The sequence below is a fragment of the Dasypus novemcinctus genome, chromosome X, assembly GCF_030445035.2.
Source record: "Dasypus novemcinctus isolate mDasNov1 chromosome X, mDasNov1.1.hap2, whole genome shotgun sequence".
In the NCBI taxonomy this organism is placed as follows: Eukaryota; Metazoa; Chordata; class Mammalia; order Cingulata; family Dasypodidae; genus Dasypus; species Dasypus novemcinctus.
Genome location: NC_080704.1, coordinates 86,660,432 through 86,721,379, shown reverse-complemented (window position 1 = coordinate 86,721,379; position 60,948 = coordinate 86,660,432). Strand labels below are relative to the sequence as shown.

General features: G+C 41.9%; 1 protein-coding gene across 1 annotated transcript; it reads right to left on the bottom strand.

Moving 5' to 3' along the window:
• Nucleotides 1–9,660: 9,660 nt before the first annotated feature.
• FGF16 (fibroblast growth factor 16) lies at nucleotides 9,661–19,835 on the bottom strand. The gene is made up of 3 exons (XM_004481093.3): nucleotides 19,247–19,835; nucleotides 12,004–12,107; nucleotides 9,661–10,661 (listed from the first exon to the last, which is right to left on the bottom strand). Exons 1-3 carry the CDS (start codon nucleotides 19,518–19,520, stop codon nucleotides 10,416–10,418), a joined length of 624 nt encoding a protein of 207 aa, XP_004481150.1. The 5' UTR covers nucleotides 19,521–19,835; the 3' UTR covers nucleotides 9,661–10,415.
• Nucleotides 19,836–60,948: the final 41,113 nt, after the last annotated feature.

The following is a 60,948-nucleotide window of genomic DNA, read 5'->3' as shown; positions in this document are numbered from 1 at the left end:
ACTTTTCCGTAAACCTATAACTTCTCTAATCATATAAAAGAGGTCATGTATTGTATAATTCCATTCGTGTGTAATGTCCAGAACAGACAAATCCATAGAAACAGAAGGAAGATTAGTGCTTGCTAGGGACCAGGGGAAGGGAGAATGGGAAGTGACTGCTAATGGGTACAGGGTTTCTATTTTTCAATAATTTTTGTTAGATTGCTATATTTCAATGAAGTGATATGACTATAAGTTATAAGATTAATAGTTTAAAATTACAGTGTAGATTTCTACATATTTTGTGTAGTGGCTTTCAGCTTTGAAAAATAGGAAAATCATTCAATGTATGTTATAATGTTATGTTCTAAGTACAATTTTTTGTTATGGAGATTTTATTGAACAGGGTTTCTTTTTGGGGTAATGAAAACGTTTTGCAATTAGAAAGTGTGATGTTACACAACTTTTTGAATATACTAAAACCCATGGAAATGTACACTTTAAAAAGGTGAATTTTATGGTATGTGAATTATGTCTCAATAAAAAGCATGCATTTAAAAAGTGCCCTCTAAAGAATGAAAGCAAAACAAAACAATAACTAAAAAGATTGTTAGGAATAATGATATTGCAGGTTCAGATGGTGGACTTTATATATCCTGCCATAACCCACTGAATGTACTGGGGGAGAGTGTGAACTACAGGGTATCCTATTATTTGTGTAGTGCAGCAGTGCCCCAAAATGTATTCACCGATGCAATGAGTGTGCCACAATGATGAGGGAGGTTTTTGGTGTGGGAGGAGTGGGGGGGTGGAGGGTATACAGGAACCTCTTGTATTTTTTTTTTTTAAGATTTATTTTTATTTATTTTAATTCCCCTCCCCTCCCCCGGTTGTCTGTTTTCTGTGTCTTTTTGCTGCGTCTTGTTTCTTTGTCCACTTCTGTTGTCGTCAGCGGCACCGGAAGTGTGGGCGGCGCCATTCCTCAGCAGGCTGCTGCCTAGTTCGCGCTGGGCGGCTCTCCTTATGGGTGCACTCCTTGCGCGTGGGGCTCCCCTACGCGGGGGACACCCCTGTGTGGCACGGCACTCCTTGCGTGCATCAGCACTGCGCATGGGCCAGCTCCACGCTGGTCAAGGAGGCCCGGGGCTTGAACCGCGGGCCTCCCATGTGGTAGACGGACGCCCTAACCACTGGGCCAAAGTCCGTTTCCGTATTTTTTTTTTTAAAGATTTATTTTTATTTATTTAATTCCCCTCCCCTCCCCCGGTTGTCTGTTTTCTGTGTCTTTTTGCTGCGTCTTGTTTCTTGTTTCTTTGTCCGCTTCTGTTGTCGTCAGCGGCATGGGAAGTGTGGGCGGTGCCATTCCTGGGCAGGCTGCTCCCTCCTTCGCGCTGGGCGGCTCTCCTTATGGGTGCACTCCTTGCGCGTGGGGCTCCCCCACGCGGGGGACACCCTGCGTGGCGCGGCACTCCTTGTGCGCATCAGCACTGCGCATGGGCCAGCTCCACACGGGTCAAGGAGGCCCGGGGCTTGAACCGCGGGCCTCCCATGTGGTAGACGGACGCCCTAACCACTGGGCCAAAGTCCGTTTCCCCGTATTTTTTTAATGTAACATTTTTTCGTTAATGTATGTATCTTCAAAAAAATACAATTTATAAAAATGTTGTGGTGGGAGTGGGGAGTGGGTTATATGGGAACCTTTTATGTTTTTTGTTTTTTTATGTTTTTTAATGTAACATTCCTTGTGATCTATTAACTTTAATTAAAAAAAAAGATTGCTAGGGAGCCATTTGGATAGCTTGGTTCTTAGTAAAATGAGAGCTTGAGACAGAGATTTGTCCTACCTCACATAAACTAATGCAGTGTTTACTCACTACTTTCATGATAAGAATCTTCTGGGCATTTTGTTAAATATGTAGGTCAGTAGTTCTCAGAGAGTATTCCAGGGACCCCTGGGGGCCCTTCAGGTCCTCTCTTTTCTAATTACATATCTATGATAGGCACGATTTTACTTCAGTCAAAAGAACATATAGCAACAGATTGAATGCAGAAGAAGATATAAGAATCCAGCTGTCTTCTATTAAGCCAGATACCAAAAAAGTTTTGAAAAAATGTAGAACAATACTACTCTTCTCAATAAAATTTTGGAAAATATAACTATGCTTCATTAAGATGATATGTTAATGTGTAATGGGTTATTGTTTCAAATGAATTAATAAATAATTCTTAGTTCTAATTTCTGATATGGAAAATATTAATAGCTATAACCCACATAAACAAAACATCTTTGAGGGTCTCAATAATTAAGTGTGTAAGGGGTCCTGAGACCAAAAGGTTTGAGACATATAAAAAACCAAGCTTCTCAGCTGGAAATTCTGATTTAAGAAGCCCCAATTATGGCCCAGGAGTCTGTATTTTTAGACTATTATGCCAGGTATTTATCAGGAAAGTTTGGGAAATGCTGAGACAAGTATAAAGGTGTTCAGATGTTAGGGATTAGTATAATTAGCAATGATGAATGTCAGACAGAATGAAAAATAGATAAGGTAAAATGATTGTTAAATAGGACCTGGTTAATTTGATGTTAAAGGGACTGTATTGTAGTGGTGCCACCTGATGACCCAATTTCCAAAAGCTTTGTCTAGCAATGTTGGCAAGTCAAAAATAGAAACAGAGGAAGTCGTGAGGTATTTGGTCACTTTAAACTAGAAATGAATGGGGCTTTGGGTAAGTGCTGTCTAAGTGACTCTGTGCTAGTTATGTACATGAGATTGCGCATTGAGAGAAACTTGCCCTGGGTTTATATCAGGGGAGAGTTCTGGAACCTATGGGCATAGGCATTTTAGCCTAAGGAGGAAGTCTGGGGAAACCTATAGGATATATTGTTAGGTGTGGTTAGGATGCTGTGAGGGGCTTTGGAAACGTGCAGCATTTATAACTGGCACAACACAGGGAAATTAGAAACTAACAGGACAAGTGTGTACCTGCCCTCAGTGAATTATTAGTATTCTAGTATGCAGCATGTTAAAGGGGACTGACATGAGGTCCAAAAGGCATGGCTATAAGGAACAGAATTGAAGTCGGGAAGTTTCTTGTGCTGGTTTTTGTGGAACCCAGAAAACCCTGTTCTTAAAGTGAACCTATTCCTGTGCCTGCAAACCCATTGTAGATGGGAACTTTGATTAGATTCAGTTAAGGGACATTTTGATTAGATCATTTTTATTAGCTAGCTTCAGTTAAGTGCCTTTATTAGACTGCAGGACCCAGGGTGGGTCTTATTCCTGTTACTGGAGTCCTCTATAAATGGAGAATTAAAAAGCCACAGACATGGGAAAAAAAGCTGCAGTGACAGAGAGAAGCCACCAGATGTTGATGAACTGGGTCTTCCCAGTTCATCAATATCTGGAGAAAAGCCTCAGAAAGAGCAGCCCAAAGCTGAAGCAATGAGGCCTGGAGGAGAGGAGAGAGAGGCAGACCCTGCCGTGTGCCTGATCACCCACAGCTGAGTTCAGGGAGAAAGTGAGACTGGAGAGGGCAGAGAACAGTAGAGCTGCCAGTGTGGGTTGCCATGTGGCAGGAGTCCTGAACTGCCAGCAGCCGGGCTTTTGATGAGACAGTATCTCTAATGATGCCTTGATTTGGACATTTTTACAACCTCAGAACTGCAAGCTAATAAATTCACATTGTAAATGTCAACTCATTTCTGGTATATTGCATTGGCAGCCATTAAAAAACTAAAACTGTTCTGGATAAGTTGAACCTGTATGACACTGTCTAGTCACCATGTGGTTATGGGAGCCTAAAGAAGGGAGGACCCTGGGGCCCTAGGATGCACTGGCTAAAATATAATTAAAAAGAAGTTGGATGAGGGTTAAGACATTCCATTGGTTTGTTTCATACCAGGTACAGTAGAAGATGGAGTGTCCAGGGTAGCATTTGTATGTCCTGGCTGTCCCATGTGCCACCTTGCTTTCTGGTACTTGTCCTTTATAAAACTCCAACAGAATCATACTTATAGAGGAGAGAATGTAGTGATCCATGTGTTCACTCAGAGATATGCCTTCAAATTAATACTACTACTAATAAATAATGAAATAATGATAATAACAGTAGCTAATATTTATTGAGTGCCTCTGTGTTCCAGGTACTGTGCTAAGCATTTTACACTTTGTGTACATTATCTTATTTAATTGTCACAGCAACAACCCTTGAGGTAGGTACTATGATCATCCCCATTTCACAGTGAGGATACTGTGCTTACTACAATTCAGCCATATGACTTTCTTGTAGTTTTTTAAACTTTATTTTATCATGCCTAACTTATTCCTGCCTCTGGACTTCCATACATTCCTTGTCCCTCTGCCTGTAAAGCTATTCCCACTTTTCTACTCACCCTTCGGGGCATCACTTTTTCAGGAAGTCTTCCCTAATACTCTTAATAGGTAATGTCTTCCTGATATACACCCTTACAGCACCTTGTACTCTTTCTTTACAGCACTTATTACACTTTATATTTATATGTAGATTTAGTTGTTTATGTCTATCTTCCTTACAAGATCATGTGACGAGGACAGGAACAATGTCTATTTATCTTTATATCTCTAGAGCCTAAAAAGTGCTCAACAATTATTTTCTGAATTAATGAATGGAGTAAAGAATTTGTTCAGGGGCAAAGAGTACATAAAGGAATCATGATTTAAAACGATGTTTGTCTGACTCTAGGGCTGAAGAACACATTATTTGCATTTCTTTGCTACATTGCAAATGATAAAGACCAGCATTGATCCCTTACCTTGTCTGAGAATTGTAAAGAGATGCAGAGGGGAAACGTAGTCTATGCTGGGATGGAGGAGTGGAGAGTGGCCATTGAAGGTCAAGGAGATACTGGGTATTTCTGCAACTGCCATCAGAGTCCTAGTGTACAGACCTATTAGGAAATTTTTTTCACGTTTTCTGTTGAGACCAGAGGGAGCTCCAGGAATAACAAAGTTATGATCAGATCCTTCTACTGAGAAAAAGAATTAGATGCTGATGGTGAAAAATCTTTCCAAAAGAGAGGATCCCTCCTCTTGGAATCCCTTCTCCCTAACTCCCCTATTCGTCCCTGACAGATCCCAGTTGCTGAAGTGCTGGGGAAAGGCAATGTAGCTCCAACTACTCCAGAGAGAAGGAAAGCAGTCCCCCAAAAGTCAGTCTCTTTAGGAAGAGGAAAGCTGGATCTGCCCTCCAGATAACCTGAGACCCAACTCATGACTTGCGGCCCGCTAGAGTCCTGAGTCTGATGGATTTTTGACTACACAGCCAGGGATTAGGTGGCTGAGTAATGCAATGACTCAGAGGTAAGATAAACTCAGGTTCTTTTATTATTTGGAACCTTGAATTAAATTCCTTTTGGGAGGGCACCGTCCTTGATGGCTCTAATAAGCTGGTTTTTTGGATAAGATAGTTTTTTGAGCATGAATAATAAATATTTGGTGGTGGTGGTGGAGGTGAAAAGAGGGGTGTCTAGGGAGGAAAAGAAGAGTCTTGCTGTTTTTAGGACAGCTGCCAGGGCTGGCCCTTGGTTGAGTTTTGTTCAGAATCACTGATTGGTGAAGCAATCCAAGCTCCTCCCTCCCCCCACTCCCACCTCATTGCCAAACTTGAAGCTATCTCTTAAAAGACAGGAGTCAAACGCTTCACACATAACATCTACATCTTTTTTAAAAAAAAACCTAGAGATTCTGTCAAGGTTTTCATATAGGATAAACTGTGGCCAACAGTTTCTTATCCCTGTGGTTCCCAGATACTTTGTGGATTTGGAAACCCCTGGGGTTGTTGTTCCTAATATTTTGGGGGACCGTTTGAGAAATGATGGAATACCAAGTGTATTCCAAGTGTATATATATAATATTTCATATGCTATTTCAGGGAGTTCATGCCTAGGATGTCTTCCATGGACCTTTAAGGATCTTGTGAACTCCAAATTTAGAATCCCTGGTTTATAGAGTTTTTCTTGGCCTGGAATAGCAGTTGGGTAACACTCTTAGGTATTATATACTCTTTCTTGGAACACTGTTGAGGATTCTAAGAGGTCCCATGGAAATATCTAGTTCGTAAGCTAATGCCATATCCTGCCATTTTGGAAGCTCTCAGGACTGAAAGACACCTTATCTAGTATCCACTCTGTCCCTTCAAAATGATGCAATATCCCTGACCATTGTTTGTCTGGTCTCTGCTTAAGTACTTCCAGTGACAGGAAACTATCTTTCCCTAGACACACTCTAGTTTGTAATTGTGTCTATTTAATTACACATTGCACTTAACACTTCAGATGATTCTACTATATAATACATTTGTTCTCTCTAGCCCAGTATTTGTATCATATGCATACTTGCTAAATAAGGTATTTATGCCTTTGTCCATTCATTCATTTACTCTTTCAACCAACAATTCTTTCATTCAACAAACATTTCCTGAGTGCCTGTTTTGTTTCAGAAACATCCTAAACACTGAAAGGGGATGAAAAAATGAATAAAAATGATCTCTGTTCATGTTTTCATCCAAAATGAGAGCTCCATAAGTTTATTATTCTATAATTCCCTCTAACCTGGCACAAAACCCTTTACTTAACACTTTGGGAATATAGTTGTCAATCAGCTGTGGATTAGTCTAGGGGTGCTAAGTCATACTTCTTACATTTCCATTTCTAGAGTTTCTCTCCACTATTTTTGAAAATGAGAACAACTGTCCATTGCCATTTTCTGGCCATATGCCCCATTCATTGTTATTCCTTGAAGTTCAACATAGAGTGCTTCCCTGATGAGCTCCTCCTCTACCCTGGGACCCTACACTGTTCTTCTGGTCTTTTTCTCTCTACTTTCACTCAGAGGAGAAAGTAAAGACTGATGCTAGGGTTTGGGGTCTTTCCCCTTTTCCTTACAGTGGTGTTTTCCTTATAAATCTTGTCCTGCTGTATGGTGCTTATGGCCTTGCCAGGCCCATGTCAAGTGTCCCACTAGAGTAACACTGGCCCTACTCATAGGGAAGTAAGTGCCAGCTTCCCATTGTTTAAAGCAGATCTTAATTATCTCACAGGCCTTCAGGAATTGTGGCTGTGTAACAAGCTTGTAAATAGCTGAATATGGATAATAAAGGTAAAGATTTGGTTTTAAAATAAAGGTATGCTGCTGGCCATAAAAAATATCATATAGCTGATTTTTACTCTTCTCCCAGGGACCTCTTAAGGTGGCATCCCTTCCTTGCAGCCTAATGTGTACATTGCTATCACCCTTTTGCTTCTCCAAATTCTATTGGTTTTCATAGCCAGCATTAAATTACCTCTTTCAGGAAACTTTCTCTAATTATTTGTTCTCACTTAGCTCTCTGCCATTGATTAGCATTCTCATCTAAGATCACACAGACCATGCAAATTAGCACTTTTTATCATACAGTTTTATTTTCTATCTCATGTGTGTAGCTTCTCTGTTGGGTACTTCGACTTGAGTACCTTTTACTTAAATTTTGGTTTTGATTTTTAAGTGAAATGGTGCTTAAATTATTTGTTCCACCTATACAATTAGTTGGAAAAATGGTAGTTGCCTACCTGATATGATTGAAAAGAACCAGGAAGAACCATCCTAAGCTCAAAATCTTCTCCCACTAATCCTTCATTGTGCCTGAGAATTCAATAAGACTTTTTATTCCTTTGGTTCTTGATTCTGACAAAATTTGTTACCTATGAAATGGCAAATAACCCTGTACCCTGTGCCAGTAAATATCAGTAAAGAGACCAATATACCTTCAACATACCTTAGAGCAGGGGCTCTTAACCAGAGGTCCATGGACCCCCCAGGGGGTCTTTATTTTCTCTGACCTCTAGCACTTCCTTCACTTTTGAATGTATGCAATAAATTACAGTAGTATTCATTTCACCTGACTGGAAAAGGGGTCTGTGAAACTAAAAAGGTTAAGAATCCCTGCCTTTGAGAGGCTGCTTTGAGGAATAGGGAAATTCAGGAATGTCATCTCATGTTCTACTTATGTTTTATGGACTGAAATTATTCTAAACCTTTATTTGTAAGCCATTCTTCTTCAAAGAAAAATTTTAAACCATCCCTTTAGAACACTCACAATTTATTAGGTATCAGAATCCTCTAGAGAGCTTGTTAATCCACAGATTGCTGGGCCTATCTCAGAATTTCTGATTTGGTGGAAATCAAGTTGTTAGAAATGCAACATGTTACCAGAAATTATCTGCAACATGTTACCAAGTGATACTGCTGGTAAAAGGTCCATATACTTTGAGAGCCACTGCTTTAGGGGAACATGTTGGCAGCTCCCCAAAATTCCCTAGAAGAAGTATTGAGAGGGTACTGGAGGAAAAGAGAGGAGGAAGAAGGAGAGGAGAGTGGGAGAATGTCTCCAGAAATAGAGTTGACTAGTTCAAAAACTCAACCTCTCTATTGATTTATCATTTGTTTTGAATTCTTTCATCTTCATATATAAGGTAAGACACCACCAATTAGGGTTTCTGACGTTAGGACTTTGGGTCCTAACCAATTCCAAAATAAGGGTTTCTCCATACCTAGTTCTAAGCACAAATGGGAAATCCAGTAAGAGCTATTACTTCGGGCTGTCCTGAGGCTTTGATTCACGATTAAATGTAAAGTCATAGAACTGGAAAGAACCAAGTGTACTGCAGACAGGGCCCCTGGATAATACTAATATACAGGATGATGGAGTCTTCTAGCATAGATAGTGTGATGCCTACATCAAGAAATACTAATGAATTGGTTCTTTTGAGGGATAAAGAGACCTACGGGTTCTATGGTCATGGCAGAAGGGGTTCACTGCCATGACAGATGGCCCTTCTTTGGAGCTGGTGTTTCTGCGTGATGGAAATGGACTCAGAGGGGATCTCTTTTCACAAGACTTGCATGCTACTTTATTGGAATTGTAGTTGGTGCTGGGTTTAAGATATATGTAGGGGATTTGAATCTCTGGACTGATAATATGACACCCAGGCCCAGAGCCTCAACAGACTTCAGCTCCTACACTTTGACTTATTGGACTTACTCCACTCAGCTAACATGGAGTTGAAGAAGGTCAACCACCACAACATGGAGCCTAGAGTGTCTACAACTAGAAGCGGGAAGAGTGCATCCAGTACCCATGTGGAATCTAAGCCCTCACTTGACATAGGTGTGCAATGGACACAACCAATCCAATGTCCACAGAGAAAATGTGGAATGGGTGTGGGAACGGTAGCCATGGGGGCTGCTGGGTGTGGGGAACGGGAGGAAGAGATGAGATGTGGAGGCGTTTTCGGGACGTGGAGTTGTCCTGGATAGTGCTTCACGGACAATTACGGGACATTGTAGATCCCCCCAGGGCCCACTGGATGGAACGTGAGAGAGTCTGGGCTATGATGTGGACCATTGACTATGGGGTGCAGTGATGCTCAGAGATGAACTTACCAGGTGCAATGGATGTATCACAATGATGGGAGAGAGTGTTGCTGTGGGGGGAGTGGGGGGCAGGGGCGGTGGGGTTGAATGGGACCTCATATATATTTTTTAATGTAATTAAAAAAATAATAATAAATAAATATTAAAAAAAAATACTAATGAGTTAGAGAGAAAGAAGCTAACCAACCTTCTAATCCTATTAAATGTACAAATCAATAGAAATAGACAGTGGTTTACAATATAAAGATAATTTTATTGCCAATAAAAACCTTTAATAACTCATTTTATTCTATTTCAGTAGGACCTTATTCTTTCTGATGAAAATCCAGTCATAGCATCTCTCATTAAAAATAAAATTATTTTGAAATAAATAAATATATATAAAATAAATAGCATATACATTTCATAAATAGTTTGTCCTTATGCACAGTATCCATGCTTACATTTTAATATTTTTTTTACAACCTGCCCCATCTCCCACTTCTATTGGCAGGAAAACTGCATGTCAGGACAGATGAGAAATCTGCAGAACCAATGCAGGGATGACTTGTAGCAGGGCTATAGCCCCAAGGATTTCCTTAATAAGACTTTTCCAAAGCTCTGTAGGTAGCATCTACAACATATTCCTTGGTCTTTCATTTACCCATTGTCAAGGTATTTGGGTAGATTGTGGGGTAAGATACCTCTCTGGTCCTTTGCAGGGTACCCTGTTCTTTCTCATGCCACCTCAGGGGAAAGAATATGAGTACAGAAAAAAGTATATATGGATTCCCTCTAGCCCCCCTCCTCCCATATCCCTCCCCAAAATAACCCAACCTTAAAATACACTTTGAACAATGAGGGGACAGCTGCACTGAATTGAACAGTAAGTGCTTCTCAGTTATCTAACATGATAGGAAGGAAGGACTGAAAAGCTATGAGTATGGTGCCTACAGAAACAACATGGCCCCAGAGTTCATGGGTCATAGAGGTCACACTAGGGGTCCATTACCTATAGCGGAAGAGGTCTCTGGACATGGAGGGCAGCTTAGAAGGATCTACCGGCCTGGGTAAAAAGTGAGTGAATTTCTGGTGTCGTTTAGTCCTGTATCCTTCCCGGGGTGAGCCGTCTTTATTCAGGGCAACATAATACTGTCTCTCCGAGTCCAAGTGTTTGTACAAGGTGGAGGCATAGGTGTTGTACCAGTTTTCTTCAAACTGTTCCCGGAAAACACATTCCCGTGTGAGTTTCTTCTGTGAGGGTGAGAAAATAAAGCAGAGCCCATTATATGACTATTTCTCCCATCCCAGCTTGCTGCTGGAGAAACCCTAAAATAGCAATAGCACATTGATATTAGAAAATTCCAGTCCTATCTCCCAACCTACTGAGGTATCCTCCTTTCAAAGAGCTTGAAACACTCCTGTCTGTATCTCCTTCACCCTGTTTCATAAGCCATAAAAGAATGTTTTAGGTGAGATCTTTCCTGAAGGCAGGGGATTGGAGAAGGTGGCCTCATCTGGCTCTTTGAGCCCAAGAATATCTGCCATGGCCTCTCAATGCCCCATTGGCATTCACTGAGCTTTCTCCCTGATTTGGGGCTAATGATGTTCAAATACATTGAAATTACACTCACCCATGTCAATTGGCAGGCAAAGGCCTCAGATCTATATAAATTTTCATGGGAGGTGAGTTTTGATTTCTCCTAATGAAATGTCTCAAGCCTGTGAGTTAGAAAGCTCAGAAAAGATCTTGAAAAGCTCCTCCAATCTGGCTACTTAAAGCTGGCAGCTCTTGGGTATCTTACCTCTGTCCCTTATTCTTACACTTGATCCAGCACCATAATACTTGCTGGGATTGCCGATATTAAGTGCTGGGGACAGACCTATCTCTTAGGTGCCAGAGAAAAATGTGCTCTGATTTCATGGGGTACAGGCAGCCAGAAAGAATGCTATGTAACTAAAAGTCAAAGCCAGGGATTGGGATCTCATGGAAGGGTTAAGGTCAGTGAAGTCACTCACCATTCCCCAGCACTTGGCTAGTTTCCAGAACAAAGAAAATGCACTGCAGCCAGCCCAGTCCTAACTAGGGGCTTAGGGTTGTCTCCAGATCCTGGAGCCCTCACTCTTGATTTGTTTGTTTTGTTTGTTTGAGGCAATCTGGAAATCAGGGACTGTTTTTTTTTTCTCAGAATCCTTAGTCTGAAGGCCAGCTCTTCCACTGCCTATTTGATACTTGCTATTCTCCTACTTCTCTGAGCACCCATCAAAATTCAGACATGTTCCCTGGGAACCTCAATACTTGGCCACCTACTGATAAACTGGCATTGCTTACTATTATCATCAGATGAGCTGGCTTTTGAATGGAAAAGGCAAAAGCAAATGGATCACAGAAAAGCTTATGTTTTGATGGGAGTTAAATGAGTGAAGGTATTATATAGCAAGGACCTGGGCAGCCAGGAAGTGTGTAGAAGACGCTAATGCTTTACAGTTGACTGAAGTGATTTCTAGTACTAGATAAATGTTTTTATACCTTTGCCTTACACTGTCCAAAAACTGGTCATAATCGCTTGCAATGAAAAGAAAACCTTAAACTTACCGACCCATATAGTTCTCCTCTCTCATTCATTCCTAAGTACAGGCCAGAGTCCACTCCCCGGATGCTGATCAGCCCCACAGCTAGGCTGATAAACTCCAGGATTCCTAAAGCAAAAAAGGGAATGCCATTTCTATTACTTACATCAAGCTAAAAGGAAGCTGTGCAGGTGGAAAAGAGCTACCAATCGCTTTTCTCCAAATGCAGGCCAGCCCTCTATGTTTGGTGAATTACCTGATGAAATCATCTTTTACAAGAATAGAACCTCAGCAAAGGCACTCAGTATCTCTGGGTCTAAGTTTTTCCATATGTAAAATGCCTCTACTCAACACTCATAGGCGTAATCTGAGGAAGAGATTGCGAGAAGGCCTTGGCTACAAAAGTTCCTTAATTGTAAGGTACTATTGCTGTCAAATGCCACCCATTTCAAGAAATGGAAGGACAGCTTTCTAAATGGAATAACGAGACCAGGTTTCCGTATTTTTGTCAAAGTCAACTCTCTCCTCCCCAGAGCATGCAGCATTACCTTACTATCCTTTAGGCTGAACTTGTTTTGTACTCTCTCAGCTTGATGCCCTTAAAGTCACATGAAGCTATCAGATTGCCTATAGCTGACTAACAAAAGCCACACAGGTCACTCACTAAGTTTGTTCTCACTGTTTATGGCAGGAAGCGAAACTTGGCCTGGTGAGGGCTTTCTCCTAAAAATTATTCTCAGCCAGTACAGCAGTAGGCTGACAAGCTAGTCATTCTCCCCTTCTCTCTTGAGAATTTTAAGTTTATCCAGGATCAAAAATTGGCAGGTAGTCTTAGTCTTGATTCTGATTTGATATGTCACAACTTTAAGGGGAAAGGGAAGATATATAAATGTCCCTATAGCTGAAAAGACTAGAGCTGAGGATTTGAAAACATTTTCATTTAACTAGCAGCAGTAGGAGATAAAAAAAACCAAAGTTGAAAGCTTGAGGATACTGAAGCCTTATAATTTTGTTTTAAGATAGTGTATCTATTACATGGATATAGACATAGTAATCAATTAGATTCTCTTTGATATTCCTACCTCTATTCAGTTTTCAAAATAAAGACCAAAATTTGATACAATTGGCTCAGAGGCATCGAAAGGTATAAAAGGAGCTTGTATCTGGTGGTCCTTATTAAAAAATGTGATTTTTTTTTTTTATTGACTTTGTAATAATATTACATTAAAAATATATATGTGAGGTCCCATTCAACCCCACCCCCCCACCCCCCTCTCCCCCCCCAACAACACTCGTTCCCATCATCATGACACATCCATTGGATTTGGTAAGTACATCTTTGGGCACCTCTGCACCTCATAGACAATGGTCCACATCATGGCCCATACTCTCCTCCATTCCATCCAGTGGGCCCTGTGAGGATCCACGATGTCCGGTGATCACCCCCGAGGCGCCATCCAGGGCAGCTCCACGTCCCAAATACGTCCCCACCTCTCATCTCTTCCTGCCCTTCCCCATACCCATCGTCCACCATGTCCACTTTTCCCAATCCAATGCCACCTCTTCTATGTGGACATTGGATTGGTTGTGTCCATTGCACATCTATGTCAAGAGGAGGCTCAGATTCCACATGGATGCTGGCTGCCATCCTCCCATTTTCAGTTGTAATCACTCTAGGCTCCATGGTGTGGTGATTGTCCTTCTTCAACTCCATCTTAGCTGAGTGTGGTAAGTCCAATAAATCAGATTGTAGGTGCTGGAGTCTGTTGAGGCTCAGGACCTGGCTATCACATTATCAGTCCAGAGATTAAAATCCCCTAACTATATCTTAAACCCCAACGTTAACTGCACCTCCAGCAGATTAGTATGAAAGTCTTATGAAGGGAGATCCCATCTGAGTCCAGATTCATCACACATAAACACCATTTCCAGAGAGGGGCCATCTGCCCTGGTAGTAAACCCCATCGGCCATGACCATAACTCTCATGGGTCTCTTTAGCCTTTATAGGAACCAATATCTGGGGGTTGTATCTGCTTTATCTGTCTCTCTGACTCTGCTCAGTTGTGCATGAGGGCAATCCTTCTGCCAGCCTCCAGACTCTTTTTTAGAAACTCGTAGCCATATAAACTCATTTCTCCTTTCCATTTCCCCCTTACTTTAGGTCAAACAGCATTTTAAAGTCATGTTATTTTATGTAGACATGGATATTCTGCTGATCCGCATTGAACCTTCCATATAAGGTCCTTTTCCAGTTGCATCATCAGTTGGTATTTGATAGTGGTCCCTCGTTGCCAGGGAGACTCATCCCCGGGTGTCATGTCCCACGCTGGAGGGAAGGCATTGCATTTACATGCTGAGTTTGGCTTCGAGACTGGCCAAAATGTGATTCTTAATAAAATTCATACTAACAATATTCTATGTAATCTACATAGCGAATGGGACTGATTCCTTAAAGATAAAAAAACATAAGTGGTTAATTTTGAAATCAGGTTCAAGAGTGGATGTAAAACTCCAGTGGGAATTATCTTGAGGAGCCCAGTAACTCAGGCTGGTGGGCTGGTGTTCAGGTATGTGGCTTCGGAAGCATGGGTTTCCATGGTCCACTTGGATCTAATTGAAAAAATGTAAGGTTCTTTTGCTGCCATTGTATACAACACTCAGGGTGTGGTCTTTGGTATCCAGTGCTAAAATCCTTCAAGTTTTGTTTCTAGTCTGGTATTATTAACTCTCAAAGTATGAAGAAAGGAGTTTTGGGAAAAGAGTTTGACACAAGATGGTAATATTTAATAGACCAGAATCTTTAGTTGCATTCCACAAGGTTCTGAATTTTGTTCTGCTCTGTTTAACATTTTAATAGATGACTTATGTCATCTTATTAATAGCATGTAATAGGACTCAATCGGATTGCTTATCCTATTTCTAGAGGAAATACAGCTGAGAGAAATGACACAATCAAGATTCAAAGAGATTTCAAGAGGATGGAAAAATGGGATGCCTCTAACAAAATAAGATTTAGTTAGAATAAATGTACAGTCCTATGCTTGGTCCCCAAAACTAATACCCAAGGTTTTTGTGTTTGGGGTCTTTTGGGATGCAGAGTATGTCTCAAGTGCAGGTAGTTGAGCTAATCACACTCTTTAGTTCATGGACCATTATCATAATTTGTCTGTGCAAGTGTTTTTATTTATCTATTTATTTCCTTTTATCTCCATACCCTGCTCCCTTACCTGTCTCCACTTCAGGAAATCATTTATATTTTCTTGAAAATGTATACTCTTATTTTATGTTTCTGTGTGTTTTGTAGACAAGTCTACCCATTTTTGGAATGGGGAGATGTGACTTAGCAAAACATACACAACAGTGATTTAAAGGATTTAATTGAACAAGGTAAGTTCAGTATGAGTGAACAGTAGAAGGAAAATTATTAAAAAGCTAATGGAAAAAGGTAGAAAAAGGGGAAAAAAGCTAATGTGATCTAAAGCTGCATTAATGAAGATCTAGTTACTAGCATAAGGGAGGGCATTGCCCTACTCTGCTCTGCTTTGGTTAGACCACATCAAGAGTACTATGCCTTGTTTTGGCAGCTTCTATCAAGAGAGATATGGAAAAACAGGAGCATGTTCAAAGAAGAGTGGCCAGTTATAGCAAGGAAAATAGAAACCAAGTCATGATTCAGTTCTGGGTGCTAAATTTTGAAGGATTCCAACCTGCTGGAGCTGTTATTTCTTTGCTTTTCCTAGGCAGATTACATCCTATCTTCAGGTCTTATTTCCCTCATTTTCTAAATATCTCATGCCTCTGACCACCCTGAGCTCAAAGTAGCAGAGGTTAGTTTGTGATCTCACTGTCCAAGACCTGGTATGAGAACAAATCATTAAATCCAAGAGGTGTGGTCATTTGAATCACCACAGTTTTTCTCCAACTCTCTGTTAACCCTGATGCCAAAGGACAGATCATACAGGAAGTCACTTGCACTGTGTCTAGTAACAAGGGTCTCTAACATTTGGAAACATTCTTGCCCAGCTGTCTATGGGCATCATTTCCCTTTGCCAACTTTCCTTTTAGCTGGATTCAAACTGTGGGAAACCAGCAGTATATGATGATGGAACAGATATTCATAAAACTACTCCTGAATTCCAGCCAGCATGAAGGGGGAGAAAAGACAGGCCATTTCCATATTTTCCCAGCTACAGCTGGAGAAGGGTGTTAACAACAAAGTGTTGAGACAAAGTAAATAGACAAAGTTTGTCCTCAGTACTTTCAACCTTTTTAAGGTCCAGGACCTCTTCTGACTTTGCCTCATCTAGACCTGTTTGCTTCATGTTCTGGCATTTTCTAGACAATTTCTGGTATCTTCTCTTCTTAGACCTCTCTTCCCCTGGCCTCAAACAAAATTGATCTGTCCTGGGTCCCACTGCTTCAGAACCTAGCTAGATGTCCTGGTTAATGTGTCATTTAATCTGGTTCCATAACTCATCTGAACTCCTTCAGCCATCTTTTCAGACCTTTAGGGCCAAGAGAGTGCTGGCTTGGCATCTTGCCAAATAAGAACCAGCTCATGCAAAACCAAAGAAGCTGCATCAGCCTGCTCCATCATACCTGGTAGGAGGTCTCTCCTCCAGTCTGGTTCCCAATTTTGGTTCTGTCAGCCCACTGGTGCCCCTCAAGAATGTCATTATTCTTGTGAACCTCATGTAAAGTCTACCAACCAGGCAGGGATTGAAACACTCCTGGCTACTGATTGCAGATGTGAAGTGTGTATGTGTGGGGGTGGGGTAGAGAGCAGATGCTGTGCCAACAAGCTATTATTTGGAGTCAGGGCTGCTCTTGGGTCCAGACTGACTCGTTTTGAACACATGGATTCCAGGGTAATCCTCGGGGGCTCTGCTCTCCAATTACAACAAATAGCTATTTACTTTACATGGACTTTGGAGACTACCTCCTCCCCCTAAGCAGAAATCTATAATATTTTATATCTTAAGTCTGGCCTACTTTACTCTGCTGGAATGTTGACTGCTAAAGCACTTATGGAATGTTAAAGTTTCGATTTATTGAATACCCTGGCTGATTAACTGAAATATGGAAGGAGGAGAGAGTTAGCAAACTCAAACGCCACCTCTTTCTTTGCCAAAAGTTAAACTGAGAAAGATTAAGTGTGTGTTTAAAAGTTGTCAGGGAAGGTTACAAAGAGACAGCTTTGACCAGTTATCATTTCCTTTAGGGGAAATGCATGGAACTGTCAGGAAGTCATGGAAGGAAGAAAAGGAAAAGGTGATACAGAAATGGTCTCAGGCAGTGGGTTTTATTTTAAATTTTTTTTAATTTTTAAAGGCAAAACCAAAATGAAGCAGTCACTTAGGCAGCAGTGAAAACATCCCTTCCTCCTGCCAGTTTTATTTCCTTTGGTTTTTCCTTAAACTTAACACCCTTAGCAGGCCTGGGAGATGAAAAGAAATCAAGATGAGTCTTTAGGGAGGTAATTAAAGACCACTTATCCCAAGAGCCTGTTACTGATTGATGTTGACATTGTAGGTTATTGGGCTCAGCTTAGGCATGGAGTCAAACAAACACTTTGAGCTTCTGGGAGCCATGTTCATAGTTCTCTACCCTTGCTGCCCCCACACCCACACTTCTCCATCATTTCATGACTTTACTTTTATATGTCAACAATGAGCTACCCCAGTATCTTTGGACCATTTCTTGGAGGCTGTGAGGCCAGGGTTAAAGTCCCATTCCTTCTGAAGAGGAACAAAAGGAGACTGCAAAGTCACAAGCAATGGAAGTAAAAGGAACCAAGGTAACACTCCCTCTCCTCCCCCCCACCTTATGGTTCCTTTGAGGACCTGCTACAAGTTTATAGGCACCTGTACCCCTCCACTGCAACCCCCAACCTACTGTATTCCAGCTCCGTGAGTGCATTTTTCTAAGATGACATAGACATCATTATGTCTATGCTGCCTGTTCCCAACAAAGAAGGCCAACTCTGGCCCTTAGTTGTTTGCTAGGCTTGGCCCTACCCAGCAACTAGCCCCCATATCCCCCTTTTTACTGTGCACTTCAGATTCAGCTCTAGGCAGGCATGGAGAATAGGAGGATGGACTGGCTTGGGGAGAATGGGAAAAGGAACAAAAGGGTGTCAGGCTTGATGGTAGGTAGAGCCTCTTACTAGTTTAGAAGTAGAAGGTGCCCTTCTTGGGCTATAGGGTCCATGGGAGACCCTAATTAGAGGGCTTTAGGGGATGTGAGTTGAACAAAGAGGAGCAGCTGTCACTGCACCCACATAATGGCTTAGTAGAGAAGAGAATTAGGAAATTAAAAACAAAAATGGTCAAATTGCTGAGGAGTGAATACATTTGCTTAAGCCACCTAATGATCTTCATCATAGATCAAGGTTTATAATAATCGAATAATTCTGTATGTGAAACAGACAGCTGTCCCCTTTGAACAAGGTGCAGAATGGCAGGCAGAAACAATCTCATATGGAGATTGGACGTTTCCTGTCCTGGGCCTAGGAGACACCTGTTTTTGGTGCTGTGAGTGGGCTCAGGATAGCAGAAGATCTTGCAGTTTTACCACTGAGGCAAGGAGTCCAGAGGTAGCTCCGGACAAAAGCTGCTCCAGGGCTAGTAGCCCTGCACAGTGGACACTGGGAGACTTTCCTGGGTTCCCCAATACCTAACTCATGCCCTGCTGCCTGGATTGGCTCCCACCCAGGTCAAGCAACCCCGAGGCTGGCAGGTGCCCGGGTTGTCAGCCCAGTGAGCCAAAAGTGATTCGGGCCCAGGTCGCCTGTCCACCACACACTTGACCACGCAGGTTTCTGCTCCAGGCTATCGGCTGAGACAGCCCTGTTGCCCTCGAAGCTCGGCTCTGTGCCGCAGGCACGGTCTCTGGCCTTTTCTGCGAGAGTTCCCAACCCTCTCCCAGCTCCACCTGCTTCCGTTCCAGCCGCAGTGTCCTGTTCCCAGAACAAGCCGCTCGCTCCCTGAGGAGGGAGGGTGGGGTGGCAAAAAGAGACGCCACACCTCAAGAAGGCACCCCCGCCCCCCGAAAGCGACTGAGGGCTGGATGCCAGGTACCCTGATGCCTTGTGGCCTAGATCTGCACCGTCGTGCCCAGCACAACCCGCGCCCTCGGAGGCCTCCCGCCTCGATGGCCAGTACTGTACGTTCCGGAGGCGGTCCGCCGGCCCTATGCCCAAACCCTGGTCTTTGGCTCCCCACCAAGTTGTCCCCTCGTCTCCCTTCCCGCCCGGCCGCGTCCTCACCGAAGCGGCTGTGGTCGTGGCGGGTGCCATGCACTGTGCCGTTGGGGAAGATCTCCAGGTGGAAGCCAGTGCGGCAGTAAAGCTGGCGGCGCCGCAGGATCCCCTTCAGGTGGGCGAAGTCCGTGGGCGATCCGCGCTGCAGCTTCCCCTCGATCTGGCCCAGACGCTCGTTCAGGAAACCCGGAGAGTCAGCTAAGGGCACGTTCCCCAGAGACGCGGAAAAACCATGCAGATCCCAGTCCAAGCTGGCGAAGACCCCCCCCACCTCCGCCATGGCGTGGCCGACAGCGGCGCGGCCTGGGCTGGCTGTGCGGAGTGCGCGCGGGCCAAGCTCGGACCGCAGGGCGCGAACTGCCTCTTCCCGCTGCGAGCGCTGGCGATTCCGCGGCGCTCCCTAGTTTGCTCTCTGGCTCGCTCCGCGGTTTCCCGAGCTGCAGTCGATGTTTGTTCGTGTCCAAGGAACTTCTCAGAGCCAGGGAGTGTGGGGCAGCGCGCTCCTGACCTTGCTCTTAGTCAAAGTGCCGCTTCCCCTCTGCTTTGATCTCCAACCTCTCATAGCTGGCTTGTTGAGCTCTCAGATGCAAACGGCACTTTATATACATACCCACTCCCCTTATATTGACATATTGGATATTTAAATACAAGCCACACCTCACCGGCATCCCCTCGGAGATTGGTGTGTGGTTTTTTTCCCCCTCCTTCCTTCTCATATCCATTTAGCTCTTTTGGGGAGGGGGGGGGGCGTGGAAGGGGGAGAAAGCAAGAGAGCTTCACTCCCTCTTTTATTACGAAAAAATAAAAGGGAGGAAAAAGCTACACATTGCAGTGAGGCATAACTGCTTTTGGCAGGTTTTTCAGAAACTGCTGATGAAATAACCGAGCCCAGTGCGTGGAGGCTGTTGGCGCCCACAGCCGCTCCGCCCTGTTCCGTGAGGGTCTGTCTGCTGCGTGGGGACAATCCGAGGACAATCCCCACCTCCCACGTGTCCTTGGCTTCGCCTTTGGAAAGGGGAAGAGGGCTGGAGGTGTGGTAGTGGTTCACGCGCTCTTTAGCCCTTCTTGCACCTGGGCTTGTCGGAGGCTGCCAGAAGGGAGTTTGGCCACGGACAGGGGCTGGTTTCTTTGTTTTGCAGTCCCCCACCCACGGGTCCCACTCCCCACGAGTAGGTCGGCAGGAGGCTCATGAAATGAAAAATCAGGGGGTGAATGTGGTTGCAAAAATTGGGATTGAGGATGATGGTGATCTCTGCAGAGACGCCAAGCCGGGAGCCTTAAGGGGTCTGGGAGGAGTGGGAAACCTACGGAGGAAAGACCACATTTTTAAAAAGAGACGTTACAGTTTAGGAAAAGGAGCGGGGAGTACGAAATAGCTTACTTTTTGAAGAATGATCTTCACTGGCTTTCAGAGCACACTTTTCCAAGGCTCTCGAAAGCAGGCTCAATGAGAGGCCACTGGAAGCCTGGTGGGGGCTACTTCCCCCGACCTTTCTTGTTGGAGACAGGTGTTTCCTCGCTCTGTCTTGTGCCCTATTCCGAGACATTCTATCAGGAAGAGCGGCAGTTGGGGCGGGAACTGGTGGCAGCCAGGGCAACAGGAGGCAGCAAGAAGACCTGGGGAGCAGGTACTGAGCCTCCCTAGCCCTGGTGCTAGTCATCCCGCTAGCCTATAAAATGGCCTTGCTACTTGCAGTTTGCACCCCCCAGCGGGCGCTGGCCAACTTTGCCTGGCTCTGGCAGAAGAGGATGAACGCAGCGATGGCCCTCTCCCTGCCTTCGCGGCTCGTCCTTTCAGAGACCCTGCTCCTCGCAGCGAGTTTGATCTTAGGATCACTATGATGCGAAAAAACCAATATAATTCAGTTCACCGATCCGAATTTCAGGTCCTGCTCCTGGGCTCTAGCGTTCACTCTGCTCACTCCCAGGAACCATAACAGTTCTCGGTTAGGAACGTCGTGTCTCAGTACTGGTGTGCCGCCTTAACTCACACGGTATCTTATTCACGAAACCGGCAGAGCCAAACACAAGGCCTGGCACATAGTAGGTGCTCAGAAATTATCTTCTGATGTGATACAGTTGTAGGGAATACAGATGTAAATGTAGGGTTCACAGAAATGTAGAAGATGACGTCTATTGGAGTATTTACTGATGAAATGATAGGATGTCTGGGATTTGCTTTAAAATAATCCAGAATGGGGAAACGGACTTTGGCCCAGTGGTTAGGGCGTCCGTCTACCACATGGGAGGTCCGCGGTTCAAACCCCGGGCCTCCTTGACCCGTGTGGAGCTGGCCATGCGCAGTGCTGATGCGCGCAAGGAGTGCCGTGCCACGCAAGGGTGTCCCCTGCGTGGGGGAGCCCCACGCGCAAGGAGTGCGCCGGTGAGGAAAGCCGCCCAGCGTGAAAAGAAAGAGCAGCCTGCCCAGGAATGGCGCCGCCCACACTTCCCGTGCCGCTGACGACAACAGAAGCGGACAAAGCAGCTGACAACAGAAGCGGACAAAGCCGCTGACAACAGAAGCGGACAAAGAAACAAGACGCAGCAAACAGACACCAAGAACAGACAACCAGGGGAGGGGGGGAAATTAAATAAAATAAATAAATCTTTTAAAAAAATAAAATAAAATAATCCAGAATGAGAGGGCAGAGGGGATGGAGGTATAGACTCAGTAAGATTGTCCATGTGTTACTAATTGTTGAGAATTTTCCACAATAAAAAACTTTTAAAAAATGGGACCAATGGAAAGCAACAAGGAAATCATTCCTTCCTTCTTCCCTTCAAAGAATTTCTGAATTTAGTGAGGAGGTGAGGGAAGAGGGACAGAGGTTAAGGCAAATATTTAAATGACTAGAATACAAGGCAGTATAAGGTACAGTGTTATGTGGATTCGAAAAGCAGAGATAAGATTGATCTTGGGGATGGGGCTCAGTTCTGGACCAAGGTGGCTTTATGATGGGCCTGGAAGGAAAGATGGGAAGGATTTTGCAAATTCAAATGGGCTACTTCCAGAAAGGGGGAAATAGTAACAAAGCAAGTGGAACAATTTTAATTGGTAAAGACTAATCATTGGGTTTTTAGTGAATGTCAAATGTAATAATGTAGATGAAACTGTTTTGAGAAGCATGCAATGTAAAGGTCTTAGATGTCTCTATAATGACATAAATCACACATTGATAATGGCATAGACCTTTTTCTCAAAAGGGACTTTAGGGAATTTCTTCATTCCTTGTCCCCGAACATTCCCAAAGTTACTAACCGCAGTTGTAGATCTGACATCTAGGTCAGAAATACAAACATTCCTTTTACCCCTGGAGCTCTTTTGAGATTAAACTGACAGATGATCCTATTTTAAGTCATGTTTCCATGAAAAATCCCAATTTGCAGTATACTTTCATGTAAGTTATTTAATTTTAACAGCCTCATGAAGTAGATGTTATCCCTATTTTAGACATGAGGAAACAGAGAAGGTTAGATGATTGCACAGAATTAAATAGCTAATAAGTAGCAGAGTCATAATCTGATCTCAGATCCATTGGGAGCAAATTCCTGTCAATGGGACTTGGGACAGATGCAAATATCAATGTGTTGAAGACTGTGCTGGTTTGAGTCTTTTGTAAGCCCCAGAAAATTCTGTTCTTAAAGCAAGCGCATTCCGGTGCTTATAAACCCATTGTAGGTGGGATCTTTTGATTAGATTCAGTTCAGGGACCTTTTGATTAGACCATTTTTAAAATTCCATTGATTCACTTAAGGGCCTTTGATTAGATTGTGGGACCAAGCGTGGGTCTTAATCCTTTTACTGGAGTCCTTTATAAATGGAGGAATAAAAGCCTCAGACAGAGAAGAAAAAACTGCAGAGATGGAGAGAAGGGACCCAGGAGCTCAGAGAGGAACCCAGGAGAGAGGAAGCCACAAATGGAGCAGCCAGAAGCTGAAGCAACAAAACCTGGAAGAGAATCAGTTGCCTCCATATGCCTTGCTATGTGAGAAAGGACTTCATGATCATTGGCAGCCAATCGCCTGATGATGCCTTGATTTGGACACTTTCACGGCCTCAGAACTGTAAGCTTTTAACTTTATAAATTCCTGTTATAAAAGCCAACCTGTTTGTGGCATATTGCTCCCAGGTGCTTTTAGCAAACTAAAGGAAGGATAGTGAGATTTCAGAATACTTCAGCAGGGCACAAACTCATGCCAAAGTCAAGCTGGATACATGGAATGAGAGGAAAATACACATTAAAAAGAAAGCAAAAACTTCATTGGATCTAGCTCATCACTTGTAAAGTGAGAATAACTGTACCTCTTCACAGTGGTATTGTGAGGAGTAAATGAAATCACGGATGGAAATGCCTGGTACATGAAAGACTCTCAAAACATCTGAGATTCCTTCCTCCTTTTCCGTCACAGGGTTGATGTGAGAAATCAAGCACCATATATGAAAAAGACATGCAAAAGCAAAACTCTTTAAGAAAAAGGAGAATTCTGACTCAGGTTATAAATATCAAGAGGCTGGGGTAGCCTGCTGGGTTCTATTATTTGACACAGAGTTGGTGATGTTAACAATGCCACATCTCTTCCCCATCCCTCTGCTCCCCTACACACACTGTAGAGTGGGAAAGGATGTCTAGAACTGCTATGCTGCCCTGTTCTTCAATTTATGGACAATATGAAAAGTGTTTTCCTTGCTAATTTATTTTCCCTGAGAAGAGACGGGAGAGCTCCAATGCTAAGCAAATCCTGGAGCAAATGCAATTAATGATATCAGTTGCTCCTGTTTACTGAATATTTACCTTCTGTGAAGCATTGCCCTGTGTGCTTTATATGCATTATCTCATATGAACCTTGTCACTACTCTCAGAAATAGTTTTATTACCATTTTATAGATGAGAAGAAAAGACCTAAAAAGATTCAACAACTAGTAATAGAGGTAGGACTTAAACCCAGGTAGTTCTTAACACTCAATCTTTTAAGTTAGGAAGTTACCAAAGCATTATCTTGTCTCAATCTATTTACTTCAAAAGGAACTTGTTTTACTCCATTTTCCTCTGTTCCTGCTTTCCCTCTCCTGCTGTCCTCACTTTATGTGGACAGTAGTATAGTGCAGTGGTTGCAGACTCCAGTTCTGTTGTCAGACTTCTTGGTTCAAATCCAGGCTTTAAGGCATTCTAGGTACTGAAGTCTCAGTTTCTTCATCTATGTGATCATGTTGAGAATAACAGTGATTACCTCCTAGGGTTACTGTGAGGATTAACTAAAATAATACAAAGCATATACTTAGAATTGTGCCTAACACATATTAAGTGGTTGCTATTTTAATATTATTTACATCCTGCCTGGCCCCAGCCATGTTTTCCAGCGAGGTTTCCTCAAACTATGCTCACTTTTTTCTGAAGGAAGAGATGAAATAGATAAGAAAACACTGGCTGAGTCACCCCAGAGCATTCAAGTCCAGTCTTATCCATCTTTCTGTATGTTAGTAGGCCAGTTTTTTTCTCTCTGGGATTTAGAAGATCCATCTCAGAAATGGGGATGATCAAACTGTAGGCACTATGTGGGATGAGCAGACAGTGATGGGTGAAGGTCTGAGAAAAATGGGAAATCACTCATTTATATAACTCCATTTATTCAGTGTACTCAATAAGGGCCAGACATTTCTAAGTAAGTAACTTACCTTTAAGTCACATAACAGCACCATGATGGCTAATGGGTATGGGGAATGGCAGGAAGAGATGAGAGGTGGAGGCGTCTTTGGGACTTGGAGCTGCCCTGGATGGTGCTTCAGGGGCAATCACCGGACATTGTAAATCCTCACAGGGCCCACTGGATGGAATGGGGGAGAGTATGGGCCATGATGTGGACCATTGACCATGAGGTGCAGAGGTGCCCAGAGACGTACTTACCAAATGCAATGGATGTGTCATGATGATGGGAATGAGTGTTGCTGGGGGGGGGGGGGGGAGTGGTGGTGGGGGGTGGTGGGGTTGAATGGGTCCTCATATATATTTTTTTAATGTAATATTTTTACAAAATCAATTAAAAAAAATAAAAAGATCATGCAATGATGGACAAAAAAAACCCAGCACCATGAGATAGAAACTAAATTATCTCTATTTTAAACATATGGTAAAACTAAGGCCCAGAGAGGTTAAGTAATTTTCTCAAGGTCACACACCTAGCATATATTGGGGCTGAAATTCAGACCTGGAGTCTGTCTCCAGAGACATGCTACTGAACTCTACACTACTCTGTAAAGAGTTGAGATCTTATTCAAAAAAGAAACTATTGTAAAATGACCCAGTATTTTTTTTTTCTTTAGGAGGTACTAGGGATTGAACCCAGGTCTTCATACATGGGAAGCAGGCACTCAACCACTGAGCTACATCTGCTCCCCAATGAAAGTTGGTTTTTTCATTCGTTTGTTTTTAGGAGGTACTGAGGATCAAACCTGGGACCTTGTACATGGGAAGCAGGCACTCAACCACTTGGGTTACACCCACTCCCCAACCCAATATTCTTTTTCTTCAGCCCTAGGTGATTTGTTGCTAGAGTTTGAGAAGTCTGTAAAGAAATCAGACTACATTCCAATCTCCCTAGCCCCAACTCTACTGCCCAAAGAGGAAAGGAAACCTCATTGACTGGATGAGTTCCCCATCTTACTTGTTTGGTCAATCTCCTGCAGTGACACTGAGTTACAAGTCTCCTTTGACTCTGCTGTCGTTTCTCTTGGACCTACCTATAATGGGGTTGGGTGAGTAATAGACCAGTTTTTCTGGCTGCAACTTGGCATTGGTCAGCAGGCGGTGACATCTTTTTGAAATGATGTTAGTTCTTTGAGAGGAACTATGAACCCTATTCTTATTCAAACTTAGCGGTTATCATAGGTTCTGAGGGGAAGAGGAGGGAAGACTAGAATAGCTGGAACATAGGGTATTTTTAGGGCATTGGAATTGTTCTGCATGATCTTGCAATGACAGATACAGGCCATCTTAAATTTCTTCAAAATTTGTAAAAGTGTATGGTGCAAAATGTAAATCATAATGTAAAGTATTGACAATGGTTAGTAGCAATGCTTAAATATTTGTATGTCAATTGTAACAAATGTACCATACACATGCAAAATGTTATTTAAAAATTTAAAAACCTACAGCTTCTTTGAAGATAAAGCAAAAAACAAAACAAAACAAAAAAGACCCTGGGGGATCATCCAGAAGAAATTGTCACTGTACATAAAAGACGACAGATTTTATGGTGATGAAAGACACAATGAAACATTTATTTTATTTTTGTATTTTATTTGTTATTTACTATAATTATTTTATTTTAATATTTTTGTTTATATTTTGATTTTTTTGGATGTAGGTTTTGTATCACAGAAGGGTCACAGTTTTGGCAGGGGAAGACTACTAGTGCAGGATGTCAGTGATGGGGGGATATCAGGGGAGGGGTTCACCTGGGGCATGTCTTTATGACATATGAATTTGTTCAAGTAGTCGTAGGTTTTGTCTCGGTGGGTGGAGACCCACACAATAACCAAAAGAATATTGAATTCCCATCTTGGGAAGTCCTGCTACATTCTCTAATTGAGTGGCAAGAATCTCCTGAGTATATGGGCAGTGCCTAGAAAAGGAAGACAGACCATTATGCTGGTCCTTGATATTGATGGTTTTACTTATGAACTTGTTTTTATGAAACTGAAACTTAGCCTAGTATTATATATTTCCTAAGAGTTATTACCTCCTGAAAGCTTCCTTGTTGTTCAAATGTGGCTCTTTAAGCTAAACTCCACATATAAACAAACTACCTTTCCCCCAGCATGGGGCTTGACACCCAGGGATTAGCCTCCCTAGCACTGAGGGATTATTACCAAGCATCAATTAGCAATGCAGGGAACAAAATATTCACAGATAAACAGAAATTGAAGAGTATGCCAATAAGAAACCTCCCCTTCAAGAAATTCTAAAGGGAGTTCTGCAGGAAGAAAGGAAAAAACAGGACAGGCAGAGTTGGAGGAGAGTGTAAGAGCAACAAAAAAGACAAAGAGAGAAGAAAAAAAAACAAACAAAATATGACAAACACAAGTCCAATCAAAATATAGCTAACATAAATAATTCCTTGAAAGTAATAACACTGAATGTCAACGGATTAAACTCACCTATCAAAAGATTCAGACTGGAACATTGGATAAGGAAATATGACCCATCTACATGCTGTCTGCAAGAGACACATCTTAGACCCAGAGATTCATGGAGGCTGAAAGTGAATGGTTGGAAAACAATCTTACAAACAAACAATAACCAAAAAAAAGACAGGAGTAGCTATATTAATATCAGACAAAATAGACTTTAAATGCGAAACAATTGTGAGAGACAAAGAAGGATATTACATATTAGTGAAAAGGACACTCTCTCAAGAAGAACGAACAATCATAAATATTTATGCTCCTAACACGGGTGCCTAGCAAACGCTAGGAAAACTAAGTGAAAGAATAGATGCATCTACAATTATAGTGGGGGATTTTAATACACCACTATCAACTCTGGACAGAACATCTCAAAAGAGAATCACTAAAGAAACAAAATATTTGAACAGTATGTTAGAGGAGCTGGATTTAATAGACATATACAGATCATTACACACTAACACAGCAGGATATACATTTTTCTCAAGCGCACATGGAACATTCTCCAAGATAGACCATATGCTAGGCCACAAAGAAAGGCTTAATGAATTCAGAAAGATCGAAATCATACAAAATAATATCTCAGTGGAGGGAAGCTGGAAATCTGCAAGGGCCAGAGGCCCAGATTTCACACCAAGATATGGAAATTAAACAGCACACTCTTAGAAAAACAGTGGGTCAAAGAGGAAATCTCAAAAAAAATCAATAACTACCTTGAAACAAATTATAATGATAACACAACATACCAAAATTAATGGGATGCAGCAAAAGCAGTACTGAGAGGGAAATTTATAGCCATGAATTCATACATCAAAAAAGAAGAAAGAGCAAAAATTGAAGAACTAACTGCACATTTGAAGGAATTAGTAAAAAACAACAAAGTAATCCCACCGGAAGAAGAAAGAAAGAAATGACAAAGATAAGAGCAGAACTAAATGAAATAGAAAATAAGAAAGCACTTGAAAAGATAAACAAGACCAAGAGCTGGCTTTTTGAGAAGATCAATAAAATTGACAAACCTTTAGCGAGACTAACAAAGAAAAAAAGGGAGAAGATGCAAATACACAAAATAAGAAATGAGAAAGGAGATATCACCACTGACCTCACAGAAATAAAGACTATCATAAGAGGATACTTTGAAAAACTATATTCCAAAAAAAGGACAATTCAGAGGAAATGGACAAATTCCTAGAAACACATAAGCAGCCTATATTGACGAAAGAAGAAATTGATGACCTCAACAAAGAAATCACAAGTAAAGAGATAGAATCAGTCATTAAAAACCTCCCAACTAAGAAGAGCCCAGGACCAGACGGCTTCACAGGTGAATTCTACAAAACATTCCGGAAAGAACTAACACCAGTCCTGCTGAAACTCTTCCAAAAAATCAAAACAGAAGGAATATTGCCTAACTCGTTCTATGATGCCAACATTACCCTAGTACCAAAGCCAAACAAAGACACCACAAGAAAGGAAAATTACAGACCAATTTCTCTAATGAACCTAGACGCAAAAATACTTAACAAAATACTTGCTAATTGTATTCAACAACACATTAAACGAATTATACACCACGACCAAGTGGGATTCATTCCAGGTATGCAAGAATGGTTCAACATAAGAAAATCAATCAATGTAATACACCATATAAACAGATTGAAGGAAAAAAAATCACACGATTATATCTATAGATGCAGAAAAAGCATTTGACAAAATACAGCACCCTTTCTTGATGAAAACACTCCAAAAGATTGGAATACAAGGAAACTTTTTGAACATGATAAAGAGTATATATGAAAAACCCACAGCCAACATCGTTTACAATGGAGAAATCCTAAAATCCTTCCCTCTAAGATCAGGAACAAGACAAGGATGCCCACTCTCTCCCCTTCTATTTAACATTGTCTTAGAAGTACTTGCTTGAGCACTGAGGTAAGAACCAGATATAAAAGGCATTCAAATTGGAAAGGAAGAATTCAAAATTTCGTTATTTGCAGATGACATGATCCTATACATAGAAAACCCTGAGAGGTCTACAACAAAGCTTCTAGAACTCATAAATGAGTTTAGTAAAGTAGCAGGTTATAAGATCAATATGCAAAAATCAGTAGCATTTCTGTACAACAATAATGAGCAAGATCAGGAGGAAATGAAGAAACAAATACCATTCACAATAGTAAATAAAAAAATCAAATATTTAGGAATAAATTTAACTAAAGATGTAAAAAACTTATACACCGAGAACTATACAAGACTGATCAAGGAAATCAAAGAAGACATAAATAAATGGAAGAATATTCCCTGTTCATGGATAGGAAGACTAAATATTATTAAGATGTCTATCGAACCAAAACTGATCTACACATTCAATGCAATCCCAATAAAAATCAACACAGCCTTCTTTAAGGAACTAGAAAAACTAACTATGAAATTTATTTGGAAAGTAAAGAGGCCCCGAATAACCAAAGACATATTGAAAAAGAAAAATGAAATTGGAGGAATCACACTACCTGACTTCAAAACATACTACAAAGCTACAGTAGTGAAAACAGCATGGTATTGGCATAAGGAGAGACACAGACCAATGGAATTGAACTGAAATTTCTGATATAGAGCCTCATATATATAGCCATATAATATTCGATAAAGCCACCAAACCCTCTCAACTGGGAGAGAATGGCCTATTCAACAAATGGTGCCTGGAGAACTGGATATCCATATGTAGAAGAATGAAAGAGGATTACCATCTCCAACCTTATACAAAGATCAACTCAAGATGGATCAAAGACCTAAATATAAGAGCCAAGACCATAAAGACTTTGGAAAGCAGTGTAGGGATACATCTACAAGTCCTTGTAATAGGAAATGGCTTCATGAACATCACACCAAAAGCACAAGCAGCAAAAGAACAAATAGATAAATGGGACTTCCTCACAATTAAAGCCTTCTGCAGCTCAAAGGAGTTTGTCAAGAAAGTAAACAGGAAACCCACACAATGGGAGAAAATATTTGGCAACCATATATCCGATAAGAGACTTATAACTTGCATAATAAAGAACTCCTATATCTTAAAAATAAAAAGATAAACAACCCATTTAAAAAATGGGAAAAAGATTTAAACAGACAGTTCTCCAAAGACAAAATACAAATGGCTAAAAACACATTAAAAAAATGCTCCAAATCTTTAGCTATTAGGGAAATGCAAATCAAAACTACAATGAGATACCGTATTACTCCCATAACATTGGCAGCTATGAAAAAAACAGAAGAATACAAATGCTGGAGTGGATGTGAAGAAATGGGAACACTCATCCACTGCTGGTTTGAATGCAGAAGGATCCAACCATTCTGGAGGACAGTTTGGCAGTTTCTCAAAAAACTAACCATAGATTTGCCACATGACCCCGCAATTCCACCCAGCAGAACTGAAAACAAGGACACAAACCGATATATGCACACCAATGTTCATAGCAGCATTGTTCACTATCGCCAAAAGTTGGAATCAACCCAAATGCCCATCAACAGATGAGTGGATCTATAAAATGTGGTATATACATACAATGGAATACTACTCGGCTTTAAGAACAAATATACTACAAACACACGTGATAACATGGATGAATCTTGAGAACCTTATGTTGAGAGAAGCAACCTAGGCATTGAAGGACAAATACTACATGACTTCAATGATATGAAATAAGCAAGCTGCCTCAGAGAGCTAGAACCTGGAAGATAGGATTACAGGAAATCGGGGAGTGAGGAAGATGTAAGCTGACATCTACATAGGTGAAATCCATGATAAGCTGGAGGTAAGTATATGTACAAGGAAGGAATAAAGTGGGGGCATAGGGTTACCTTTGAGTTGGGCTTTGTGGGATTGACGGGGGCTAGGGATGGGCGGATGGGTAATATTGCCCAAGAAATTGGGGGGAGGGTGGGGCAACACACGAACATAGGAGATTGTCAGGTGTTGGTTGAGAGTATAATGCTGAGAAAACCTTTTCAAAATATAATTAGGAAAGTTACCTGTTTAAGATACTCAAAGGGGATAACCTGACGCAGGACAGACTCCTACGGAATATGTGAATGCTCATTTTGCCAGAGTGGGTTATACCATTGGGTAGAGACCCACATAATGAGAGTGAAGGTAGACCCACAACCTGGGGAGGACTAATGCCATCAAATAGAGGGAACTGTATCTCTCAAGAGAAATGGTGGCTCCCAGGGCATTAGGGCAGTTGAGCAGGTCAGACCCTCAGCACTGTTGCCAATATTTCTGAACGTGGCTCCTCAGGAAATGAAGATTGACTGTCACTGTGGGCCCCAAGGGGAGGGGGAAATAGATATTGAATAGATGGAACCAACATAACTGTGAGGGCAATAGAAGTGTTTCACAAGATTACACAAGGATGGATATAAAACATGTAATATTACACCAAAAACATATAGGGGCTGACAGACTAATAATGTAAACCATAATGTAAAACATAGGATAACTAAAAATTTAGAAAACTGTATAGCCTAAAGTATAAACCACAATGTAAACACAAATGTTACCTTGTTTGAAAGCTATTGTCTCAATATCTGTACATCAGTTTCAGTAAATACGATATGAATAAGTTAAAAGATTATCGCTGTAGAAGGGAAAAGGTTTTATGGTGGATGTGTGGCAGTACTGTATATTATACATATGAATTACTGTGATCTATAGCTCTTGTGAAGAGAAGCTCAATAATTAGGAAAAAAGAAAAGAAAAAGATAGGATGTAGAATTTTTCCAAATCACTATGTATTCTATATCTAACCTTTAAATGCATCACTATATTCCATTTTACTATTAAGGGAACCTGGCATTATATTGGGCTTCACTTTTCAGGAAGTTTTGGATCACAGAGTGGTTCAACAATGGCAGTGGAGGAATACTGGTATGGGATGTTATTGACAAGGGACATATGGTTGACAGGGAGTTATACAGGGCATGTGTCCAGGGTGCAAGGAAATGTTTGGACATACTCATAGTGGAAACAATTAAAAACAACAGCTGGGGGGTACTGTGTTCCTGGCTGGGGGGGGGGCTCTGTCATGGTCCCTAGTGGAGCAGCGGCAGTCCCCCAAGTGCAATGGCAAGGACCAGGAAGGAATGAGGGTCCAACAGTGACCCCCTGATACTAATGACTATGGTTGTGAGCCTATACACCTGAAATAAGAACAAGGCCTAGAGCAGCACTGTGCCTAGGGGTTCCCTCCTGACAGCCTCAGTGTTACTCAAATGTGGCCAGTATAAAACCAAACTCAGCATGTAAATGCACTGCCTTCCCCCCAGCATGGGACATGACACCCGGGGATGAGCCTCCCTGGCACCAAGGGATCACTACCAAGTACCAGCTGATGACGTAACTAGAAAACGACCTTGAATTAAAGGTTCAACGTGGACCAGCAGAATATCCCTGTCTACATATAATAACAGGAGTTAAAAATGCTCTTTGACCTAAAGTAAGGGGGAAATGGAAAGGACGAATGAGTTTATATGGCTATGAGCATCTAAAAAAGAGTCTGGAGGTTGTCAGAAGGATTGCCTGTATGCACACATGAGCAGAGTCTCAGAGACAGATAAAGTAGATACAACCCCAGGTATTGGTTCCCTTGAGGGCTAAAGAGACCAACAGGTTCTATGGTCATGGCAGATGGAGTTCACTGCCATGTCAGTTGGCCCTTCTTTGGAGTTGGTGTTTCTGCGTGATGGAGCTGGACTCAGATGTGATTTATTTTCACAAGCCTTTCATGCTACTTTACTGGAATTGTAGTTGGTGCTGGGGTTTAAGATATATCTAGGAGATTTGAATCTCTGGACTGACAATATGATAGCCAGGCCCTGAGGCTGAACAGACTTTAGCTCCTACACTCTGATTTACTGGACTTACCCCACTCAGCTAACATGGAGTTGAAGAATGTCAACCACCATACCACGGAGCCTAGAGTGCCTACAACTGAAAGCAGGATGATTGCATCCAGTATCCATGTGGAATCTAAGCCCCCTCTTGACATAAATGTGGAATGGACACAACCAAGCCAAGGTCCACAGGAAGGAGGAATACAGTAAGGATTAGAGTGAACTTCATGATATTCTATTCAGGAACTATTGTGGTCAATAATCTAGAAAATATGGCATTGGTGTGGAAAAAGTGACCATGGTGGCTGCTGGGTGCGGGGAATGGGAGGAAGAGATGAGATGTGGAGGCATTCTCGGTACTTGGAGTTTTCCTGGGTGATGTTCCAGGGACAATTGCCGGACATCGTATGTCCTCCCATGGCCCACTGGATGGAACGTGGGAGAGTGTGGGCTATGGTGTGGACCACTGGCCATGGGGTGCAGTGACGCCCAGAGATGTACTCACCAGATGCAGTGGATGTGTCGTGATGATGGGGGAGAGTGTTGCTGTGGGGGTAGTGGTGGGGTGGGGGTGGTGGGTGTGAATGGGGACCTCATATTTTTTGAATGTAATATTTTTAGAAAAATGAAAAAGAAAAAACAAAATCCAAAATAATATAAAATAAAATAAAATTAGCAATGCATTTAGAAAAAAGACTTTGGCCATAAGGGGGAAATATTAAATACAAATGAGTTTCTATGGCTAAGAGATTTCAAAGTGAGTCAAGAGGTCATTCTAGAGGTTATGCTTTTGTATGTCTCAGCAGGCTCTCATTGACTGCCATAGTAAACAGTGACTCAAACAGCTGGGCTCTTGAGGGCTCTAGAGATGTCTAGACACTATACACAGGGCAGATGATCTCAGGAATTCGGCACCATTTCATTGGGCCTTACTTTGGAATATATGCTCCCCAATGTATCAGAGCTAGACTCATTCATAATATCCCTACAGAGGACTTTTCTGCTCCTTTTGTTTGAACCTAAAATTAGCAATATACTTGTTAAATACATGTTCCAGAGACTTAAATCTTTGATCTGTTTGTGTGATGGTTGAGCCTGAATCTCAGCAAAATTGCAACACCTACTGTCCAGTTCACTGAACTCACCCAGGACAACTAACAAAAGGATGATTATGGAAAACACCCATCCCCAAAAAACAGAGTATCCACAATTGCAAGCAAGACAGTTCTATCCATCTGCCACATGGGATATAAATCCCCTCTCAGACAGAAACAGAGAGGGTATAGCCATTCCCAAATCCTCAAGATTGATGAATGAACAAACATAAGAGGGGAATGCAACTATGGATTAAAGTAGACTTATTATTCTAGCAATGGAAGATCTTGTATCTTGATATAAAGGCAGTGGCACCAGAGTCTCTGAGGGGAGGAAGAGAGAAGAGTAGTTGTAATATGGAGGCATTTTTGGGACACTGGAATAGTCCTGCATGACATTGCAATGGTGGATACAGGCCATCACACATTTTTCCATAACTTATAAAATTGCATGGGACAGAGGGTAAACTATAATTTGAATTATAATCCATGGTTAGTGGCAATGCTTCAATATGTGTTCAGCAACTGTAACAAATGTACCACACTAATGAAGGATGTTCTTAATGTGGGAAAATATGGGAGGGGGAGTGGGGGAGTGAGTGGGGCATATAGGACTCTCCTGTATTTTTTATGTAACATTTATGTCATCTAAAATTTCTTTACAATAAATAAATAAATATTAAAAACCTGAATCTCTGGACTGTCCATGTGATAGCCAGGCCCTGAGCCTCAAAAGACTTGCAACTCCTACCCTCTGGTTTATTGGACTTAACCCCACCAGCTAACAGGGAGGTGAAGAAGGTCAACTACCACACCAGGGAGCCAAGAGTGCCTACAACGGGAAGCAGAAGAATTGCATCCATCATCCAAATGGAATCTAAACACCCTCTCGATATAGAGGTGGAGTAGACATAACCCTCCCAGAGTCCACAGAATGGATGAATAGAGTATGGATTAGAGAGGATTTACTGATATTCTATTCTGGAACTATTGTGATTAGTAATCAAAGAAAATGTGGCATTGATGTGGAGAAAGTTGCCATGGTAGCTGCTGAGGGTAGGGAGTGGGAAGAAGAGATGTGATGTAGGGGCATTTTCAGGACTTGGAGTTGTCCTGGGTGGTACTGCAGGGACAGTTACTGGACATTGTATGTCCTCCCATGGCCCACTGGGTGGACTGAGGGAGAGAGTAAACTATAATGTGGACGATTGACCATGTGGAGCAGCAGTACTCAGAGATGTATTCACCAAGTGCAATGAATGTCCCATGATGATGGAGGAGGTTGTTGATGTGGGAGGAGTGGGGTGAGGGGAGTGGGGGGTATAGGGGGACCACATATTTTTTTAATGTAACATTAAAAAATAAATAAAGACAGAAAAAAAGGGTACAAATGCAAGAGAGTCTTTCTGTGAGCTACAGCAGATGTGCATCACTATTGCAGGGTAATGGGCATATGGAGAAGCATGGGAAAAATACAACTGGTGTTACCTATAGACTGTGGTTAACAGCAATACTATAATATTCTTGCATCAATGCCAAAGCTGTACTGTGTTGATAATGGAAGTGTATGGAAAAAGTGTGCCAAATGTATGCTATGGACCCTGATTGGTGGAATAGTCTGATGATATTGTCTCATAATCTGTAACAAATATTCTACCAGGGTATGGAATTTGTATGGGAAATCTACACACCTGTATGATTGTTTTGCAAGATCACGTTTTCAATAATTCAATGCAAGATATTACAGTATCTGTAATAAAACTATATCTTTAAAAAATAGTATGGTTTGGGGGAAAAATACACCAAATGTAAGATAAGGACTATAGTTGGTAGTAATATTTTGATGATGCTCTTGCATAGTTTGTAACAAATGTTTCACAACAATGCAAAGAGTTGGTGGAGGGGTTATGTATGAGACCCCTGTGTGATGTGATGTATGTTTATTTAGTAAGTTCACAATCTTTACTATACACTTATTGTTTATATGTGTTCATGTATGAATGATATACATCAATAAAATTTTTAAAAAGTAACTAAAAGTGTCAAAAGAATGGTGAAAATAAAATATGACAGATAAAACTCAAATAGTCAGGAATAATCTTAACCAACGATGTGAAGCACTTGTATTCAGAAAACTGCAACTCAAAGTTAAAATAAATTTTAAAAGTCCTAAATAACTGGAAGAACATTCCTTGCTCATGGATTGGAAGAGTAAATATTAAGATGTCAATTCTACTCAAATTAATATACAGATTCAATGCAATCCTGATAAAAATTCCACCAGCATTAAAAAAAATTGAAAACGTGATTATCAAATTTATTTGAAATGATAAGGGGTCCCTGAATAGCCAGAAACATCACAAAAAGGAAAAGCAAATTCTTATCTCCAGACTTTAAATCATATTACCTAGCTATAGTGGTAAAAACAATGTGATACTGGCATAAAGACAGAAACATAGACCAAAGGGAACCAAACTAATGGTTTAGGAACATACCCTTACATATATGGTCAAGTAATTTTTGACTAGACTGTCAAACCCACACAGCTTGGACAGAAAAGTCCATTCAACAAATGGGACTGAAAGAACTGGATATCCATAGCCGAAAGAAAGAAGACCCATCTCTCACACCTTATCCAAAAATTAACTCAAAATGGAGTTAACCTAAAAATAAAAGCAAGAACCATAAAGCTTCTAGAAGAAATTGTAGGAAAATATCTTCAAGATCTGGTGGTAGGTGATGGACTGTTAAAGGAGATAAGAGAAAGAATGAGATGGACTACTGGTATTTTATGTACGTAGAAGTTTTAATAAGCTTTATTGTAAAAGTGTGGAAATGTATAGAGTGAATGATAACAAATAGTGTTTAACAGCTATTTTATAAATAGGAATGTGACTAAAAATATAGTCTATGTATGTAAATGCCAATTGAAAGAATTCTAGAGAATAATCTAGGAACTGCATAGCACAGTAAACCAAGAGATGAATGAGAATTGTGGTTGATGGTAGAGGTGCAAGAGTGTCCTTTGTGAAAAAGCAAATGTACATTACTACTCAGGGTGGTGGGAATGTGCAGAAGTATGGGAAAAATACACCTGGAGTGACCTGTGGACTGTGGTTAACAGTAATAATATAATATTCTTGCATCTATGCCAAAGACGTACTGTGTTGATAAGGGGGCAGTATGGAAAATGTGAGCCAAATGCACCCTACGGACATGGTAACAATCACATGATATTATATTCTCCGTAACAAATGTTCCACCACAGTGTGGTGTGTGGATAGAGGGGTGTTCTTTGGGAATTCTGCACATGTGCATGATTGTTTTAAAAGCTTACAGCTTCTGTCATAAAAAATGTATTTAAAAAATCCTCACAGGGCCTACATGATGGAATAGAGGAGAGTATGGGCCATGATGTGAACCAATGTATATGAGGTGCAGAGGTGCCCAAAGATGTACTTACCAAATCCAATGGATGTGTCATGATGATGGGAACGAGTGTTGTTGGGGGGGGGGGGAGAGGGGGGGTGGGGGGGTGGGGTTGAATGGGACCTCACATATATATTTTTAATGTAATATTATTACAAAGTCAATAAAAAATAAAAAAATTAAAAAAAAAATAATAATAAGGTGGGTTGGGGGAAAACACACCAAATGTATGATAAGGACTATAATTAGTAGTAAGATTTTGACAATATCCTTTCATAATTTGTAACAAACTTCTCATGACAATGCAAGTTGTTGGTGGAGGGTTGATGTTTGGGACCCCTGTAAGATGTTATGCATGTTTGCTTTGTAGGTTCACAACTTTTGCTATACACTTATTTATTTATATATATATTCATATTTAAATGATATAAAGATAATAATAATAATAGGGTGGATTGGGGGAAAATACTTTGGTTAGTAGTAATATTTTGACAATGATCTTTAATCATTAGTTTCAAGTGTTTAACAACTATACAAGGTATTGGTGGTAGGGTGAGTTATGAGTCCTGTACGATGCTTGTATGTTTGTTTTGTAAGTTCACAACTATTACTATACACTTATTGTTTATGTATGTTTATGTGTGCATGATATACTTTAATAAATTAAAAAAAACCTCAAAAATTTTTGAGATAGTAAAAAGACAACCTAGAGATTGGAAAAATTAGTTGCAAATCTTATATATGAAAAGGATCTGTAATAGTATCCAGAGTATGTAAGAACACTTACAACTCAACAACAAAAAGACAAATAACCCAATTAAAAATAGGCAAAGGATTTAAAGAGACATTCATCCAAATGAGGTATACAAATGGCCAACAAGTATGCAAAGAGATGCTCAACATTAGTCTTGAGAGAAATGCAAACCAAAACTATAGTGTGATGCCACCTGTAACCCAGTAGGATGGATATAATAATAATTTTAAAAAAGGAAAATGACTAGTATTGGTGGGAATGTGGAGAAATTGGAATCCTATACATTTTGGCAGAAATATAAAATGGTGCAGGTGCTTTGGAAAACTGCTTGAAAATTCCTCAAAAAGCTAAACATAGAATTACTATATGAGGCAGCAATTTCACTCTTAGAGAGATATCTAAATAATTGTAAAGAGGGACTCAAACAAATCCTTGTATATGAATGTTCATAGCAGCACTATTCACAATCGCTAAAAGTGGAAACAACCCAAATGTCCATCAACCAGTTGATGAATAGATAAATTGTGATATATACATTCAGTATAATATTATTCAGTCATAAAAAAGTAATGAGGTACCTCAGTCCAAAAGAAAAAAATCCTGTACTAACGTTCAAAGATTTACTCGGGTGATGACTGCACAACTCCGTGATGAAAGTGAGAGCTGAAGGAAGGGGCTGGTAATCAAACAGTAACCCCCAGGCAGAGCCAACAAATAGGGTAAGATATTTTTCAACCAATAGGATCCGTTACTCTAAATAATAAACAGCCAATCAACACCTCCCATAAACAGCCAATCAACATCTCCCATAAATAGCTAATCAACACCTCCCAGTTAGGATACCCTATTAACATAAAATGCTAATGTCTCTCCAAACCCTAACCAATGCCCTCGCACGGAGCCAGTGATTAACTATCCAGAATGTCAAAACTTGGGGTTACACACCCAGGGACATTGACACAATGAACCTATATCAAGTTCCAAAACCCCGAGCTTGCTTCCATCTTCACCCCAGCTAGATGAACATTGAGTTGTGACACTGAGCTGAGCTGCAATGATGAGCCATAGCACCAAGCTATTTGCCTCCATCTTCATCCCGGGAGTGCTTCCACTGGCTCCTTGGCCAGGCTTGTGCTATAACACTGAGGGTGCTTCCACCAATGCCTTGGCCAGGTTTGAGCTGCATTAAGCCACAACACTGAGCTGTAATCAAATAAATGTTTGACTGAACTGAAGTTGCATTTCTTCATTCTGAAATCTGTCTGAACTGAAGAATAAAAGTGGTGATAACAAGAGCCATTGAGTGTAAACGTTGGATAGAATGTACAAGGCATGGGACTGTATAACACAGTGAACCATGTGGTGGAAATTGGACTGTGGTTAACAGTACAAATATGTTTGAACTATATGAACTATAACAAATGTAGAAGACTAATACATTGAGTTAATAATAGAGGGAATATAGAAAATATATACCAAATATACAGTATGGGTCATAGTGGTAATAGTCTGATCATGTTCTTTCATAATCTGTAACAAATGTTCCACAACAATGTAAGGTGTTGGTGGAGGTGTGATGTATGAGAATGCTGCACATTATGCATGATTGTTTCATAAGCTCATGCCTTCTCTAATAAAAAAATGAAAAAATTGGTGAAGTATTGATACATGCTATAATGTGATGAACCTTGAGAACATTATGCTAAAGTGAAAGAAGCCATACCCCAAAGGTCACATATTGTATGATTCCATTTATATGAAATATCCAGAATAGGTAAAGCCACAGAGAGAGAAAACATATTGTTGGTTTGTGGTTGCCAGGGACTAGGGGAAGGGGAGAATGGGAGTAACTATTAAAGGGTGCAAGTTTTGGGGGGGACAAGTGGTGAAAATATTCTTTGGAATTAGATAGAGGTGGAGGTTGCAGAACATTGTCTTATTTTTTTTTAATTTTTTAAATTTTTTAAATTTTATTGACTTTGTAATAATATTACATTAAAAAAATATATATATATATGAGGTCACATTCAACTCCACCACCCCCACCCCTCCTCTCCCCCCCCACCCCCAGCAACACTCATTCCCATCATCATGACACATCCATTGCATTTGGTAAGTACATCTTTGGGCACCTCTGCACCTCATGGTCAATGGTCCACATCATGGCCCATACTCTCTCCCATTCCATCCAGTGGGCCCTGTGAGGATTTACAATGTCCGGTGATTGCCCCTGAAGCACCATCCAGGGCAGCTCCATGTCCCAAAGACGCCTCCACCTCTCATCTCTTCCTGCCTTTCCCCATACCCATCAGCCACCATGTCCACTTTTCCCAATCCAATGCCACCTTTTCTATGTGGACATTGGATAGGTTGTGTCCATTGCACCTCTATGTCAAGAGGAGGCTCAGATTCCACATGGATGCTGGTTGCAATCCTCCCACTTTCAGTTGTAATCACTCTAGGCTCCATGGTGTGGTGGTTGTCCTTCTTCAACTCCATCTTAGCTGATTGTGGTGAGTCCAATGAATCAGATTGTAGGAGTTGGAGTCTGTTGAGGCTCAGGACCTGGCTATCACATTGTCAGTCCAGAGATTCAAATCCCCTAAATATATCTTAAACCCCAACACTAACTGCACCTCCAGCACATTAGCATGAAAGTCTTATGAGGAGAGATCCCATCTGAGTCCAGATTCATCATACATAAACACCATTTCCAAAGAGGGGCCATCTGACCTGGTAGTTAACCCCATCGGCCATGACCATAACTCCCATGGGCTTAAATGCCAATGAATTGTTCACTTAAAATAGTCAATTTTATGTTATGCAAATTTCACCTCAGTAAATAACTTCCAAATAAAACCTCTAATTTTGTGTTGGTTAAAATGAGAAGAAAATAAAATTTCCACATATTATTTTTAAATGTTGGATGTTGCTAAGAGTCTCAGTGTGCCCTTGGTTGCAGGGATGGTGCTGCCAAACTGCCTTAAAGCAGAATGTAAGGGGAGAGACAACACCCAAAGGGAGCAGTCATTGGCAAGGGAAGATTTCAGCAACAGGAGGGAGAGGAGGAGTTTTTAAGAAGGCTGTCAGGATTAGAGAAGCCTGACCTCAGGGAAAAGATAAGTGCCCCTTCTCATTCAGAGTCTGGCAGCAGATTTTAGATAAGGGTCTAGGTAAGGAGCTAGTATAAAGGAAGACCAGCTGCAAGTGGCAGGGGCACATCACCAATATATTATAAGTTCTGGCCAAGTAAAAATATTAATACAACTAACAAAAATAAGGAGCTGACAGGAGAGGAAATAGGCAGAAATTGTGAGCGCTAATATCTTAATCTTTCCTAGCAGGGAATCAGTTGATAATGTCTAAAATTGTAACACAAAATTTAGAATTAGAAATTCCAGAGGATTCTAGTTGCCAGAAATGGTTCATGTGGGGTAGAAACTGGAAAAGAAGAACTTTGAGACCTAGAAGAATTTGGGTACCTAAGGGACTATAGGACATCAGATATTAAGGGGATAACAACAGGAACCCAATCACAGAAACTGGTTCCAAGGTAAGTATCTGTACATAAAGAAAGTGATAAAAGTCCAGTTACTGGAACTGGAATTAAGAAATTAGAGCAGGACCAGATGACAGTTACTTGAACTTTAGCTGGTGTGGTATGGATTGAGATATTTATATCTCCCCCTGATTCAAGACAAGATGAATTCCAAAGTCTGGGTTTGGTGGAAATAGGAAGATTAACCAAGATGGGGTATGGATCTGGATGTTATCATAGTGCCACCCAAACAAGCTTGCATAGTCTTACTCCAGCTCAAAATCTCTGTAGAAGGGTCCAGAGGCATACATTTCCTCAGTCCCCCTTGAATCCCTCTGCTCCAAGAAGGGAATACAAAATTGCCTTTTCAGGGCACTGGCTTCACTAGTTCTTGACTGTACCTCCCTGAGCCCGGGATTTTCTTGATTAACATCTGAGGCCCAGAGTAGAATATGAGGTCATCCTGGTGAGAGATAAGATGAGAGTATCATAAATTGGCTGGCCATTAAGCAACTGCTTTGAAAGCTAAAGTTCGTAACTCTCATAGTTTACCTAGGGGAGATGTAATTCAAAACTATGACCATGAAGCTTTTTGTAAAATTGTGGCATACTCCAGAACCAAACCTAGATCAGGCGATTGTTAGGGGTAGGTGCTGGAGAAGTCACAGGCACATCTAGTGGTTGTCTCCCATCCCTCACCTACTCTCTTTTTCTATTGTGTACTAATGTTTCAGTATGTTTCTAATCTGCAGCCCCAGGGGAGGTATTGGGTCTAATGATAAGGCCTCACCTTAAACCTGAAAACCAGGAACAAACAGGCCAAGCTGCTTATCAGGGTGGTAACTCTCAGTGGCAGGGCACTCTCCTCTTGGGGTGTATAAATACTCACTCTTGGGCAATACAGGTGTCTCTTTTCTCTGATGTGAAGTGGAGAATGCAGAGCTGCCATCCATTGACTCAGACCCAGCCATGATGCAATCTCTTGCCCTGCTTGCTCTTTTGGACCCTTTGGCTGTGTAAGTAGTAAAGCGGTCATTTGCTGAAAGTTTCTGTTGTGCCTGAGCCTGTTTTCCCATGATGTACCATAGAGTGACTTGCTCCACAGATTTTGGCACTGTAAATGGGGTGAATGGTGAAATATGGAGTGGGTTGATTTTTTTGGCCATTCTGTTCATAGCTCTTGCATTCCTTTTGCACAGAGGCAGTTTGGGCAACACAGGACTCATGGCTTTGTGGTCTAAATGGAGGTGTTGCCCCTACCCTGCCAGCCTGGATAAAGGCATGGAATCACAGCTCCAGAACCTAGAGTATGCTGTCTCCATTCTCTGGGAGAAGGGTGGTGATAAATTGGTCTTTGAGAATCCCTCCATGAATACCAGGGAGTTGGCTAGCTGGTTCCACCCTGAGATCAATGAGATTGTGGCTTCCACCACCTGGTGTACACTTCCCTGGCTTATGGCTTTTTATATCTTTTTCATTCTGGAACCAGGCATACCCACAATAAGGCCACACAGACTGATCTTGAGGTTAGTGTGAGGCCGGGAGTTATTCAGAAGACCATTAGAACTGAAGATGGGACCTGGAGGTAAAAATGAAAATGCGAGCTTTTACAGAGAAGGAGATATGGGATATGAAAACAAACATGGACAGAAGCCTGGAGAGGCTTTCCCTCAAAGCTGTCCTAACTTGGTGTCACTACCACCCTGATCGATCATGCTGAATGGAGGAGTCTTGACTGCCTCATGTCCAAACCCATTCTTTTTTTTTTTTTTTACCACAAATTCTACTTTATTGCCTGCTGTTGTACTATTCTTTTTTTTCCTTCAAATTCTACTTAATTTATTCATTTTTAAAAAAGACATTACATTAAAAAAATATGAGGTCCCCATTCGCCCCCACCGCCCCCACCCCACCACTCCCCCGCCAATAACACTCTCCCCCATCATCATGTCACATCCATTGCATCTGGTGAGTACATCTCCGGGCATCGCTGCACCCCATGTCCCGTGTTCCACACCATAGCCCACACTTTCCCACGTTCCATCCAGTGGGCTACGGGAGGACATACAACATCCGGCAATTGTCCCTGGGGACAACTCCAAGTCCTGAGAATGCCTCCACATCTCTTCTCTTCCTCCCCTTCCCCGCACCCAGCAGCCACCATGGCCACTTTTTCCACGCCAATGCCACATTTTCTCGATTATTAACCACAATAGTTCATGAATAGAATATCATTAAGTCCACTCTGATCCTTACTGTATTCCTCCTTCCTGTGGACAAACCCATTCTTGACAATTTCTTAGTCAGCTGGAGTTAAGGGAGGAAGAGGATGGGTGGAGTGGAGGTGAGGGATCAACTGATGGTACAGCTATTTGATTGGATCCTTCAAGAAGTCAGACAAACGTATCCCACTCTGTGTGACCCCTCCCCCCCCAATTCTAACTAAGACTGGGAGTAACAATGAGGATGCTATGGTCATACTGCGATAGCTGAGTGTAGGATCATGGATATTCCATCCCCATGGGTGGGATTTAGCCCCTGACTAGATTCTCATTTTGGGGCAGGACATTGGTAATTTTTATTAGAATGGGCCTCTCTGAATGGAGCAACAGGCTGGTTTTCCTCCTCACCCCAGGGTTTCCTCTGGCAGAGAAAATTGAGTGGGTTTATTATACCCTCTCAGCACTCACACTCACTGAGCTATGTTCTTGTGGCTAACTAGTGCAAGGGGTCCAAAGGATATCATAGCTGAGAACTTTGGGAAAAATATAAATTAGAAAGAGGGCCAGGGGCTCAGCAGGGAAACTCTGCCCCTGTCTAAGCAACCCCCTCCCCACAATCCCCAGCCAGATATGGGTGGTAAAGGAAGAAGAGTATCCTGCAGATCTCCTGCCTCTCCCTTCAGACTCAACTGAAGAGTCTGGCCACCTGGGAGGGACCTCTTTACTCAAACTCAACTAAATTGAAAATGGCCTAGGGGTGGGGCCTAGGGCCCTGACTAACCCCTGGGGACTGAAGACCGTATGCCCCAATGTGTGAATAATTTGAGGGCAGTAAACAAACCTTCATGGCACTTTTGGATTTTGGTGACCAGGTCACTATCATTCTAGAAGACGCACAGGGGAAAGGGTGATGAATAGCATGGGGAAGTTTTGGGTATTCCACACAGGTAGGGGATAGGAGGTTACTGCTACTTTGTGGGTTGGTCTCTTTGGCCCTTTGGCTATCCCTGTGATCATGTTCCCCATTGGGGAATGCATTATATGTATAGACATCCTGAACCGGTGCAACTTCCAGCAGCAACTATGAGGGTACGCTCTTCCATATCAACAAATTCTGGCCATCCTGGTTGGCTGGTTGACAGACCACACCCTCCCCCCCCCCCCCCAGGGTTCCCACCTACTGGTTGCATTGTCCAACTGCAGCAATACCACATCCTTGGTCAGGATGATATTACTGAACTCATAAAGGACTTTCTTTCTGTGAGTGTACTCCACTCCAGTATTTCTTCCTATAACGGCTAGGTGTGTCCAGTGAAAAAAGTGAGTGGAGTGTGGCAATTGATTAAAGCCTATCAGTGCTTGAAGGCAGAAGTGCCTCCTTTGGTGCCTGTGGTCCCAAACATTGTGACTCACAGAAGTCATTATGACCTCCATCAGTATGTGGTTCTTGAACTGGCAATTGTATTTTTCCCCATCCCTCTCTGGGAGGAGGACCAGGATCAATTTGCTTTCCAGTGTTAAGACCTACACTTTACTTCACCATACTGCAGCAAGGGTATTTAAACTCCCCCACTATCTGCCACCAAAGGGAGGGACAGGATTTGAGTAAGCTACTAGTGCCTGAAAGACTTCAAGTATTCAATTATATTGATGACATCACATTGGTGGGCCAGAGTGAGAAGCAAATCGCTCAAGGATTGCTCACATTACTAACTGGGCTTTGACAGTCTGGCTGTGCCATAAATTTCTACAAGACAAAAAGCCCAGCTGCATCAGGTCAGCTTTTTAGGTATTATATAGACCAGAGCCTAGTGCTGGATCCCTGATCCAGTACAGGACAAATTAATTCTTCCTATAATCACTCACCTCCACGAAGGAGGCTCAGTGGTTGATTGGGCTATTTGCATATTGGCTATAGCATATTTTTCACCTTGGCATCTTCTTGACATCCCTACATTAGGTGATGGTGACACAGAAATCAGGTACTTTCCACTGGGGAATGGAGGAGGAGCAGGCCCTGTAGGAAGTAAAGGTGGCTGTTTCAGATGCCCTGCCTCTAGGAATTTAGAGCCTGGATTTCCATCTAAGGTACAGGTTTCTGCCACTGGGACCCATGTTGACTGGTCCTTCTGGCAGAGGGGGGACAAACAGAAATTCTCAGATCCCTGGGCTTTTGGACCAAGAAGTTCCTAGATGCAGCCCCGTGCTAATCCAACATTTGAGAGGCAGCTACTGGCATGCTATTGGGCCTTGGTGGAAATGGATAGGATCACTGAGAGTTCCCAGGTTCTCCTGAGGCCAGAAATCCCCATAATACCCTGGATCCTGGGTAATCAGAACACTCACCCAGTCAGTGCCTAACAACAGAGCATCATCAGATGGAAGTGGTTCATTCAGGATCAAACACACCTGGGCTCCCAGGGAGTGGCATGTTTGAATAAGCAGGTGGTGGAGACCCACCTAAACAGTGATCTTGTTCAACACCACCAGATGAGGGTCCTTCCCTCTCTGTACTGACAACTTGTGGACCCTGACTCAAGATGCCCTATCAGATGGTCAGTGCTGGTTCATTGGTGGATCGGCTAAGTTGAAGCCATTTGGTGTCCTTTGGGCATGAGCTGCTATTTATCTTGCCTCAGGGAGACTCTACATCCCCTCTCATACTGGAAAAAGCAGTCCTCTTAGCCCTAAGCACTTGGACCCAAGCACCTCTGTGTACCTGTTTATTGACACATAGACTGGTGTAAATGGCTTAGCTGTCTGATCAGGTTCATGGAAGGAACATGATTGGGGATTCAGAAGTTCACCAGTGTGGGGAAGAGACCTTTGGAAACAATTGACAGCATGGAAAGGTACCATCTTTGTTACCCATACTGATGCACATGGCAAGGGCTCATATCATGACAAACACCACTGGAATAACCTAGCTGATAAAGGATACACTAAGCTGCTTTTCCACCTGACAAGACTGGAGATTCTCCTGAGAGAGAGTAGAGGATGAGCCCTGTCCAGAGGATGAGGACAATGAACTTACCCTTGGTGACATCTGTGAAAAATCTGAATTTCCCAGGGCTGCTTCTGCTGCTGGGTGGATCCACCATCAAAGTGGACAAGGAAAATCTTATGCCATGGAATTATTGACCCAGGGACATGGTATGTATCTCTCATAAAAAGAGGTCCAATCTGCCATTTACCAGTGTGAGATGTCAACTATAATCTGGAACCTGAAAAGTGCATCTAAGAACTATTCCCAGAGGGGCCATTCATGGCAAGTAGGCTACCTTGGCCCTCTCCCACCATCCCAAGGTATCTCCTATGCCTTGTTTATGGTAGACACCTATTCAGGTTATGACCTTGTTTTTTCAGTTCATTGTGTGGATGTGGTACATACATGGGATACCTTGGAAAAGTTAATCTGCCACTCTTTGGGTACCCAGACAATATCTCCTTTGATCAAGGATCCCACTTTACTGCACAATCAGCTCAACATTAGGCCCAGACTCATGGAATTAGATGGACTTTCCACATCACCCACCACCCACAGGCAGCTAGCATTGTGGAGAACTTTAATGGCTACTTAAAAAAGGAACTTTGGTGTCTACACCCTGGCAATGATGGACTGTCTACTTTACTTATGTCCTCTGGAAGCTAAACTCAGCAGTCCCCTGGAAAGGAAATATGGCATTATCCCACTTCCTAGTGCAGAGTATGGGGGAGGAACACAGGTTTTGCTGCATGCCCCACTCCCTTATGCCCATCAAGATGAGGATTGGCCTTGAAAGGGGGACCAAGGACACACCACTTGAGACTCTCCTTTCCAGCCATTGTCAGGGGATCATATTGCTTTTTACCCTATTACACCCTCAACACAATTCCCAGGACAGTTCAAGGTTAGGGCTGACAGGTGGAGTGGGGGATGATGGAAGCCAGTCTAGACGCATTTAAGACACATGGGGTACCTGAGCAGAGTCCCAGAGACAGATAAAGTAGATACAACCCCAGGTATTAATTCTTCTGAGGGCTACAGAGACCCACAGGTTCTATGGTCATGGCAGATGGAGTTCAGTGCCATCTCAGATGGCCCTACTTTGGAGTTTGTGTTTCTGTGTGATGGAGCTGGTCTTAGATGTGATCTTTGTCCACAAGGCTCTCCTGTTAGCCAGAACTGTTTACCAGAACTGTAGTTGTTGCTGGGGTTTAATGTATACCCAGGGGACCTGAATCTCTGAACTGACCATGTGATAGCCAGGCCCTGAGCTTCAAAAGACTTGCAACTCCTGCACTCTGTTTTATTGGACTTACCCCACTCATTTAACATGGAGGTGAAGAAGGTCAACCACTACACCAGGGAGCCAAGAGTGCCTACAACTTAAAGCAGGAGAACTGCATCCAGCATCCATGTGGAATCTAAGCACCCTCTTGATATAGATGTGGAGTCAGCATAACCATTCTAAGGTCCACAGTATGGAGGAATAGAGTATGGATTAGAGTTGACTTACTGATATTCTATTCATGAACTATTGTGATTAGTAATCAAAGAAAATGTGGCATTGGTGTGGGGAACGTGGCCTTGGTGGCTGCTGGGGGTAGGGAGTGGGAGGAAGAGATGTGATGTGGGGGCATTTTTGGGACTTGGAGTTGTCCTGGGTGGTGCTGCAGAGACAGTTACTAGACATTGTATGTCCTTCCATGGCCCACTGGGTGGACTGTGGTAGAGTGTGGGCTATGATGTGGACCATTGACCATGAGGTACAGCAATGCTCAGAGACATATTCACCAAATGCAATGAATGTCTCATGATGATTGAGGAGGTTGTTGTTATGGGGGGAGGAGTGGGGTGAGGGGGGTGGGGATATATGGGGACCTCATATTTTTTGAACGTAACATTAAAAAAATAAATAAAGACAAAAAAAAGATACATGGTGTGACAAACCAGTGGGTGGGACCTGTAGGGCCTGACACATACTGGAGGTTAGTGGGTAATAACTACCCGTGTCAGGTCACCAATCCCTTTGGGAGTGGTCATGGGATACCTTTGAAGAGTCCTAACACTGCTCATCTATCAGGAAGGGGTAAAGTGGGCCAGAAGACATAGGTAAATAAGACCAATGGGAAAGAGTTGAGGTTATAGCTCAAGATAAGGAACAGACAGAATGGGTGGGCTTAGAGGAAAAATATGTTACAGTGAATAGGCTGAGAAAAGTGTCTCCCATGAGAAGTGACTCTACCACCACCCTGTCAGGATTAGTTACTCCTTCCTTCTCCTCCTGTATTCTATAGGTTTGACTTGGTGGCAACCTGGAAGGAAAACATTTTTGTTCAGCTGACCCAGGCCATCATGACCACAAGGAACTTGACTGACTGCTGATCTGTCATCCATTCCCTTTCTCCCTCTCCTTTCTTTGCCGAGTCTGTATTGACACTCAAGGAGCTGATTTTCCCTGCCTCACTTTTGAACTAACATCAGAATGTCTTTCATTTATGCCCTGTGACAAAGATAATGGCACAGCTCTTGACTGTGCATTAGTCTTCTCCATCCCCCTGGGACAACCTGCTGAAATGCAACAACTCCCAAAGTAATGAAACTGGCAAATGGCTCAGTCATCTTTCCAGTTTATTATCTTCAGCAAAGCATATTTTGCCTGGGGTGGGGGTGGGGGCCCATGATTCTGGATTTGTTTCTTTTAGAAGATCATTATTGTCCTAACTGTGAGTAAGCACCAATGAACACATGATATGCAATCTGTCAGCCAGTTTGGCTGACATTGCTGAATTCACAACACAAGTCCTTTAGGCTCAACAAAAATCATTAGACTCTCTAAGGCCAGGGAGTGTTTGATAATTCCATTATTTTAGGCTTACAACTAGCTGAAAAAGGAGGAATATGTTCTAACATTTCCTGTTATACATGGTTAATACCTCAGGGGAGATGAAACAGTAGGTGACTAAAATCCAACGGCACACCCACTGGCTGAAAGTGTACAAAAATTTCTATGCGGGACATCATCAGCTTCTCGTGGGAGGGAGGGGGACGGCATGGATATAATCATTACTCTAAACCAGCCTGATCACCCTGCTTGAAGTAATGGTATGCATGCATAGGCAAAACCCTCCTAATGTGCTATAGCCACTGTAGTCAGTCTTGACTGCTGCAGAAATGAATTTCAAGAGCACAAGAGGTTAGTTAGGCTAATGATTTATTAAGGTAGGGAGAAAAGAGAAATGGGAGAAAATGACAGATCATGGGTCCCAGGTGGAGAGGAAGGGGCTGAAAATTGATAAAGCAGGCTGACTTACAGACTACAATTTCCCATAGATTATAAATGCCTAGTTTTTTACTTGCATGGCCATCATGGCAGAGAAAAATGGAGAGAGCAGGGTGCAGAAGGCAGGAACAGGCACATGGACCTGCACTGGGACTGGCACTGGGATAGGAAGAAGGCAAGAAAATGCAAGAGAGAGCAAAATTCATTGTGCTTGCTTTTTAAACCACCAATTATTCTGCCTCTTTGCTAATGACATAGGAAGGAGTCCCAACTGTTTGCTGTTTTGATTGATTACCCCACCCATCAATCCCCCAGGAAGGACCAATAATAAGGCCCCTGGAGAATATCCGGAGCTTCTCCTGGCTTCCGGAGGAAATCTCATTCTGGATGACAGAATCCTGTGAGGGTATTCTAGCAGCCATCCTGGGGATATTGATGTCCATGTGGACTCTTTGCCAGGTTCCAGTTCCAGCTATTGATTCCCTGTCTTACTAACCTGCTTCACCAAGGTTTGGTGCTCCCAAACCTTTACTGTCAATACTGTTGAGTGTCACAGGCCATTAGGCCTGACTCTGTGTGAGATGGGAGGTGGACTTAGGTTGTGGGAGCTAATGGGGAGGAGAAGGCAGGGCTTGGTAGAAAGGATAAGGGGTGGACTGCTGGGGAAGTCACAGACACACCTAGTGGCTATCTCCAAGCCCTTGCCTACCACCCCCTCTTTTCTGTTGTGTGCATATGTTTCAGTATGTTTCCAGTCCACAGCCTAGAGCAGATGTTAATTCTAATGAAAAAGGCCTGACCTTACCTTAAACCTGGAAACCCGGAACAAGCAGCCCCAGCTGCTTCTCAGGCAGGAATTCTCGGTGGACGGGCTCCCTTCCCCTTAGGTGTATAAATACTCACTTTTGGGCAGTACTGGCATCTCTCCTTTCTGATACAAAGTGAGACATGCAGAGCTACTATCCACTAACCCTGACCTAAGCAGTTGGCCTCCCCAGGAGACTGGCCATGATGGGATCTCTTCTCCTGCTCTTTTGACCTCTTTGTGCTGTTTAAGCAAGAATGTCATTATTTGCTGAAAATTTCTATTGTGCCATGACACACCATATAACAACTTGTTTCTCAGTGGGTAACTGAGAGCTAGGGGAGACAAGTAAGCCTCAGATTGTTCAAGAATGGGACCAGCACTCATGGTTGTGAGAGAGGTCTTCTCTTTTGCAGATGCAAGAAGTATCATCTTTTCAAGTGCCTGCAGATTTCCAAATCAGAAGGTATTAACCTACTGACCCAAACCTTGAAAAAAGATAGAAAACCCCTGAAGGAATTGCTCTGCCTGCTAAACTGTAACTAGAGCCAGCTGGAAGACTTGCCCTCCAGCAAGAGTTTGGGGCTTGGTCATCCAGGATGCTGACAGTCTTGGAATTTGATATAAACCATGACTGGTAGATCTCAGGCTCACTTTGATTCCAAGAATGAATTTGTAGAAGGTGTGAAATAGCAGATAATGAGTTGATAAAGCAGTAGAGTGTGTTGGTTGTGGAACCAAACAGGTCTGAGTTTGACTTCTTGCTCTATCACTTACTGACTGTATGACCTTGGGCAAGGCATTTAATCCTCTCCAAGTTCTGTCTCTTTAGCTGTAAAGTTGAAACAGTAATTGAACCTCCTCATACGTGATGGTCAGACTAAAATGTGATTTTAATATATACAAATTTTGTGTAGGTCTCTCAGTGAGTTATTAAGATGACAGTGGTATGTATGCTAAGGACCCTGTGGTTTAATATTAGTAGGTCTTTTGGCTTTTTAAATTCCCATAATTGTTCACTATACACAAAAACTATAAAGTTTTTGAGGGGTGAGGAGAGGTGAATTAGAGCAGCAATAAAGTACTCTTTTGTAAATATATTCTCCATCCTTGCTGACTTTTCTCCTATCCACTCAATATCTTTTCAAAGGATGAGAGGTAACATGGTGTGGAGCAGAAAGAATCAGGCAAATGTGACTTGAATCCTAGCTTACAGATCGTGGAACCATAGGTGAGTCACATAACTTCTCTGAATTTCACTTTCTGTGAAGTGATTTTTTTAATTGAAAAAGATAATGTGTATAATATGCATGCCACCTAAATAATATCATGATTTTTTAATTCTACTAGTCATTGTTCAGAGATTGTAGAATGTTAAAGATGTTAGCTAAATCCATAAAGGCTTATCAATACGCCATGATTTCAAAGATTTCAAAGGTAGAGTTTTTCAAGAAGAGCCACCTTGAGAAATTATGCCATACAAAAGTTCTTCCCAGTGAAGACCCAGAACCACAAGGTTGCAGTTCTCCTCACTTGAGATCCAAATATCTTTGTTGCTAACATGACAAAGACTCATGTTTTGTTTTGTTTTTTAGCAAATTTTATTGCCTTTTTAAAAAAAGATACATAGATCACAAAAGATGCTACATTAAAAAATATAAGAGGCTCCCATATACCTCACTCCCCACCCATCCCCACTCCTCCCACATCAATAACCTCTTTCATCAGTGTGGCATATTCCTTGCATTTTGTAAATACATTTTGGAGCACTGCTACACCACATGGATTACAGTTTACATTGTAGTTTACACTCTCCCCCAGTCCATTCAGTGGGTTATAGCAGGATATATAATGTATTGCATCTGTCCCTGCAATATTATTCAGGACAACTCCAAGTCCCAGAAATACCCCCATACCACACCTCTTCTTCCCTCTTCCTACCCTCGCAAATTCCATGGGCACTGTCTCCACATCAGTGATACAATTTCTTCCATTGCTAGAGTCACAATAGTTCTATAGTAGAATCCCAGTAAGTCCACTCCAATTCATATTTTATTTTCCATCCTGTGGACCCTGGAATGGTGATGTCTACTCCACCTCTTCATCATGACTGAAGGATGTGATTCTTCTGCTTGCAGTTGTAAACTCTCTCGGTTCCCTGGTGTGGTGGTTATTGATTCAAGTGACTTATCTTCAGAATTTTTGTGGCTCTTGGGATTTTTCAGAGCTTTTTAGAGATTCTACCATTAGGGTTTGGCCTAAGCCATTTGGTCATACACAACTATTAGGTTTTATAAGTAGGTCTTGGTAGCAATTTATAGTTGGAAGAAGTTGAAGGGGTTTACTACCTCTCCACAGCTTTGTTGCCAGTTTGGAATAAAAGCAAGTGTCAGATGAAATATGCCATACATATAAACATTTATTACCAAGCAGGCACAAAACAGTCATAAACCTGTCCTGAAAGTTCAATGATGTTTCAGATTTCTGTCCTTTTGGGTTCTTCTTGCATGAAAGGTTTACCTGAGGCAAACATGATAATATTCCATCCACAAGATTTAATTAATTATTTACTGGAATCAGGAGAGCAAGAATCATCTGGAAGCAGTAGCAGGACCCAGGAGCCCTTAGGGATTAAGTCAAGAGTGCCCTCCCTAAGGGTTGAGATGTCTAGAATTTTGTAGCCTGTTCGAACTAAAATATTCTAGTCTGTTCACATATTTTGAATACCACTAATTTCACCAATAAGATCCCATATTTATAATGCCTTGCTTAAATTAGCAAGCCTCTGTTTTCACTAATGAAAACTTGTTTCTAATACTTATGCTAATTATCATAACCTCTGGTGTCAATAGGAAATAGTGATACCTAAAGGACCATGGTAGCCATCTCTGGAGTGTGACTTTTGAGTGGGCAGTCTTGATAATGGCAACTGAACATCCATAGAGTATATATCTTAACTAATCACACATACTGTCACATTTTCTCTGCTTTATTATTTTAAAGTAACTTTCAGACATCATGACTTACAGACATCCCTTTCTGATGATCCTGGAAAGATCATTAGAAGAAGCAGAAAGAATTTAGGTTTTCAATATGAGTGAAATAAGCAAAATATGAAGTCAGTATCACCCAAACTGCTGGATTGTATCTTTAAGACTACTGTAGAAATCAAGCAAGATCCCTTGTTTTCTGCCATAGTTTTTCTTCCTCAAAAGAAAAATGATGACATACATCTGAAGCCTCTCCTCTAGAGAATGGGGTAGGATATGAGTGGAACCCCCAAATGCCAATTGTCTTGTGGTGACAACAACTGGCTGCTGAATGCTCAGGAACAGAGCTGTGCACTTTTCAACTAAAAAAAGGATCCATATGCATAAATACAGTTCAAGACTATTGGCACATCTCCAAGGATGGAAGAATTCTGCTGAGGTTTGTGCCTTCTGCTTTCTGTTTCTTCATTATGCTACAATGCAATATGCAGACCCTCTCCTTCAGTTTATCAAATCACTGGCAGATTTTCCTAAATTAAAAGTGGGTGCAAGATGAAAAGGAATGAACTATTGATATAGGCAACAACTTGAATGAATTTAAAGGGGATTATGCTGCATCAAAAAAGCAATCCCTAAAGGTTTCTTACAGTATGTTTCCACTTACATAACATTCTTGAGAAGACAAAATTATAGAGAAGGAGAACAGATTAGTGGTTGCCAGGACTTAAGGAAGGGGGTGGTGGTGATAAGGTAAGTGTGTTAATAAAGGGCAACATGAAGGATTCTTGTGGTGGTAGGTGCACAAACCCACACAGGTGATAAAATAGCATAGAATGAAATACACACACATACACAAAAACACAAATGAATACAAATAAAATTGGAGAAATATGAATGAGTGGATTGTCAATATCAGCATAAATATCCTGATAGTGATACTGTACTATAGTTTTTGCAAGATGTTATCATTGGGGAACCTGGTTAAAGTGTAAAAGAGATCTATCTGCATTATTATAACTGTATGTGGATCTACAATGATCTCAAAATAAAAATTTTAATTAAAAGTGATTGTGACAATGGTTGAACAACCCTGTGGATATACTAAAAACACTGAATTGTGTACTTTAAATGGGTGAATTTTATAGTGTATAAAGTATATATCAATAAAGCTCTTTAAAGGTGGGTGCATAGATCTTCAGAGAAACTGACTAAAGAATCCAAGTAGTTTTAAACCATTAAGTGAACTCCTGGTCCATAAAGTATGACTGTGATGGTGTACTTGCTCTTTTGTTCAAGAGAAATGTAAGCTCCTGTCTTCTTCAGAATTTCTCAGTTTCAACACTGCACCAATCCTGAATGGGTAAGAGACCCCTGTGACAGTTTGAAGTTGGATGGTACCAGAAAGTTAGAGCATTCTTGTGGGTATGAATTTATTGTAGGGGCCCTTTTGATTAGGTTACTTCAGTTAAGGGTCTTTTGATTAGGTTATTTCAGTGAGGTGTGGCCAAGTGTGGGTCTTAATTCTCTTAATGGAGTCCTTTATAAGTGAATGTAATTCAGAGAGAGGAGATAGGAAGACACTGAAGCAAGAAGCTAAAGTGACAAGACACAGAGGAGAAAGGAGAGACCAGCAAATGTTGTCATTGTGCCTTGCCATGTGTTACAGAGGAGTCCAGGATTGTCAGCAGCAAGTTTTTTGGGGAAAAGCATTGCCTGGTGATGCCTTGATTTGGACATTTTCATGGCCTCAGAACTGTAAGCTTGTGAGCAAATAAATCCCATTGTGGAAGCCAACCCATTTCTGATATATTGTATTTTAGCAGCCTAATACTGAAGCATCAGTCCTCTGGTGACTGCAGTGAGCCACAAGGAAGTCTCAGGTACCTGTGCAGCTCTTAAATTTCAATCTCATTCCTACCTGTCACTGTGTGGCCCAATTCATCTGCTTAGCCTTCTGCTCTCCACTTGGACTAAAGTCCACTTGGTTGGGGTCCTGATTTCTTGTCTAGCTCTTGCCAGGTTTGTCCCCTGAAAGCCAAATGCTTTTCCTTGTCCTCCCCTCCCAGTGGCTGAGGTTCAGCTGTGAATGGACTCAATGCTACCATCTGTCTGATTTGGAGGACTGCTGCCTGCCACCTAAATTCCCTGGCTGCAACAGAGTGGCTGCTGCTGGGCCTGTCTGCCTTCCATACAAGACTGACCTCAGAGATTCACATACCCTTTAGCCAAGGTGCATTGTCCTGTTCCCCTGCTTCCTCCCTCAGGGCCTAAACATAAGTTATCAAGGTAGTGACTCCCAATTCCAATCCCACCTAAGACTTAGGTCTTTTTCCTCTCCACTTGTCCATACTGAATGCCTCTCACCCAACCACATAAAAATTGCATGGATATGAGGTGACAGTAAGCATGATAAGCCTGTTTTCTTGTCCTTGCTACATAGAGAACATCTAGGAACTGTTGACACTAGCTGAGCCTGGTGACTCCGAATGGGAATCTCATACTAAAAGGCACAAAGAGAGAAGAGTGTAGAGCAGCTGGGCATGCTAGGCCCAACCTTTCAAAGACACCTACCTTTCCAGGGGAAGGTCCCAAGAAACCTCTGTCAAGAATCCACAATGATTTGGCAAGACCAGTCCAAGGCAGAGGATTAAAAAAAACATATTTATTAAATTGTCTTTTTTAAAAAAGATACATAAATCACAAAAAATGTTACATTAAAAATATAAGAAGTCCCACATACCTGACACCCCACCTACAACTCCTCCCTCATCAACAACCTCCCTCATCGTTGTTGTGACACATTCATTGCATCTGGTGAATACATTTTGGAGTACTGCTGAACTGCATGGATTATAGTGTACATTGTAGTTTACACTCTCTCCCAGTCCATTCAGTGGGTTATGGCAGGATGTATAATGTCCAGCATCTGTCCCTGCAATATCGTTTAGGCCAACTCCAAGTCCTGAAAATGCCCCCACATCTCATCTCTTCTTCCCTCTCCCTGCCCCTCAGCAACTACCTTGGCCACTTTTTCCACATCAATACTACAGTTTCTTCCATTACTAGTCACAATAGTTCTATAGTAGAATATCAATAAGTTCTCTCTAATCCATATTTTATTCCCCCATCCAGTGGACCCTGGGTTGGTGATGTCCACTCAACATCTATATCGAGAGGTGGCTTAGATCCATGGTTGATGGATGTGATTCTCCTGCTTGGAGTTGTAAGTACTCTCAATTCCCTGGTGTGGTAGTTGACTATCTTCACCTCGCTGTTAGCCGACTCGTGCAAGCAAGGTAGAGGGTTTTGACTGGTAGCTCCTTCCCTACGGAAAGTCTGGTGCTCTGAATCACATCCTAAATATTGGTCACTGAAATCACATCTCTAGGATTATAATGCATGGGTTGCCACACACAGCAATTTTGTTTTTTTAATTTAATTTAATTTTTTTATTTTAAAAATATTTGTTATTAGTAGAGTTCTGAGCTCACAGAACAGTCATGCTTAACAGGCGAACTTCCCATACATCATTCCTCCACCAACACCTTGCATTGTTGTAGAATATTTGCCAGATATGACTGTTCCACAGTTTACATTTGAAAAATTTTTCCTATCCTCCTCCCACTATTAACACTATGCATTAGCATTTTACATTTGTTATAGCTCATGAGAGAATGTTCATATTTGTACAAGACAGATTTTTTAAGATATATTTTTTATTTATTTCTCTCCCCTTCCCCGCCCCCCCCCCCAGTTGTCTGCTCTCTGTGTCCATTTGCTGTGTGTTCTTCTGTGTCCACTTATATTCTTGTCAGCAGCACCAGGAATCTGTGTCTCTTTTTGTTGTGTCATCTTGCTGCGTCAGCTCTCCGTGTGTGCAGTGCCACTCCTGGGCAGGCTGCACTTTCTTTGCACTGGGTGGCTCTCCTTATGGGGCGCACTCCTAGTGCTTGTGGTTCCCCTACGCAGGGGACACCCCTGTGTGGCACAACTATTCTTGCACACATCAGTACTGCACATGGACCAACTCATCACATGGTTCAGGAGGCCCTGGGTTTGAACCTTGGACCTCCCATGTGGTAGGCAGATGCTCTTTCCATTGAGCCAAATCTGCTTCCCAAGACAGATTATTTTTATTTTATTTTTTTGTCTTTATTTTTTAATATTACATTCAAAAAATATGAGTTTCCCATATACCCCCACCCCCTCACCCCACTACTCCCCCCATAGCAACAATCTCCTCCATCATCATGAGACATTCATTGCATTTGGTGAATACATCTCTGAGCATCACTGCACCTCATGGTCAATGGCCCACATCATAGCCCACACTCTCCCACGTTCCATCCAGTGGGCCATGGGAGGACATACAATGTCCGGTAACTGTCCCTGCAGCACCACCCAGGACAACTCCAAGTCCTGAAAATGCCTCCACATCTCATCTCTTCCTCCCATTCCCCACACCCAGCAGCCACCATGGCCACTTTCTCCACACCAATGCCACATTTTCTTCGATTACTAATCACAATAGTTCATGAATAGAATATCAGTAAGTCCACTCTAATCCATATTCTATTCCTCCATCCTGTGGACCTTGGAATGATTGTGTCCACTCCACATCTATATCAAGAGGGGGCTTAGATTCCACATGGATGTACACAGCAATTTCTGACAATGGGGCTGCATTTACCTCAGTTGGGCTTAAGGAGTTTTTTTTTTTTTTAAAGGAAAGAACCTTACTGAACTGTTGCCATCACACCTCACCACTCTCATGCAAATGATCAGGCTAAAAAGTTGGTCCAGAGACAACTAACAATGCTTTGAAGCAGATAACTAGGCAAGATTGGCCAAGAAAATGTGCTAAATTTCTCATTACTCAGTAAGTTGTCCTGTTTGACAGGGGTCAGTCTTACTGGATTGTTAAGAGGACAAAACCTTTAGACTTTGATTCACTGTCTACATCCAGATTCAACTGTCACTTCTGCTATTATCAGTGTTTCTGTTTCCTCATAATTTGCTGCTTTTCATTTATTGTGAGAAAAATATTGTTTTTCTTATGGAAACAGTAAACATATGTGAGAATGTAGTCTAGCAGAAAGTAAGTTTACTCTGAGAAAGATTCTTTTATGAGAATGTTTGTTTATTCCACAAACATTGCAGTATGGATGCTGACATCTATTTTGACTTTCTGAAGGCTCCCCCTCCTATTTTTTCTTTTTTCTCAGCTTTGTTTAAGATATATGAGGTTGCCAGAGACATGACCTCTGGATGAGTGAGGGATTATTCAGTTGGGTTCTGGAGAGTGGTTTTCACCTTGCTTTAGTAGTTTTATTGTTGGCTCATGTCGCCATATCCTCTGGGGCCAATGAAGTCTACTGCTATGGAGCAAAAACTTGGAGTCAAGTTGCAGAGGTATAGTCTTGGTCCAACTGTCTAGGTAGACCTGCTCTAAAGGGTGGTCTCTAGGGTCATTGAAAAGAGGGCTTTTTTGTCTTGTTGTAGATGGCAGAAAATATGACATTTTTCTTTTGGAATATAATGAGACAATTTGTAATAGATATTTTCCTGCCAAACTTTCTTTGCTCAGGTCCCCTGGGGAGCAACAGAGGAACGTGTAACATCTGTGAAATACATAGGTCAAGCAGCATATAGGCTGGGCTGGCCCAGCAATTCCTTCAAGATAGTTGAAGCCTAGAGGCTCCCAAGCCTGATCCAGCATTGTTTAGGGAGGAAAGAAAGGGGCCCCAGCTGCAGTCTAATGAGAATGTGTGTTTATGTGTGTGTATGCAGAGAGAAAGGGCAAAATGGAGGAGGGAGAAAGGACAGAGGATGCTATCTTGTATTATAAGTTAGAGCTCCACAGCATCCTGGAATAGCATGTTTTTAAAACATTCATTCAACCATACTTTTCTTCCAAAGCTTTACCCAAGCTTATTTTTTCTATCTCCTTTCTTCCTGTCTTACTTTCTCTCTTTTTCCTCTTCCTCCTTTCCCTCTTTTCAGGATAGTGAAAGACATCTGGATAGTTGGAGTAGCCCAATGCTGGGGCACCATCTTTGAAAATAGAGGAGACTCTCATCTCACTCACTGCCCTTCCCACTCTACAATTCAGGAATTACTAACTTACCCATTCAGTCCCTATTTCTGTTCATTTTAGGAGGCTGAATGAAAGCACATAAACAAAATCCTCTCCTCTGACAGCCTTGTTTCTCTAAAATTTTCTCTAACTCACTGGGGAGAATCACACATATTTTTGGATGGAGCACAGGGCTGGAGACCTAGGACCTGGCCCTTGTTCCTGGGCTTTACTCTACACTTTTGGTTGGGCAAATGCCTGCTTGCCCTCTGAGGCCTTAGATTCCCTTTCAATAAGTATAATAAAAAGAAGGGAAAGCCTTTCCAGGGGCACTTAAAAGTGGTGCTATTTAGAATATCTGGGCTTCTAGAATCTTCCTAGCCCTTTACATCATGCCCCTCATTCCTACCTCTCTACCTCCTAGGGAGAAGTCATTTAACTGAAAGAAAAGTCACATTCAAGA

Bases quoted from the DNA above. Each gene is read 5' to 3' on its own strand.
- FGF16 (XM_004481093.3), bottom strand. From the start codon at position 19,520: ATGGCGGAGGTGGGGGGGGTCTTCGCCAGCTTGGACTGGGATCTGCAT. The intron at 12,108-19,246 runs GTGAGGACGCGG...TTTTTGCTTTAG, and splicing joins CCACGACCACAGCCGCTTCG to GAATCCTGGAGTTTATCAGC. The intron at 10,662-12,003 runs GTAAGTTTAAGG...TCACCCTCACAG, and splicing joins GAGGAGAACTATATGGGTCG to AAGAAACTCACACGGGAATG.